The sequence below is a fragment of the Osmerus eperlanus genome, chromosome 20 (genome assembly GCF_963692335.1).
Source record: "Osmerus eperlanus chromosome 20, fOsmEpe2.1, whole genome shotgun sequence".
Lineage (NCBI taxonomy): Eukaryota > Metazoa > Chordata > Actinopteri > Osmeriformes > Osmeridae > Osmerus > Osmerus eperlanus.
Window position 1 is genome coordinate 1,047,224 of NC_085037.1, and position 71,111 is coordinate 1,118,334.

A 71,111-nucleotide genomic window follows, 5' to 3' on the forward strand; every position below is an offset into this window, starting at 1 on the left:
GAATACCTATGAAGGCCAGATTTGTTATGGACAATGACAGCTATTGTAAAAGCTGACATTACTGGTCTGTTATTTGCTTTTATACTTTCGAACATAAACTGACCATTTAGTAAATCAGTCTGGTATGACATCACAACAACTGTGCCAAGAAGTGAGTGCTTTTGTGTTAGCTGCCACTGTCTGTGTTATTACCATCGACTCTTCTTCAAATCAAGAGCCATGATCACATGAAACACAAAACCATTATAATATGGTTGTTTTATTCAATCTAGTCCAAACAGGAGAAAGTATCTTACATAGAAACCAAACAGTACTAACCAAACATTGTGTTTGTAACTCTACTCTCCTCAATCTTTGACCACTGAGGAGAGAGAAAGAGATGAGAGGGAGAGCAATACAGAGTAAAAGAGAGAAAGAGGGAGACTTGCAATCACCCTTCATAACCACTAGATGACGCTCTTTCTCTATGGTGGTGGGCAACACATGGTATTTCGCCACCATCTAGTGGAGACACATTTATCTGTATGAGATCTAGATCAGTGTTTCCCAACCCTGGTCATCAGGACCTCCTGCCCTGCATGTTTTAGATGTTTCCCTGCTCCAACACACCTGATTCAAATTAATCAGGCTTCTGCTGAGATTCATCATTCAGCGTTCATCTTGAATCCGGTGTACCATTCTATTCTGTTTTTAGATTCATAACACAGCATAGATTTGTTATAAAAAAGTAAACTAACAGTAAATTACTGTCTCTACTGCAATATCATCAGATAGAAAGAAGAATATTAACAACCAATCAGCCACTTTACTTCTTTAGAGAAAACGTGCACATTTACAAACAGTCCTGGTCTCTTCAGTTCTCAGGCACCACTGGAAAGAAAAATTAATATTTGGGTTGACTATTGAACATTCAGTAAATATTGTAGTCTACCTAGACTATATGTAACTATAACTGTAATTATATTTTATACTATACAATTTAATATAGGTATTGACCATACATATATGCAGTAAGCACTGTATATACACACATGTGTATAACTATACAGTATATCTATAGTTAGACTATAGTGTATAGTGAGAACTACTGAACATTGGGGCTTGTATAGCTCTGTGATTCAGCATTTCATTTGACTGCAGATGAAGAGGTACCAGGTTCAATTCCCCCTGTACCCTTAGAATAAAAGGGCCTATTAGACAGATAGATAAATCCATCCTACTTACCCATGCAGCTCCTATTGTTTAATTCTCCTTCTGCAACAGAGACACGTTAGAAGGATGGTTAACTTAACACCAAGCCAGCCTGAAGTAAACCCAGCAGGTAGGAAGAGAGTCAGACATGAGGAAGAGAGTCAGACATGAGGAAGAGTCAGACATGGGGAAGAGAGTCAGACAAGGAGGAAGAGAGTCAGACATGAGGAAGAGAGTCAGACATGGAGGAAGAGAGTCAGACATGGAGAAAGAGAGTCAGACATGAGGAAGAGAGTCAGACATGAGGAAGAGTCAGACATGAGGAAGAGTCAGACATGAGGAAGAGAGTCAGACATTAGGAAGAGATTCAGACATGAGGAAGAGTCAGACATGAGGAAGGGTCAGACATGAGGAAGAGAGTCAGACATGGAGGAAGAGAGTCAGACATGAGGAAGTGAGTCAGACATGAGGAAGAGTCAGACATGAGGAAGAGAGTCAGAGGAGCATGTGTGTTACCTTCTCCTGTGTGTCAGCAGCAGTGGAGTCTGAGGAAATACAAGTAAGAGTTAGACACATCTTCCACCACGCTGATAGACTGATTGGTTGGTTGTTTTGGTTTTTATTTGGTTAGTAGATTAGTGGGTGGATGGATGCATGTATGTATAAATAGATAAATGTAGACAGATGGATGATGGTTTATTTACCAGAGCTGCTGATTGTCCAGGAGAAAACCTTGATCAAACCATAGAGTCCCAGCGCCACGGCAACCATCGCCATGGAATCCTCAATAGAGGGAGTGCTGACTCCTGGGAGCGACAGAGAGAAAAAGAGAAAAATAAAGAGAAATGAGACCATATGAATCATACTCTTCTATTAAATCATAAACATATCACATTTTACTTTTTTCTTTCATTATCAATGTGATCTGCGTATCACTGTAAGACTATACTGTGCAGTATCTCAATCACAATACATAAGCCATTGTAAATACACTTACACAGTACTTTACATAGTATCATAAACGATGTGTTATGAATCTCATAAGATGGTTAAAGGCTGTGATAGGCCAGCGGTTCCGCTCCTCTCACCAATCACGTTGAGGGAGACGCTGACTCGTCGGGTGCCCCCCTGGTGGACGGCCACACAGCTGACCTGCCCCCCCCGCTCACCCCCCACCCTGGCTGGGTCCAGCTCCAGACGGGAGCTCTGGCTGTAGGTGCCGTCAGAGGCCTGCCTGTGGCCCGTCACGCTGCCCCGGCCCAGGTCCTGGACCCCCCCTGCCCCGCTCAGCTCCCAGCCCAGCTCCAGGGACAGGGGGGCGAAGCCTGACGCCTCACACTGCACCACCACCAGCTGGCCCGGGGCGGAGAGGGGGAGCGGGGAGGGGAAGATGGAGAGGGAGGGGGGCTCTGGGAGAGACAGAGGAGGAGAGATATACACAGAGGAGAGGGAGGAGGAGAGATGCATGAAGGAGGAGAGAGAGAGAGAGGAGAGAGAGGGAGGAGGAGAGAGACAAAGAGGAGGAGAGATTACAGGGAGGAGAGAGAGAGGAGGAGAGATGCATGAAGGAGGAGAGAGACAGAGAGGAGGAGAGATTACAGGGAGGAGAGAGAGAGGAGAGATATACAGAGAGGAGAGGGAGGGCAATAGAGAGAGGGAGGGACAACCAGAAGAAAGGAGTGGGGTTTTAAAGTAGGATCACCACTTTCATGCTCTGGTATTGTCCATAATGTAGGAGGTTGTTACTGTCAATAAGAATTAGTGCATGAATAACTCTTAAATGAATCTTCATGCTGCAGCCTCACTCTCCATCTCCAGATATGTTTATAATATGAATGTCCTATTTTAATAGTACATTTACAGTGCATATAAGTGTATTGTAGCTGAGTCTCACCCACTATCTCCAGGTCCACCGCCACCTGAGCCAGCAGATAGGGCAGATACACCGTGCAGATGTAAGTTCCAGAGTGGCGCACCTGGGCTTCCTGCAGGATCAGTGATGCGTTTCCTGTCTTGTGGAGGGCGTCGATGTCCAGCCCCGCCCCTGCCTCCCAGGTATCAGCCAAACGGTCGCCCTTGCCGTCGTAGGCCAGGACCAATCGTCCGTCGCCCCTGAACTGGTACCGCCACTCCACGGCAAAGCCCGACCCGGAGAGGGGAGAGGAGGGGTCCACCCAGAACCCACAGTCCAGGAGGACCGGTTCTCCCAGTCTGGACTGGACCCTCACGGTTCTGCTGGACACACTGAGGATCACTGGGGAGGGGAGGAGTAGGGGAGTGAGGAACGGAGGCAGGCAGGCCGGGAGAAGAGGAAGGAAGGAGGGAGGTATGGACAGAGGGAGAGAAAAGGAAGGAGAGGGGAGGCAAAGAAAAAGTGGAAAGGAGGAGAATGAGAACATCAGACTGATCTAGCATTGATGTTAACCTCTCCCAGTCTCAGCTGGTCTGTATCTAATGTAGATGTCTGCACCTTGGGGTTCTTTAGTTGCCGTGGGAGCGCGCATGACACTGGACAGGGTCAGCTGTCTGTCAAGGCCCTGCAAGGCAGCAGAGTACCAATCAGCTTGCAGGTAGATGGGGCTGAGGGCAGAGTCTGTGAGCGGAGCGGCCCATTGGACGGTGGAGGGCTGAGGCAGGAAGGGGTTGAGCTCACACTGGGGTTTCTCCACAGCACCCCCTGGTGGGTGGAGGGAGGAATGGCAGAAGGTGGCAGCAGGGTCTGGAACACACAGGAATCACAAGAGGGATTCTTTTATCAGTGAGATGTGACATATCAACCAGCTTAAATGAATCATGAAACTAAATTTACTGAGGTTAGAAGTCATTGCTAGTTTTCCAACTAAAGGGCATCTCAGTGTGTCACGGCCAAATATGCCAAACACATCCAGTCATAGTGACTGTTTAAACCTACCTTTTATGTAGTAGACCCTCTCTGGGTTTATGTCTGACGACGGGTTCAGTCGTGACCCGGTTCCCTGGATTTCTGGGTCGGTTCCGATGACCAACAGAGATTTCTCCTGGGTCATAGCCGCAGGGAACCCTCTGCCTGGCTTCTCTTGCACGAACCAGCACTCCAGAACCGGACAAGTCGACGCACCGACTGGAGGAGGAGACAGCGATGTAGCTTGTTTTGCGCATTTCAATGGAACATTTTAAGACAAACTGTTTAAATATATTAAACATATATAACTGTAAAGGTTTTCTTTACATAAAAGGATATATGGCGTTAGCTGCAAATTACTTTGGCTTACCGTTCATGAAGTAAGTTAGTGCAAGCAAAGAAAGCTTGTAAATTGTCGAAATATTTGCCATGATTGTTGTCGATGGGCAGTTGTACCAATCTGTCTGCAGTTTTAAGTTTCCACGTAGGCCATTTCTTCACGAAGAATTATGTTTTGGTCGTTGGATTTCCCCTGAAATTCCACTTTTTGTTTCACTTTCACTTTGCACGCATTATCATCCACACGGTGGCGATCTAACACCATTTTTGGACAGAATACATGAGTAACTAGCGGCCTATGACCAGTTAATATGGGGTTATTTCAGGACATGATCAGATCCTGGAAAGCCAAATATTTTAAACATTGTGAATATTGCATCTTGAAACAGAATAGAACATTCTGCATGCCCTCATGATTTCTCTATGCATCTAAAATCATTTTAAAACTATCAAGGCCTACATGTTTTATTGCAAGAATCCCTTTTACAGATTCTGATCTCAACTTGCTGTTGTTAAGCTCGCTTGTAATTAAACCTTGACTGACAAGAAATATGCCAGAATGAACCTGGTCTCAAGAATCCAGACTAACAGGGTGGCAAAAAGCATGTCATGGTTGAAAGAGAGCCATGTAAATAAAAGTATGGCTCTGGGTTGAAAGACAGGCAGACATGAACCTCAAACCAACTTCCTGGTTGTCATTCTGTTGTTGCCAGTTGGCACAGAAACACTCAAAGTGGATCGACCAGCCAGTCAAGTGACTGGGCAGCTGATTTCTCAGAAACATCAAATGCAGTTTAGAGTTTCTACCTATTAGGGCGCTGTTACCCAGTTCATAAAAAGGGACTTTCCAGTCATAAACGGTCTGTATTCATTGACTGGTTTCAATGCCTCACCAGGATCCATGGCAAAATGCTCTCAAGGAGTTCCAGAAAAAAATTATATTTTACGAATTCTCAGTATTCCAGAATAAACATAACATCTAAATACAATGATGCCAGAACATTTGAAAAGAGGGTAAACTACTTTAATACATGCTTGGCTCTTTTGTTTATGTTTGCATTACCATGGTGAATGGTGAAGTGCATGTTTCTTCTGAGAAGGCTGAAAGGTTTTAATATCAGACAGGACGTGTTAACAGTAATATACCGATCATCCTCACAATCAACATTGACTCTTGATACAACTTCCTCACAAAGAAAAGTAAGAACAACTCAAGAATATCAAACAAGCAACCAAATTCACCTGCACCATTCCTCTCTCTCCTCCACTCCATTCCATCTCAGTGTCTGTGTTACATTTAGTCATTTAGCAGACACTCTTATCCAGAGCGACTTACAGTAAGTACAGGGACATTCCCCCGAGGCAAGTAGGGTGAAGTGCCTTGCCCAAGGACACAACGTCAGTTGGCATGACCGGGAATCGAACTGGCAACCTTTGGATTACTAGCCCGATTCCCTTCACCATTCCTCTCACTCCGCCACTCCACCATTCCTCTCAGTGTCTGTGTTAGAGCTGAACAAAACATTGTTATTCTGACAATGTTGCAATAGAGATGTTTTAATATTCCCTCAGCTATGTGTATAAGGATGTGGAAAGTCATGAGAAAGTATACAATCCTGCACAGTGTTGACCATCTCAGGGCTAGAGAAGAGATGACACTCAAAATGGAGGAAGGAACAGGGTGTGACTCTTATCCACCATCTTCTCCATCTGTATCATGTGTGGGTGTGTCTGCATGTTGTGCAGACAGGTACTTTCCAGACCTTTGCTGCGTTATGTGGTTTTATTGTTGCATTTTACAGCTTGATGCTGTTCAACTAAACCATATCGATATACAGATTGTTCTCTTCTTTCTTTCGGTTTACTGCATGTTTTATTTGATATCATTGGAGACTACTTAGTTTTGTTTCGTATCAAACCCACATACACCCATCAAAACCATTTGAATACATACATCAGGATGGATCTTTTAAAAACTAGTAAATTATTTCTCAGGTTTTGTGTCATAGACCAACTGCATTTCTTAAAGCAAGGCCTCCTTATAGTTCACTCATAAAGGCATTATTGTCGGCTCCACTGTTTATGGTCCCAAACATACATATACAACATTTATACCGTCAGTGTCATTTTGTGCTACTTTCACAAATGTTCACTAATGTTAAACTGTATGTTTTTATAGTACAATACATTCTAGAACTTTAAATGATTTCTAAATGTAGTTTGGTTGTGACCAACCCTTACAGGACACACACACACTCTGTAAGTCAAGCAGACAAAGATATCCTCTGGTGTTTAGACACAGAGGCCTCATTACACCCTGGCTCCAGCACAACATGACAAAGACTCATTCTGTAAAGTAAAGTCTATAGGTAGGATTTAAGACATAGCTGACAGGAAGAGAACTATAGCCAAAGCATTGACGATCGTTACAGGATGGGTTCACCAAACCACCACAGGTTACGTAGTCTCATACTTTTCATTACAGAATGAAGCTGTTTGGGATGCAGTTGTTTTCAGATACTTGATCTTCCTTCAACACTCAGGCTGCAAAACAACCAAAGGTCATGATAACACCTGACCTTAAGACTGGCATAAACCTCTGAAGAAACTATATATTTTTTTTTAACTATGAGCAATGAGCTTGCATATTTTCTTCTGATGATTATATGTATCCGATATACAATTATATTTTAATTAAATCCCTATCCTTAAGCTCATGGACAAAATCCTCTGACTTTCAAACTGTAGCATAAACAGGCCATATAAGAGGCTTGCACGTAAGCTCTTACTTTTGGTTTCCAAAACAAACCTCTTCTACTTTGTCTGCCTTGGATTTTAATGACGCGCAACAGCAATCTTAATTTTCATTGGCTCAAATCGCCAGAATATGAATATTTACCGGTAAGAGCGCTACGTTGTCTCATCATTGTCGCGTTACTTCTTGACAGAGAAAGTCAGTCTCTATCAGTTCTGATTCAGCAAGAAGCGTCGAGTTAAGTTCTTGTTAAACTACATCCTGCGGCTAACATCAAAATGAAGCTCCTCTTTTTTGTCTTTCTGGTGATAAATGGAGCGCACGCGGGTCAGTAAATTATACAGAATTTAAATTACAAAACGTATATTTAAATAGCATGAATGTTCTTTGATAATGTGTTTGTAAAGTTAAACAGTAAAAGGTTATTCGAATATGCGATTATTTAGTTTGCCTCTTCTGTTTGGTCTAATCAGTAAATATACCTATACAATCAGAATCAGTATCCCTTTCTAACAGAATATTATAATAAAATGTGATATGTAGTAAGTAGAGTGTAGTTGTAAGTATGGCCTCGATCTGTCAAACTATCTCATAGGCTAAGCAAAATATGTTGTCACAGAGAAGTGGGACTTCATTTCAGTGGGCTATGCTAAGCCTACATCTGCTTGGTATGAGCTACAATGTGAGCTAAACAGTGTTGACAAAAACTGGACTTGAGTATCTGAGCTTAGACATTGGTTGTCCTTTATGTTCAGCTAACCAACCGTGTGTGGCTCCATTCTGCTCTATGATTAATCACTTTGTAACGTGGCTGTGTCAGATCTGCCTGGTAACTAGTTACACCTGGGTGGGGAGAAACGCACCTACATATACATACCTTTTATTTTTAGATTGAAGTATTAGGCAAGATTTACATCTTAAACATTCAAATACCAAATCAGATACAACGTCTGAGTAGAACAAAGTTTTGTGCTTTTTTTCTTTTCAATTCAGTGCACTTTATTTGTTCTTGAAAGGCAGTTTGCAGTGGCATGAAGTACAGTTTAGCAAATAATAACACAATACAGGATAACACTTTAAAAGTACGTAAATGCACACAGTAATGTACAGTGGTAATGTGTTTCAAAAACAATGTAAATAGCCAGTAAGCAGCAGTGCTGTTTGCAGTAAGTGAAAAACATGTCTAGTGAAACTACAGATAGGCTACTGTACTATCAAAGGACAATGGACAGGACTTGACAATACACTTTACAGGTATTGATTCAGGAATCAGGATTTACGCTTTTACAGTGAAATTGTAAAAATAAATTGGTTGGAGAGTTTGAGTCACAAATATTGTTTGCGTCTACAAATAAGGGGAATTTACTGATGAACATTACCTGGCCTGCAGTGTGGCACTGGACACTACAGGTCACAACACAATGAGTGGCTCAATAGGCTGATTCATCCTGGTGACTTATTCAATGTAGTTTAATCTTGAACAGACACATATTGATATCATTATTACATATGTTAAACACTTATGTCCAGAAAACATAATTTCCATTCAATAGACTGCACTGCTGAATCAGTAAAGTTAAGGTCAAATTAATTTACGCATAGCCTACCTACAGTAGCCTTGAAAACCAAAAGACCAAATGTAGCTCAAATAAATGTTTCACAGTTGTGATTTGTATTGTCATAAAATGGCCAATGTCTGACCTTGTCTGACCTTATCAGTTATTCTTATCTTATGATATAGCTTATAATAACTAATAATTACTTTTTATTAATAATTAATAATTAATTTGATCCCCAATTTATAAATGCAACTACCGTTAGGGGCACTATTTCTTCATAAAACTGTCAGAGCATCAACCAAGACCAACCAACAGTATTGTACCAGTTACTGGTAATGAAATGCTTGACTACCAGACTTTCTCAATAGTGTAGACATCTTTCTAATAACATTTACTTAAAAAACATAGATACTGGTTAAAACTGCTCACAGAAGAAGCAGACTTTACTTGCCTGGACATAAGGTTGTGTTAGGAAGGAAATTAAATGTACTGGACTGCACAATGATCCCTTTGAACTCAAACTCAAATCTGTACAAATAGTGCAAGGATTTATACAGCAACAGCTAGACTTGGAGCCACTTTATGTACACTAGTATGTAGCACAGCTGGGACATGTTTTGCAGATGGGGTTCTCACTTTCTGGTAACACCAATTACAATAAGGATGTTGTAGATTTAGACGTTTAACTAAGTGGTTATTTTATTTTTATTTTGTTTTTTGTCTTGTCAATGCAGCAGAAATATTGCACCCCCCCCCACACACACCACCTCTTAAATAGACTACTGTACCCACTAACATGTCTGTATATCTTCACATTTTGTTTCCAGTGACACACTCCTACGAGTATTTCTACACTGGATCCTCTCAAGTTCCAAACTTCCCAGAGTTTGTGGCTGTAGGAATGGTGGATAATGTTCAGATGTTCTACTACGACAGCAACCACCCAAAAATGGTGCCCAAACAGGACTGGGTGAACAAGGCAGTTGATCCACAGTTCTGGGAGAGGAACACTGGCAACTTAGTGGGTTCCCAGCAGACATTCAAGGCCAACATTGAGATTGTAAAGCAACGCTTCAACCAAACTGGAGGTAATGTCAAACACATCCTCAGACATTTCCATACAGATACATGAGGCCTCTGAATCTGAAGCTGCTTTCTGCAGCATCCAAACCAAGGATGTCAGAGACGTGCTTAACTCTCTCACCTCCCTCCTCCACCTTGTAGTCCTCAGAGTCTGTATAGATCAGACACATGGAGAACAACAGTGTGTGTGTATGTGTGTGTGTGTATATATGTGTGTGTGTGTGCGTGTATATGGTTGTGCTCCCCAGCAGGGGCCAATTGTATCACACTGTGTAAATTCATCTGTAAAAGTGCATACGGAGAAAACTGGAAAACTCTGTACGCAAACATTTCTCAGATTGATGAACACTGCGTACGGCACCGATGTCACACGTTTGTCTTCATAGACTCCACTTAACTTGTGATTGTGGCACGTGAACAAGCTCCTTGTCCACACCCAGTCAACTCCCATATTCGACCTTACATGGTTGTTGAAACGCCCATATTTTGTCAGGTTTCTCAATAAACTTCTCAATTAGCCTATTGTGAACAATGAATGATTCTTAGTGAGAAATGGTTAAGGCAACAAAAAAAACGGTGAAAAAGATCAAATGTACTCAATGTGAAATGGAGATCTTAATTTGCGAAATAGGAGGAGCATCTTGTTTGGTGGCCTTAGAGTAGCAGTTACTTGAACGCTGATGGAGTAAAAAAAAGGAATTAATCAACCCATTGTGCCCTTATCGAAACGTGTGCAGTCGATGGCACTGATCACATTTGGGAAACCGGTTTTCGCTGCAAATTGCACTTTAATGTTGGCCTGTTCAACCACAGTATAAAGTCATGTAATGTACGTTGGGAACAGGCAGATCATGTCATCTCACACCTCAGGTGTCACATGACTGAGGGTGGATTGGCTTCTCCCCAACCTGTCTGCAGCTCCCGCTGAAATGGCCCAAATTCACACGTTTTCTTTCTGGCTAAACAGGCTGAAGTGAGATCATTGGCATCATTTGTAGATAATCTCCACAATTGACTCCCACTGTAGATCAAGTCAAACTGCCATTTGTTATGCATGCACTTCCTGTCTGCCTCTCGGTCACTCTGTGTCGCCGCATCACATCTCTAAACCTGGCGTACGCACGGGTTCTAACGTGTGCAGAAGGTACGCAGATTCTCACGTGCTTTTTCATAAATCTGAAACTCTGTGTAGAAACACCCGTACACGTTTCTATGCCTATTTTCATGCGTACGCAACTTGGTACATCCGGCCCCTGAGCTGTAGACTCCCTGCCCGTCTCTGAGGGAACAGCAGAGGGCAGCAGAGCAGCAGCACGTCTGACTGAGATCACACACACTCACACACTCACACACACTCATATACACACAAACACACACAGTCTGACAGTAAAGGAGTCTGGGATATGATGCTGTCAGAACCATCATGATCTACTGACACTCAACATCACACAGTGGAGCTCACTATGAACACACTCATACACACACTCAGGACACACTACACACTACACACACTCAGGATACACTACACACTACACACACTACACACTCACACACACACAGTACACACTACACTCATACACACACTCAGGACACAGTACACACTACACACATACACACAGTACACACTACACACACTCAGGACACACTACACACACTCAGGACACAGTACACACTACACACACTCAGGACACACTACACACATACACACACTCAGGACACAGTACACACTACACACACTCAGGACACACTACACACACTCAGGACACACTACACACTACACACACTCAGGACACACTACACACACTCAGGACACACTACACACTCACACACACTCAGGACACAGTACACACTACACACTCAGGACACAGTACACACTCGGACACACTACACACTACACACTACACACACTCAGGACACAGTACACACTCGGACACACTACACACTACACACTACACACACTCAGGACACACTACACACATACACACACTCAGGACACACTACACACTCACACACACAGTACACACTACACACTCACACACACACAGTACACACTACACACATACACACACACAGGACACAGTACACACTACACACATACACACACTTACACACATCAGGACCAGAGTACACGTACACACAGGACTACAGTCAGACACACAGATGCACATGTATGGACGTATCACTCTGTAGCACACACACACTGTCCAGAGGTGTAGGATGTGAAGCTCCAGTACTACATGCACTACACACACGTGTTGACATTCACTCTTCAGTCCACACACACACACATCCACACACACACACATCCACACACACACATCCACACACACACACACACTGTCCAGAGGTGTTTGATGTGAAGCTCCAGTACTGTATCAGTCTACAGAGATGTAGTAACAGACTGTAGTCATATAGAACACAGAACACACCCTGGGCTCCAACATTCCACTGTTCATCTGGACTGACAGGCAGGACTGAGGCTGGGGTAGAGGCAGGGAGGCAGGAGTGAGTCTCGGGCAGGGGCAGGAAGACAGGACTGAAGCTGGGGTAGGGGGAGTCTGGGCATTGAGGTAGGATTGAGGCTGAGGCAGGATTGAGGCTGGGGCAAGGGAAGTAGGGGCAGGGAGGTAGGACTGAGGCTGGAGCAGGGGGAGAAGGGGCAGGGAGTCAGGAGTGAGGCTGGGGCAGGGGGAATAAGGGCAGGGAGGCAGGACTGAGGCTGGGGCAGGGGCAGAGAGGCAGGACTGCGGCTGGGGCAAGGGGAGAAGGGGCAGGGAGTCAGGAGTGAGGCTGGGGCAGGGGGAATAAGGGCAGGGAGGCAGGACTGAGGCTGGGGCAGGGGCAGAGAGGCAGGACTGCGGCTGGGGCAAGGGGAGAAGGGGCAGGGAGTCAGGAGTGAGGCTGGGGCAGGGGGAATAAGGGCAGGGAGGCAGGACTGAGGCTGTGGCAGGACTGAGGCTGGGGTAGGGTCAAGGAGGCAGGAGTGAGGCTAGGGCAGGGGCAGGGAGGCAGGACTGAGGCTGGGGCAGGGGGAGTCTGGGCATGGAGGTAGGATTGAGGCTGAGGCAGGATTTATAGGGACATAGGGCAGGGAGTCAGGAGTGAGGCGGGGGCCGGGGGAATAAGGACAGGGAGACAGGACTGAGGCTGGGGCAGGGGGAGTAGGGGCAGGGAGTCAGGAGTGAGGCTGGGGCAGGGGCAGGGAGGCAGGACCGAGGCTGGGGCAGGGGTAGGGAGGCAGGACTGAGGCTGGGGCAGGGGGAGTAGGGGCAGGGAGGCAGGACTGAGGCTGGGGCAGGGGGAGTAGGGGCAGGACTGAGGTTGGGGCAAGGGGAGTAGGGGCAGGGAGGCAGGACTGAGGCTGGGGCAGGGGGAGTAGGGGCAGGACTGAGGTTGGGGCAAGGGGAGTAGGGGCAGGGAGGCAGGACTGAGGCTGCCTCCCTGCCCCACACTCACATCAACACAAACACACACAGTCTGACAGTAAAGGAGTCTGGGATATGATGCTGTCAGAACCATCATGATCTACTGACACTCAACATCACACAGTGGAGCTCACTATGAACACACTCATACACACACTCAGGACACACTACACACTACACACACTCAGGACACAGTACACACTCACACACACATCAGGACCAGAGTACACGTACACACAGGACTACAGTCAGACACACAGATGCACATGTATGGACGTATCACTCTGTAGCACACACACACTGTCCAGAGGTGTTGGATGTGAAGCTCCAGTACTGTATCAGTCTTGTATCAGATGTAGTAACAGACTGTAGTCATAGAGAACACAGAACACACCCTGGGCTCCAACATTCCACTGTTCATCTGCACCATCAGTAAAGTTAGAACACATCCAGGTCTGAATTCAGATGTCTGCTTCTCACACAGAGCCAGACTGTCGTCCCACAGCTACAGTAGTTAGACTCTATAGAGTTGTCTAGGTGGGGGTCTGATATCGGTACAGTCTATAGGGTTGAGGCTGGGGCAGGGGGAGTAGGGGCAGGGAGGCAGGAGTGAGGCAGGGGGAGCAGAACTGAGGGTGGGGCAGGGGCGGGGAGGCAGGACTGAGGCTGGGGCAGGGAGGCAGGACTGAGGCTGGGCCAGGCGGAGTAGGGCCATGGAGGCAGGACTGAAGCTGGGGCAGGGTCAGAAGGGGCAGGGGGAGCAGGTGTGGAGTGGGGTCCCAGCAGGCAGCAGAGCGGGGCTCCAGGTAGGGGAGCAGGGCTGAGACAGGGGACTGGAGACGGGGACCAGAGTCAGAGCAGAGGGAACTGGAGCAGAGAGAGAAGCAGCATCAGGCCAGGGACAAGCAGGCACAGCAGGAGGACTAGATCAACACAGGAGCCGACGTCCTGAAGCACAGCCTGACTGAGCAGAGGCTAGGAGCTGCAGTCTGGGAGAGGCTAGGAGCTGCAGTCTGGGAGAGGCTAGGAGCTGCAGTCTGGGAGAGGCTAGGAGCTGCAGTCTGGGAGAGGCTAGGAGCTGCAGCCTGGGAGAGGCTAGGAGCTGCAGTCTGGGAGAGGCTAGGAGCTGCAGTCTGGGAGAGGCTAGGAGCTGCAGTCTGGGAGAGGCTAGGAGCTGCAGCCTGGGAGAGGCTAGGAGCTGCAGTCTGGGAGAGGCTAGGAGCTGCAGTCTGGGAGAGGCTAGGAGCTGCAGTCTGGGAGAGGCTAGGAGCTGCAGTCTGGGAGAGGCTAGGAGCTGCAGTCTGGGAGAGGCTAGGAGCTGCAGTCTGGGAGAGGCTAGGAGCTGCAGTCTGGGAGAGGCTAGGAGCTGCAGTCTGGGAGAGGCTAGGAGCTGCAGTCTGGGAGAGGCTAGGAGCTGCAGTCTGGGAGAGGCTAGGAGCTGCAGTCTGGGAGAGGCTAGGAGCTGCAGTCTGGGAGAGGCTAGGAGCTGCAGTCTGGGAGAGGCAGGGCTGAGGGTTTCTAGAGGTCTGGATGGAGAACACAGAGCAGCTGGTGGGATGTGCTCTGCCTCAGCACACTGTCTCCTCTCTCTCTGTCACACACACACACACAGGGAGGGGGAGAGAGAGAGAGCTGGGGGAGGGGCAGCAGGTTAGGGAGACCCAGGAGGAGAGGAAGAGGGCGTGGCAGGAGCTGATGTAACAGTGTATGACTCACCCAGAGCCCAGGCCCACTAGCTGGGGGTAACACTGTGGTCCGTCTGACTGACTTCAACAGGAAGGAGCGTCTCTTTGGTGTCTTCCTCCAGTCGCTGTGGTCCATAGTTTAGGGTTTCAGGACACTTCTTCTAAACGTGTGACGTCGACGATGACATCAGCTGTCACTGGGATCAAACTCCTGCAGGGTCTTTGTAAGAGGCGTCGTGGTGCGCCCCTGCATGTCAGCTGATGGGCAGGAACAGCTGTTCCTCAGCCAGCTGGCGTCGGCTCTGCAGGACCATGAGAGCCGCCCTGCAGTCGTCTGGTGACAGCGACAGAGGAACATGTCACCGTCCTCACCTGAGATGTGACTGAGGTGATGGAAGTAAGAAACCATCCCAGCAGAGGGAGGGAGAGAGCAGAGAGACGCTCCTCTGTGTTACAGTCTACAGGGAGAGACCCATACTGAACCCCTGGTATCTCCCTGGAGGTCTGGTCACACACACCCCTACCTCCCACACACCGTCTCTCTCTCTCACACACACACACACACACACACACACGTTACAGCAACACCACTGCACTGAACACAGTGGCTACCTCCAACCCGGTGCTGTAGATGTCACCACGGCAACATCAGCCAGTGTAGATACACCCTCTCTCTCTCTCCATGTCTCCATGGTAACGCTGCCAGTCCGTCAGTCAGTCTGAGTGGTGAAGGAGTGACATCAGTAGAAGAGAGGGACGACACACACACACACACACACTGTGCAGGCTGTAGGTCGTGTTGACTCCCTGTAGCGGTGACAGAGAGTGTGTGTGCTGGGGTGTCAGCTTCAGGACTGGCTGCTTGAACCTCTGCTGGATGATGATGACATCATGATGTGTGACCTCATCCTGAGTGAGCACCTCTGTGGTCCTGTGTGGTAGAGTGTCCTCCCTGACATGAGGTGGGACCAGCTGAGGTAGAGCACACACTCGAAAACAGGACTCCATGTCTCTCTGGATACAGTCACACTGGGTCTGCCCCCCCATGATAGACCAGTGTGTCCAGGGGGGTTACTGTCCATCATGCTGCCTCTCTCTACAGGAACAGGACATAGGGTCCTGTCCTATGGAACATTCTGGTCTCTCAACAAGACTGTCTTACTCAGTGTGGATCTGTATGTGTACGTCAGCTGGGTGTGTATCTGTATGTACAGAACCACAGGTGTAGTACAGATATATGTAGTATGTAATGTAGCTGCATTTACTGTGATGTAATGTATGTGGCATGTGTGTGTGTGTGTGTTCTCCTACTATGGAATACTGTGGGTGGTACATACCCGTCCTCTCTGTTTTAACCTGTTACTGCTACAGTATTAGCTTTTATTGTACAACATGTATTGATAGTTAAACTGTACAGGATGTTGTGTGTTTGTGCCGTGTCTTCTCACACTCAGCAGACAGGACGGTACTGATGGTGGTGCTCTCTCTCTCTCTCTCTCTCTCTCTCTCTCTCTCTCTCTCTCTCTCTCTCTCTCTCTCTCTCTCTCTCTCTCTCTCTCTCTCTCTCTCTCTCTCTCTCTCTCTCTCTCTCTCTCTCTCTCTCTCTCTCTCTCTCTCTCTCTCTCTCTCTCTCTCTCTCTCTCTCTCTCAGGTGTACACACAGTCCAGCACATGTATGGTTGTGAGTGGGATGAGGAGACTGGAGCTACAGATGGGTATCATCAGGATGGTTATGATGGAGAGGACTTTATATCTCTGGATCTGAAGAACCTGAGATGGATCGCTCCAGTGCAGCAGGCCTTCATCACCAAACAGAAGTGGGACCAGGACAGAGCTCAGCTTGAGTACTGGAAGAACTACTACACCCAGATCTGTATTGACTGGCTGAAGAAATATGTGGACTATGGGAAGAGCACTCTGAAGAGGACAGGTAGAGTCACATGACCCCACAATGACACAGAACTATTAAGGGTGTAACAATATATCATGGCACAATATTTAGCAATGCAAAAATATTACAATATGTATCTATTTGATCCTTTTGGTTGAGCTACCAGCACGCGATCTGCGTCACGCGTGCATTCACTGCATTCACAGGAATCGCTTGAACTGAGTTAACTAAGTTGTATGTACAACAAAGAATGTTATTGAAATGTTTCATTTAATATGTTGTTCAAAATATTGTGATACGTATTGTATTGTGAACCCAGTATCGTGATACGTATCGAATTGTGAGCTGAGTGAATCGTTACACCCCTAATAACTATGTACACACATACTATTGATATGATGAAGACAGCAGTAAACCATAATGCTTTCTGGAATGTGTACTTCAGTGAATATGATTTTGATTAAATTGATTAAATTGTTAGAATGACAGTGATGGTTTAAAAAAAAGTATTTTCTCCCTCTCTCCTGATCTCTCTCTTCCTCCAGTCCCCCCCTCCGTGTCTCTGCTCCAGAAGAGCCCCTCCTCTCCAGTCACCTGCCACGCTACAGGCTTCTACCCCAGAAGTGTCATGGTGTTCTGGAGGAGAGATGGAGACCAGGTGTACGAGGATGTGGAGCATGGAGAGGTTCTCCACAACGAGGATGGAACCTTCCAGAACAGTGTTCACCTGACAGTGAAGCCTGAGGACCTGGACAGCGGGAGGTATGAGTGTGTGGTTCAGCTCTCAGGGGTTCAGGAGGACTTTGTCACCAGACTGGAGCGCTCTGTGGTGAAGACCAACCATGGAAACACTGGAAGGACCAACCCAGGTGAGACCAGCAGGGCTGAGAAGACAAATACAAATATACATTTGTTACTGTACTTCCTCACATGAGGATATAATGATGGAGGGATGACTAGGACAATTTATTTAGTGTTGTATCTCTATGTTCAGTTAAATCTAATATACACTACCGGTTTCTTATTCATACTTATAAACACTTTCTTACATACAGTACATAGTTGACCCTGTACCGGTTCTACCTGTGTGGGGTTCTGCTACTGGTGACAACATACACAGTTCTAGAATGTTATAATATTAAAGATCTCTCATTCTCAGAGTGACCTGATCTCTTCCTAATGACTCCATAGAATGTGACATCACCAGCATGTGAGGCTCCAAGCTGCAGTCTGAATGTTCTGTGTTGGTTGTTACAGGTGCAGAAGGTTCTGGTTCCTCTGGTCTCATCATTGGAGCTGTGGTTGCTGTTCTTCTGCTGGTCGCCATCGTCTGTGGAGTCGTCATCTGGAAGAAGAAGAAGAATGCCAAGAAAGGTGAGAGGAGAGGAAGAATACTTTTATTAAACCTCATCACTGTGTGTGTGTGTGTGTGTGTGTGTGTGTGTGTGTGTGTGTGTGTGTGTGTGTGTGTGTGTGTGTGTGTGTGTGTGTGTGTGTGTGTGTGTGTGTGTGTGTGTGTGTGTGTGTGTGTAAGGATGTCTCTAGTGCTCATAATGGGGATGATCAGTGATCATAATTCTTCTAGTGATATTAATAATGCTGTGTCATTTCTGTGTTTCAGGATTTGCTCCAGCTAACAGTGAGTATTAAACTGAAGTATCCAGACAGTGTACTATGTTCACAGTATATCTATTTTCACACAGATACCTATATATACATCACATAGACAGTCCTTCTTAAACTTGAAAAAGAAAGTTTCTGGTAGTTCAACATTGTGTGTGTGTGTGTATCCATGATGTGTGACTACCTCCATGTCAGTTGTGTGTTCCTGGTCAGCTCAGTTGAACTGCTCTGGTTGTTTCTCCATGCAGCTTCTGATGATGGATCTAACTCCTCCAATAACACGGCACCAAAAGCATGAGGCCTTTCTGTTTAACCAATCACAGGTGAGTGTCTCAGGAAGTTTGTGTTTATCACAGTAACATGTTAAACTGGTATTTTAGAGACCTGATTCATCAAATCCCTGACTGTCATGAAGAGTCTTGGTTAATTCAGTGTGAATGTGGAATGGTAGTTTTATACCATAAAAGTTAGTGTTTACTGTACTGTGGTTTTAATGTGTCCTAACAGGAGAGAGGCAGAGACAAGTGGAGGATGGAGAGAAACACTCACCAATCATGAAGTGCAGAAAGGAACAACGGCAATTTTACACAGTGTCTCTGATTACTGATCTGGTCTTAATAATGAGCAATTAATAATATTTTGATCCTTAAAAAATGGGGGTTTTTATGTTCCATACAAACTACTTTGTACCATGACATACAGTAATTTTTGTTTTCATGCCTCACCAAAACATATTTTGTTTCTCTGTATTTCTGCTCAGCTGAATACTCTATTACTGTAAATATTATAATTAATGGGGCATGTTCTGCCAGATTACATTAACTGTCAGAACTGTCCAGTATTGGGTTCCTAGTGAGTAATGACGTAATGTTTAGAACACTGAGTTTGTTCACAGAGATAAAAACATTCCATGAATATAGTCAGAGACTATAGAGAGGTTTCTAACTGGGTTGAGATCAGATACTGTATGTATGATCATGCTGACAGCCTGGAGACAGAGAGGGCTCAGTGCTTCTGATGTTCAGATCAACAGCAGACTTCTCCTCTCTTTAGCACCAGTCTGCAGGAAGGCTCTGTTAGTGTATAACTGTTTACTCTATTACACTAAAGGAACAACCTTAACCCAGCTTTATAACATCAAGACGAGGGGAGACGCTCCCCATTAGTCTCCTAAACATGTTAGAAGTCAGCTACACTCTTCTATAACTAACTGGAGAGACCATCTTAGAGTAACCAGCATAGAGAGATCTCAGTGATTCCTCAGAGACCAGCTGCCACTGTTTGTACTGTGATGTTGTTGCTGCTGGAGGCCTCGACAGTGGTTTCCTCCTGTTTCATTATCCATCTCTGATGGGAGCTCCACAGATAACAGTATATAACATCACCCCTCCCCCCCCCCCCTATGTCCTTGTATAGCCGTTAAGCCTTCAGGATGGTTTACAAACTACTTTCACTCTTAGACAGCTTCATAACATTAACGTGGGGAGAGGGTTTGTTTTGATCCAAGTGTCGGATATGTTTCTTCTGGTAGACAAATCCCTTATAGTGTTTTTTTGCGTGAAATGTTATTGTTCATCTCTTGATCTCTTATGTTTAGGGCAAGATGAGAGATATTTATCTCTTGTGTGATACATTTTCTATTTCAGAAGCTTCAGTGAAAATGCTTCTTTTGTCACAATTGTGATCTTTGGGCTTGGTTTATGTATATGTGGTTTAAACGGAAATAAAAGGGGTTCACATGTGTTCTTTGTGTGTCCTGCTTGGAGAGCTTCAGTCAGTAAGCTAGTCAGTGATCAGAACTACATTCACTGTAGTTGTGTGAGACTGGTTATGGGTATGATCACTATCATCTAAGTATAATAAATATGTAGATAATATGCAACTACATGGTATGTATGGATTGAGGGTTTGCAGGTGAAACAACAAATCACTGTAGATTTAACTTTTATTTGCTGTTTATGGCCTGTAGGCTGTCGTAGAATAATATTCTATGTTTTCAACCAATTCTCAAAGTTTGAAACAGCACTGGAACTCAGCAAAGTTTGAAGCAAAGTGTTTATTAGAATTCAGAATGACAGAGACTCCAACAAACGTGAGCAAGATCCCGGGGTCAGACTGGAATTTCTCTTATATATTTTCCCAATTATTTTATGATGTTCTGCAATTGGTACAATACTTGTTGGTCACCGAATGCATTATGCATTCTTACCCTGCTGGTTTCCTTGTCCTAGGAGATTCAGATCAGGTGCTTTTTGCATAGAAAACTCCCATTTTCAGGCCTGCTCTGGCTTGAAGGCCAGCTGCTAGGTTCTGGGCATAGGGCCATAAATGAGCCACATGATATCTGGGCCTTGTAGTTTTCTATGGAAGAAGCATATACACAGAGTCTTCTCTCGCACTCAGCCACTAATCCAGATCTTTACATTTTGGGCTTAATATCTTCTACGTTTTAGTGGCAATAATAATCAGTCAACAGCTTTGCATCTGGTTTTCAGGAATATAGAATATGCTAAAAAAGTGATTAAGAGTTTAAATCATATAAATCCATAATCATTACCCATCTTCATAATTACAACAGTATGATGGTTTTTTCCACAACAAGGCCCCATTGAGTGAACAACTTATAATGAATGTTTTTTGGGGGCTATATCTGTTCTGCAACAATGGAAGTCAATTTTGCCTTGAATGTTACATTCCAACAGGCAGGTGTCCCAGCATTTGTTAATTACAAACTTTGTATTGGAACATGATAAGTTACTACATTCTCTTAAGCATTAATTTGGACAGGATTGTACTGCAGGAAGTAGTATATTGCTAATATCCATCTGCATAATGGCAAGAAAAAGGTGAAAAAGAAAGACAGACAGACCATAATAACCCTTAATGGTTGTTGTATGCAAGGAAGTCTGATGATCTGGGGCTCTTTTGCTAGATCCAGACACTGGAGGGAGTGGCACACTAAACCAAAACAGCTCCCACAGCATATTGCAGCACCATGTAATACTCTTCTGTATTCTGGTATACTCCTAGTTGATCAGGGGTTCACCCTACACCAAGATAATGACGTAAACATACCTCCAGGCTCTGTCAGAACTACCCTAGAAGAAACATGACAGTAGGGTTCAAGTCATGGACTGGCCAGTGCAGTCTCCAGACTTAAATTCCATTGAGTTGGTTTTGGAGGAACAAGGAAAAAGGGTCAAAGCAAAGCAACCTACAAGTGCAACACATGTTCCCCTCTAGGGGGCGATGTGACTCCATGACTCACTGTGGGAGCTTCACTACACCTGCTGTTGTTGACCATGCAGGCAGGCAGGGGCTTTTGACCACAGAGAAGGGAGGAACTCAACCATGCAGGGCAGCAGGCCTACAGAACATCAAGGTCTGGGTTCCAGACAGTGAAACTGCTACTATAAATGACACCCTGTTTTGTGTGGGAGTGGGGCTCCATAACCGACATACAGTAAATGAACTTCAGTCTACCCACTTTGTTACTTATGTGAAGCCTACTGAACACATCCACACTTGTGGTTATGGGAGGTGGTGACAAGTGTTAGGGGACATTTACATGCATTCATGTAGCAGACACTTTTATCCAACGAAAAGCACAAACAATATAGTAAGTATAGCACATAGTCAAGATCTAGAAGTGCACAGTTCTGACTGTATTACAGTGGTTAGTGCCAATAAACAGTATTTCAACAGGACACAATGCAACAACAACATCATCATATCTGAAATACATCATGAAAGGTCAAGTCCACACTCCTAGGATCTAACCCAGTGAGGGGCAGGGGAGGGTGTTATTCATCAGACCCCGGGTGAACCAGTTCACTGAGGTCTGTGGCACTGGCAGGCAGGCTCTCCCTGAACACACAGGCACAACGTTCCACAGATTCTACACAGTTCTGGGAGTTCTACACAGTTCTACAGTCCAGGGCTGTTGTGTCACCAGAAATGACCTCAGATGTACCTCAGACATGGCTGTGTGACCTCTGAGATCTTAGGGGACATGCACCATGCTGAGAGGCTGGCTGGATAATGAAGCAGGACCTGGGTGACAAAGGTATAATGTACCTAGTGACAGGGGTGACATAGATCTCTCTATCTCTCTCTCTCTCTTTTCATCTCCTCATCAGCTTGCAGTTGTCAACATCAGTTTGCCAGCCACTCATCGCCAGATTGTTGTTAAACGCTACACAACTCCTGTCAACTGCCTGTCTTCCCCCCTGCCATCCGCCCTGGTGAACGTTGTGCTGCCTGCAACATCATCCAGCATGACTGCTTTGGCGGTGGGTCAGTGATGGTCAGGGGAGACATAACCTTGGAGGGTCTCACAGACCTCCACTGCTAGCCAGCGGTACCCTGACTGCTGTTAGGTACCAGGATGATCCTCAGACCTCACACTGGTGCAGTGGGCCCTGGGTTCCTCCTGGTGCAGGACAATAACCCTCCTCATGTGTCCAGAGCGTGAAGGCAGTTCCTGGATGACGAACGTATTGATGCAATTGACTGACCCTCATGTTCCCTAGACCTGAATCTAACTGAGCACTTCTGGGACGTTATGTATGGGTGCATCTGATGCCACTAAGCAGCACCACAGACTGTCCAGGAGGTCACTGATGCCCTGATCCAGGTCTGGGAGGAGATCCCCCCCAGGACACCATCCAGGAGAGATATTGAAGAAGACATGGAGAGATGAGAATCCGAACGTTGGTATGACAACAGAAAAGCTCTCAGTTTAGGATACAGAATGGAAAGATGTCAAGGTTGATCAATACCAAAACACTTTTTTGACATTTAGATGATGATTTAAAACATTTAGCTAATTTTAATCGGTTTTATATTTTTAGTAATAAGACAAGAGTTTGTGTTCTGCTGGAATTCAAGCTTTTTCTTAGAGCTTCATGAAGAGTTAACAAATGATGTTCCTCCCCCACTCCATTCTGGTGTCTCTCAACCTCTCACACACTGTGGCAACCCATGGACCAATGGTACCTTCAGCACCAGGGACAGCGCCCCCACCCAGCACCCAAGCTCTCCAAGTTCAACACCCCTCAAGTTCCCCACTCGTCATAATTGGGGGACAGCACAGCTGCACCTCATTCCCTCATCAGTCACTGCCTACAAAAGCAGAGCCACAGCAGCTCAGAGGGAGAGAACACTACCTGAGGGCAGAGGAGTGAGAGCTGGTGTGCAGCACCACACAATGTAAACATGCACTCACCTGTTCTTTCTATGTCCACAGTGCAGGAATAGGCAGAGACATCCCAGAGAAGCTTCCAGAGGCAGAAGAACCTCCAACGACCACAATCCTACTAAAGACCGCTGACCTTTGAGTTTTCCTTTTGGTTTTTCACTGTTCATTAAATGCCCAGCCGTGCAAACCTGACTTCCTGTGTCCGACTCCTCTGATCTGGCTGTGCTACACATACAGGTCTCAGTGTGATTACCTCACATGGTGGAGCACGAGGGCACCTGAGACCGCTACCCAGCCCAGAAGGATCGGAGTGAGCTCAGGCCAGAAGAGGAAGATGGACAGCTCCCTAGCACGCCTGCTTCAAGCCCACACCCAGCCAGACCAGGACCTGGGGCCCATGCAGGACCTCCTCTCTCAACTGGTGACACAAATCACCCCATCAACCCTGAGGGCCTCCCCGGTGACTGTCCTCGCCACGCTGACGCTGGAAGACGATATCACCTACCTGGAGAAGCAGAAGCAGCAGAACTACATTGATCACTTCATCCAGACGCTGGAGAACTTCCAGGTAACAGAGGAAATGATGGTCGAGCAGAGTCCAGGAAGACACAGCGGGCTCTGGTTTGTCCAGACCAGCAACGGCATCACCACCTTCACCACCCAGGCAACACCTGCTCAGCCCCGAGGCCGTCTGGAGGCCGTGTCTGGAGGTGTTACACCTGCAGGGAGCGGGGTCTCCCTGGCTCAGTGCTAATTGGCCAGGATTGTTCCGTCTCTCACCGGTTCTGGCCAGGGGAGTCCACTGTCCAAGGACAGCAGCCAAGGGGAGACCAAGACGCCTGTGCTCCCCCCTCCCCCAGGGCCTCCTCTTCCTCCTTTCCCTCCTCGGAGGTAGAAGAAGCCCCGTCATGTCTGCAGAGTGCACGACCCACAGAGGAGACGCTCACAGCATCGGAGAGACCTCAGGTTGACCCAGCCACTACCAGAGACGGTACCCTGCTGACTGAATCTTCTCTGTCTCAGTGTAGTTGTCACAACACACTGTCCAAGACACACACACGCATCAAGTCAGTGGTCGTTTTCAAGTATGTTTCACTATAAGCTGCATAAATGTGTTGTTCCCAGAGGTATTTACCTCTCTGTCTCTCTTTGTTTCAGCCTCTCTGTGTCTGTCTTTCTCTCTCATCCTCCATTGCCTTTAGTTAACCATCTTTTGAAGAAGGGCAGAATGTAGACGTTGTCATGTTCACACTAAGGATATAGCTCTTCCTCCACTTCCTGCCCCTCGCTCCCTCATCCTCCTCCTCTTCTTCCTCCACCTCATTCCTCTCCTCCTCCCCTTGGCTCCTCTCTTCTTCCTCCTCCTCTTCCCTCCATTGGTTTCTCTTCCCTCCTTTTTCTGCATGCGTTCCTCCTCATTCTCCCCCTTGTTCCTGTTCTCCTCCTCTTCATCTGTCTTGGTCGAGAAGATACATTGTCAGACGTGGTTCTAGGTTCTCTTGTAACAGAACCAAGTGGACTGATGCTGCTCACACACCCACACACACACAAAGACGCTCACATACTCAAAGTATCCCACTCACACACATCAGCCCTATAAATAACCCCAATAATAAACAGAGCGGAGCAGGAGAGGAGCGAGGCATGAGCAGGGGGTCCAACCTCGACCGCTCCACTGGACCAGAACACAACCACTCCCCTAGCCCAGTGGGCAGAGCCTGCCGGGCAGAGCCCAGCGCTTCCACACCTGGGAGTATGACCCCAGAGGGCCGCTCCACAGCCAAGTCATCCAGGTAGATCAGCTCACCAAGAGTGGGCTGACTACTGGAGAAGGCCCCACTGTGCTTGACCGTATTGTGATGGACCGCTGCTGCTGACCCACGAACCGCCGTCAGCCCCACACCTGCCAGTCCTGGTCGATGGACGAGACACTCACGCTGTCGTCACCTCCAGCAGGGTCGTCACCCTGACCTGGCTGGATCTGACCCAGAGACCACGGGGCCTGGCCATCGATGCAGCATGTGTCCATGAGGATACCAATCTGGGGAGGGCATAATAAACCTGTTTAGTGTGGTGAACCGTGCATATAGATGTGTATGTGTGTGTGTGTGCGTGTGTGTGTCCACACACTATGTCTTCATTTGCCTTTGGGTACTAAGACTCACAGGCACCGATACTGTGGGTGCTCCGGAGCTCGATCACCACGTGTGCCAGATTGCCAGGATGCTACGTTCATTTAAAATGAAACATGATTCTTAATTTCCCACAAAGCTGATTGCGGTTACGTGTCAGTTCAACTTTTCATCTCCAAACCTATCTGTATTAGTGAGAAGTGACTGTCCTGAGTTGAAAGATTATTATCGAGTTAATAGGCGTGTGTTCGTGGTGGCCGCTGTCCATTTCCTAAGGTTCTGAAATGCGAAAACATTTTTACAACTTTTTTTTTTGTAAAGGGCGTGTGCCCGTGAGCACCCACGGAGGAAAACATAAATCGGCGCCTTTACTTACTGTCCTGCTCACTCATATCCCCCTAGCAAACGAGGCTGTTGTGATGATCTATGCAGTCCCTTTGCAAATTCCACTGTGATTGCGTCGTATATTTATACATGCTGTACATTAAATGAAGGTGTGAGATATGGGGAGATTCAGTAACAGCAACTGTATCTTTAATAGTTTTATCGTCGCGTTCATCTCCCTACCCTAAAGGAGTGCTACATCAACCCAGAGGAACAGGGAGGGCCAGCTTGGCCAATGTACAGCTTGGTGTGATGTGCAGTATATCAGTGTCTTTACTCTTTACTGTATGTGGAAAGGTGATGTTTTTACAATGCATAGCAATCAAATGAATTATTCTTATGTAAACCAATCAGAGGTTAATATTTTTGGGACTTGATTGAGTAGCGGATCACCAGGTCAAGGAATCTGTGAGAGATTAGGCACAATGTAGCCTACCGCTAAATTGGGGGAATATGGAACATTTTGGAACAAAACTGGAAAACTGAAGTTCCATTTGGAACCCCTTTCAGCTCTGTGGGGGCTATTTAGAACCCTAAATGGTTCTTCAAGGCCTTAGACAAAATTCTATGTTGAGGTTTCTATTGCTACAAATGTACTGTAGACATTCTGAAGTTCCCTTCAGGGATGGTGGTTGTATGATATATAAGAGTGTTTATAATAAGACCTACAACCTGGGGTTGCTACTTGTGCTAGACGTGTTCTATGTAACTTCAACAACGGAGAAACAGTGACACAGTACACACAACAGTGGACCACGCCAAACCCAGAAAATATGGATTTTATTACTTTTTTATTAAAATAATTCTGCTTTGGAAATTGAATAAACTTACTAAAAATACACCACCTTTAATTTAGCATAAGGAGGTAAATCTCTTTGAAATAAAAAGGTTCATAAGAATGAGAGAATCTCTGCGGTTTAGCTGGCAACATTCAGAGACTTGTTTGTAACATTCATGTTGTGTATGAAGAACCAAAGAAGAATACATAAAAGAGACTGTACTTTCACTAATAACCAGAAACACAACAGTGTGTTCTTACAGTCTACTGTGCATCCCCAGTCCTCATTCACTCTTACATCAACTCTCAGCTTCTCATCAACTCTCTCTTCCAGAAAATGTTCAATGTCAGACACCGCTGCATGATATGACATCATCAGCCGGCGCCATCAGAAGTCTGCAGGGCGGACCATCATGGTCGTCATGGTAGCCATCAGACCCGGGCCCTTCCAGTAGTACCACTTGATGCCGTTGTAGCGAACCATGTTGGAGACTCCGGGGTAGAAGATCCCGTTGAGGTTGGACGGCCCGCAGGCTTCAAACCACCAACCTGACGAGTCAGGGGTCAGGGGTCAAAACGTTGCTCAAAGACAATCAGACGGACATTAGATAACTCCAGCATAATATATAGCCTTGATCACTCTAATCATATATAACATGATGTGTTGAATGGAAGGTTAGCAGATAATGAGAGAGAAAAAGAATGGGTGATAATAAAGAGAAGCATGAATTGAGGATGGAAAGATATGGGATAGAGGGATGGAGAGAAAGATGCATAGAGGTATAGGGAGATCGAGAGATAGATTATAAAAATAGGAGAATAGAGAGATAGAGGAATAGAGACTTAGAGAGACAGAAGGATGGTTGGGATAGAGATGGAAGGATAGAGAGATTGAGCGATAGAGGAATAGATCAAAAGGGATGGATGGATAGAAAGTGAGTGAGATAGAGGTCTTACTGAATAGTGGGGAGGAGGGATGAAGAGATTAGTGGGTTTAAAATCAAACAACAGTCCTTACCTCCTGATGCCATCTGGGCACACTTACAGCTGCAGCGGTCGTTGTCCCTGTCCTTGGTGCTGAACGGGGTACCAGGGTGGGTCAGACTGCTGGTCTTGCCTGCTGTGCCACTGAAGCCCTGGGTATGGAGGCTGGTAGAGCAGAGAGAGAGGGAGGGAAGAGAGAGAGAGAGAGAGAGAGAGAGAGAGAGAGAGAGAGAGAGAGAGAGAGAGAGAGAGAGAGAGAGAGAGAGAGAGAGAGAGAGAGAGAGAGAGAGAGAGAGAGAGAGAAAGGGAGGGAGGGAGGGAGGGAGGGAGGGGGATTAAGAGAAGGTAGGAGGAGGGAGGAGTGAGGAGGGAAGGGTGGAGAGAGTGGGTAACATTACAAGTAAGCTAGCTGGTCCATGTAAAAGTACATTAGTTGGGCTAGTCATCCCACTTTAATACGTTTAACTCCACAAAGACGTTTGTGCTAAGCTAACAGAGGAGCTAGGCCGAGAGTAGGTCCTCCAACTGTTCAAAACTTAGTCATCTGTTCAAAAGTTGGCAGTAGCTGTTGAATGTAACTTCATGTATACATGTTCATGTTCTCCCTCCTCCCTCTCTCTGTCTCTCTCTCTCTCTCTCTCTCTTGCTCTATGTCACTTTCTCTTCCTCTCTCTGTCTATCTCTGTCTATCTTTCTTTCTGTCTCTTCCTCTCCCGACAGGCAATGAAAAACTCTGGATAATGGTCCCTAATTGTGAGAGATTCCTGCCAACTGTGAAGTATATTACTTTGGAATTATGCCTTTTGGAAAGTGAAGGGCTCTTAAAGCTCTTCACAATTACAGTTGCCCCTTTTGTGGTTCCATGTACATAAAATTATGGCATAGTGACTGTGTTAAACTCAAAATACTGCAGTATTGCTCAAGATTTTTAATAAATGTGATTTTTTTTACACGTAATTCGTACAATCAGACACTTGACACAAAGATGTGGTTTTGATAGTTTGAAGATGATAATTTTTTATGTTAGCTTGAACTACTTTGAAGATTACAGCGCGACTTTCCCACATTGAGATGTGAATGCATTATGTTTGCTGAGGAGAATTCTCTCTCTCTTTATCACGTAAAGACATTACCTGCCACAGTCCCTCCAACACGTAAGCCCATAGACTCAACCATTTCCCCACTCTCCAGTAACAGATTGCAAAGCCCAGTTACATTCTGGTACCTGTAGTTCTTGTCCTCTCCATTTATGTAGAAGTGGTCATAGTGTGAGTAGGCTTGGTTCCTCTGTCCATCCTGCAGCAGGACATGCAGACTGTACTCCTGGGAGCTGGTCACATGGTGGATGACATCATTCCCCAGCCAGTACTCTCCAGAGGGGTCCCCAAAACCCTGGGGACAGGGACAGGAGGGACAAACTGAGCCTGCATAAAGACATACGGGAGACATCTAGTGTCACACACAATCTGTGTTTATGTGTGTGTGAGACAGGGAGCGAGAGGGAGAGAGACAGAGAGAGAAAGGGAAAGAGAAAGAGAGAGATAACCTAGATAGAATGAAGAAAAAGACAGATCATACACAAAGACAGATAGAGAGCTCAGACAAACATGACGGATGCCAAGATGTAACACGTTAAAAGCCAGTCAACAGGAGCCTGGAAGGGCTTGTATAGTTCATCTTGCTCCTGCCACGGAAGTGGGCGTGGCTACGGGAGAACATGTCAACAGTGGGCGGGGCCTGTACTTTTAACATTCTCTCCACAGATGGGGCCAGCATGTCAGCCATGGTGAGGTCTTGAACTGTAGCTCCCTCCCTGGCCCACACAGTCTCTGCTTGTTGTTGCTGTTAAGTACATGTGACGATATGGGACGATCTGTGAGCATTTATCACCCCCCCCCCCTACACACACACACACACATGCACGCATGAACACAAGTACATACACATACACACACATGCTTGCATGCATGCACACATACATACACATGTACACACGCCCACACACACACGTACAGACACGCACACATACAGCAGAGAGCGACCTTGGCTAAACGTTAGCTGAACGTCGACACGCAGCATCAACCAACCGTTATCTAGCATCACCAGAGCCCCTGCCCTCCCACTGCACTGCCACGCCCAAATATATATCATTCACTTCAGAAAATATTGTTCTTGAATAAGAAAAAATTACGATTTTTTTTTTTTATAACATGGGGAAAAGCAGTTTGGAGATCTCTGTTCACACTGTGTTTCATTCTCTAGCAGGCTGTGTTCATTTATCTGCTACAAAAGACGAGAGACAAATTGCATCTGGTCGTTCAATCACAAGGCAGAGTGGTCTCCTGTGCACACAGGCTGTTATTTCAGTCAGGCACAGAGAAGTGGATATCAACACACAAACATTCCTGCTTATTTCTGCTACGTCGGAGGAATACTACCCACTCTCTTTCAGGAGGGACATCAGTGGTAAAACCATCTTGTTTTTGTTATTAATCACTTAAATCCAAATGAAATGTGGAGGTATGTTGTTTTTGTTGTGGTGGAGAAAATCACTTAGTCAAAAAAACTTAGATCCCTTCCTTAGATATAGTCCCTGGTAAATACTCGAAGAGGTTGCTATATACTTAACGTATTTGAATAACATAAGTATAACTAACAGACACTTAATCTGTCTTTGAAAATCAGTTGCTCTTGCTATGTGAGTGATGGGAGTATTTGATGAGTAAGTGCCTTGTGTCAGAGAATGCATGAGTGTGTGTGTGTGTGTGTGTGTGTGTGTGTACTGTATGTGTGTGTGTGTGTGTGAGGAGGGGAGGGGCAGGACAGACAGGGAGGACAGAGCAGGTGTATAAACAGGGAGTGTGGAGGGAGGAACACACACGGGCGGCCAATCAAAACAACCACAGGTCACTGGGGATCGTGGGCCTGTCAGTATCCCACACACACACACACACACACACACACACACACACACACACACACACAGACACACTGATACTGATACTCTGCTGTGTTCAGTCTCTGATACTCTGCTGTGCTCTAATGATGCTCTTGTGATTCAATCTTAAGTGTTTGAAGCCTGTGGAAACATTCTTGATGCCCCTGGTTGTTGGGTGGAAAATGCATGTCGTAATTGTTGTCTCTGTATTTCCATGGCAACTCATCTCTGATGTACACTATTGTGAATCCTTCTGAATGACACTCCTGAGATCATTTTCAAATGTACTGTTTTACATGTCTTGTGCAGTGTTGTTTTGTGATTAGAAACAGAGTTTTATAATACTTAATATTAGATATTTTAAAATATACCATGTATCATTGTGTTTTGTAGTCCTTGTAAACGTACAGTTTTGTAGTCCTTCCAGCCACGATGGAAGTCCACTGATCCGTCTTTGCGATGCTGTAGAACCGTCCAGCCTCCTCCTCTCGTCTTCATGTCACAAAACACCTGCAGAGGTGAGAACACACTTCTGTTAAGACCTGTAAACACCTGTAGAGGTGAACACACTCCTGGTTAGACCTGTAAACACCTGCAGAGGTGAGAACACACTCCTGGTTAGACCTGTAAACACCTGCAGAGGTGAGAACACACTCCTGGTTAGACCTGTAAACACCTGCAGAGGTGAGAACACACTCCTCAAGACCTCTAAATGCTGTATAACACAAATAACGTTTTGTGGGTCCTCACTAAAGCAATCTAGAAAATACCTGTCTCACTACCCAAGTAGGATAAGCTGGCATACAGGCACGCCATGTAGTGCTGGCTAAACATTGTCGGGTCTTGAGGGATGGTCTAGTGGTGATTCTGTCTTCTTTTTGCGTCAGAGCTCAGCTGACGCTCATTTCTATCAGAGCCTTTTCTCTCCTCTTCACCACCTGCTCACTGTTGTGAGGTATCGGCAACCAAGTCAGAATTGAGGTAGGCTAAGAAAACGAAACAAAATAAAGTTTCTAAATAAAAGGAGAGAAGTTTCCTGAACTTGGAAACAGTTTTGTAAGTCTTGGAGAAAAGAAAGAAAAGGGAAAGAGGGGAGTGTACACCAGAGGGTGTCCTACACTGATATGACCCAGGAGGAACAGCCTGTTATGATCCCAGAGAGAGGAGAGAGACAGAAAGAAAGAGGGGGAAGGAGAGATAGAAAGAGTGGGATAGAGAGAGAGAGAAATCCTGGCTTCAGTCACCCAATCGATCACTGTATGTTTTCTGTTCAACCTGATTACACATTCATCCTATGTAGATGTGTTTGGAAGGACGAACACTAATGAATCACAGCTATTCATCTCTCAGGCAGACAGAGAAATGTTGCCCAGTGGGGAAAATAGAGCTACATCTCAGTCTCTCTCAGGACTCACATGCAACAGTGTATGAATCAATCTCCTGGGTGGTGAAATTACCTGCATCTCTGACTGTGAAATAACTGTTAGTGGAAAAACTCTGTTCCGAGTGTGTTCTTGATGGCTTGAAAGTATTTGTTTTGAGGTATTGCTTTTCCTACACATTTCAAAGTAATCGCAAACTATTGTATTCATCAGTGTCTTCTGGACAATGAAATGATTGAGATATTGAGAGTTGTAGTACTGCATGTGTAAAGTGGAAAAACTACTCGGAGTTGAACAGAAGTTGTTAATACAAGGATTAAAATAGGATTGGGAAAAAGTCAATTTAAATTTCTTTATATGAAGCTTCACTTCAACGAAAAAGTAAAGGTTTAAATATTAGAGCAGGTCTTTCAAACTGAGAGGAACATACTTGGTTGACAAGAATCTAGAACGTAAAAAGACTGACCCTCTCCCAGAAATAAAAACGTTTTATTTTTAGGGTTGCTAAGAATGAACCTCCCCACATCCATGCAGGGCCCAAGTCCTCCTTTGGTGACAAAACTCTGACACACAGGTACTGCTGAGTGGACGCCCTCCGCTGGGAATTTCCAACACGGCAAAAATCTGAAAGCTTTCTAGCTCTTTTCTACAAAATAGATCCTTCAGACAAGGTCAAACCAGGGTTATTGTTGTTTTTCACAGAAAGCTAAAGAGAAAAAATAAGTAATATTCTGTGATCATTCTTTGGCTCCATTTGTATTTTCACCCAGTGCTCTGGCCACCAAACTAACACGCTCTGTTCAGGAACCAAGGACTCAAATAGATGTTTCTGAGAGTCAATTCCCTAAGAAGGTTATGAGACTGATTTTGAACAGACTAATACAGAGTATTCCATATTTTAAAAGAAACACAATTTAAATGCTGACAGAAAGTCCTGTGTTGCCATTCAATGTTTTCCCCCTGGTAACTGTCTGCAGCTACTGTAGGTTCACTGGGGACACCAGGGGTTATTACTCCTTTTTCAAATATGGTCTTATTGTTTGGACAATAATACTCACTGGTGGAACAGACTGTCAGATTTTTATTCTATCAAAAATAAGCTCTGCTACTGGAAAACAAGGAAAAATCACAGAACCCCTATAGTAGAACTCATGAAACTCATGAGTCCAATGGACCAGAGCTTCTATTAGAAATCTAGAAGATTCCTCCAAAGAATGTTTAAATCAATCAGGCCAAATTTACAGCCCACACAAATATGTGATTTAGTCTCTGGCTCCTTTTGCAAACCACACATACACTTAATGACACACACACAGAGACTCTCTCTCTCTCTCTCTCTCTCTCTCTTTTTCTCTCCCTGAATAGAAAAATAGGGCAATTTAACCTGCCCCACTTTAATATAACCACCCAGTTTGGCCGCGCCAAGGGCCCGAGTGTGTACCAGCTTGCATCTATGTAACCTGCTAGGCTCCAAAGCTGGCAGCAAACACACAGTAGTACTGCCAAACACTGGCTGCTGTGACCACAGGAAACAGAAGAGGAAGGGGGGAGGGAGGGAGACACAGAGAGAGAGAGAGAGAGAGAGAGAGAGAGAGAGAGAGAGAGAGAGAGAGAGAGAGAGAGAGGGAGATAGGTAGAGAGAGAGAGAGAGAGAGAGAGAGAGAGAGAGAGAGAGAGAGAGAGAGAGAGAGAGAGAGAGAGAGAGAGAGAGAGAGAGAGAGAGAGAGAGAGAGAGAGAGAGAGAGAGATAGATAGATAGATAGATAGATAGATAGATAGGCAAGCGATACAGGGAAAACAGAGAGAGAAGGCTTTTGTGAGAAAGACATTGTGTTTCACTCTAATAAGGAAGTGGTTCCAGACAGAAATGTGAGGGTTGGTGGGGTGGGGGTGGGGGGGGAAGGGTCATCCACTGGTGGGTAGCTGGTGATGCAAGTTCTGTGTGAGCGAGCCAAGGCTGCTCCAGGTCAGTAAAAGGGCCTCCTAAGCTAATGGGACTTAGCATTCAGATGCACAATCCCTCACTGTGGGGCCCTGAGGCTCCTGATGCTGATTATGAGAGATTCCTGAACCTCGACATGGCATTTCCACCTCACCTCGATGCCAGACAGCTCTGCTCTGCTCTGCCTCACAAACAATACACCAGCTAAAGATTGTGTGTGTGTTTTCGTATGTGTGCATTATCAAAACACCTAGAATAGACTGTTTTGGAAGCTCATGTTGTAATAAAAGGTTATCAAAAAGTCAAATTTTACCTGAATTGTTTTCAGGTAAAAGAAAGACAAATGTGGACAAACTGATATCAAAGAAGGAACGACATTTGGTTGCACAGTATGTTAACAACATGATTCCCTTTGTCAGGAGTTCAATAAAGTTGCTGTGACTCAGCAGTCTCCTGAAGATTTAAATAGGAATCACAAATAGTTTATTTGAATAAGGTATGACCTCTATCACCTCCACCATGACATTGTCGGATGTGTGTCATCCATCCATCTATTCCATCTATTTATCGATCAATATATTGATCGATATATCGATTTAGCAATATATTGATAGATATATCGATATATACAGTATATACAAATACAGTGTATTTATGTCAAAGACTAAAAGTTTGGGTCCACGATTGACCTCTGACCTTGACGGTGCGTGTGGAGTTGGGGAGCCGTATGCTGTAGACGCCGCTCTCTGTGACCCCTGACCTGAAGAGCTCAGCACAGTCCCTCAGACTGGACCCCTCCTCTATAGGAGGGCTGGAGATTTCTAGAACAACAAGATTCACATTCTGATCAAGACATCAGCAAGAATCAACCTTAGTAACTTCAGAAATGACAAATGACTTTTATTAAACAGTAATGTTAATATACTGTAAACAATATAATGTTCACATCAATTTAAAGTAATTTGAGCAACTGAACTCTTTTAATCATGTTTAGATCTAACAAGATTTAACATATGCATAAGCAGCATGTATGAAGTTAGAACAGCTTGATTCCTCGACCTCCACACATCCCCAGCCCAGAGTCTCACCGTTGCAGTGTGTGACCAGAGCCAGGAGCTGCTGCACGGTGTCTGTGAGGGAGGCCTGCTGTCTCTGCAGCAGGCTGCTGTTGTGGCTGGACGCCCCCAGCCCTGCCTGCAGCTGCCCCACCAGCCAGCTCTGCCTCTCCACCAGCTCCATCAGGTCCTGCTGCTCCCTCTGGTGCCTGGCCTCCAGGGAGGAGACCCTCTGCCCCAGGAGACTGGGGGACACATGGGGGGTGGAGGTGCGGGGGAGGGGGGTGAGAATTGGAGAGGAGTGGGGATTGAGGAGTGAAGAGGAGAGGGAATTGGAGAGGTGTGAGGTCAGAAGAGGCAAAAAGAGGAAGAAGCAGTAAAGGAGAGGAGAAGGTGGTGGAGAGAGGGGAGTGGAGTGGAGAGTAAAGAGAATTGGAGAGGAGTGGGGATTTAGGGGAGGAGAGAGAATTAGAGGAGTGGGGATTGAGGGAAGGAGAGAGAATTAGAGGAGTGGGGATTGAGGGGAAGAGAGAGAATTAGAGGAGTGGGGATTGAGGAGAAGAGAGAGAATTAGAGGAGTGGGGATTGAGGAGAAGAGGGAGGATTGGAGAGGAGTGGGAATGAGGAGGGAAAGATAATTAGGAGAACAGAAGAGAGGAGAGGACACAGTAAAGGAAACAAGAGAAGTGATGGAGTGAAAAGAGGAGAGGAGATGAAGGCTAAATTAAACCTTGTTGTTTATCCATTTCCTTTTTGCAGCACAGGGCACACAACAGAATGAGCAGCCAGCCTGGATGGAGAAGAAGGCTGAGTGATGGAGGGAGGGGAGAGTCTCATTGGTTCAACACCACAGAAACACCTGTACAGCAGTAGTGTCTGCAGATGGACTTGCAGAGCAGGCCTCTCAATCACCACCCAGAGGCAGGGATATGACAAGCCACCATCTTGTGTGTGTGTGTGTGAGAGAGAGAGTGAGAGAGAGAATTACATTGTGAATGGAGACGAAGAGAGATTGGGTTTATACAGTGTGTGTGTGTGTGTGTGTGTGTGTGTGTGTGTTTGTGCACGTGTATGTGTGTGTGTTTGTGTCTTTGCACGTGTGTGGCTGTTTGTGTGTGTGTGCATGTTATTGCTAGCTGCAAATGAACATCATAAATCCCCGTCCTGATCTTTATAGCTGTGACTAACGACACTGCGGCCATTATTTATTGAAACAATCCTGCCGCCCTGATTGGACAAGCTACTTCCCAGCATTCCGCTCCCTCGCCCCGCTCTCCAACACGTTCCCTCCATCTCTCACCGCTACACACACACACACACACACACACACACATATCTGCTCGCACCCTCCGAGGACACTTGTCTCTGTGAATATCGATCTCAATGGCACTTTTATTTCACATTGTCTTTGTGTAAGAACACTTGGCGAGCCAATCCACCGTGAAGCACGGCATGTGCTGACTTGTGATTGGACGAGGGTGAGGGGGGAGATGATGTCATGATCCAGGAAGGTTTCAATTGTTTAAAGAGGATCGAGTTTTTTACGTTTTTTTCAGATTCTGAGTGAAGCATGTCTGTGACTTTTTCTCAAGACGCTTGAAGCTGGGAAAGCATTTTGCTCATTAGAACGTTACAGACTTTTAACATGACATCTCTCTCTCTCTCTCTCTCTCTCTCTCTCTCTCTCTCTCTCTCTCTCTCTCTCTCTCTCTCTCTCTCTCTCCTCTCTCTCTCTCTCTCTCTCTCACACTCTTACTCCTTCTCTCTCTCTCTCTCTCTCTCTCTCTCTCTCTCTCTCTCTCTCTCTCTCTCTCTCTCTCTCTCTCTCTCACCCTCTTACTCCTTCTCTCTCTCTTTATCTCTGTCTTCTGTCTCTCTCTCTCTCAGCCTTGGGAAGGGATAGGTCCACATGTTCTGGTAGTACACTACCAGTAGTAGTACACTACCAGAACAGTTCTCACAGATTAGCATGTCATTTGTTGAAAAAACGAACTCTTTCTTCTTGTTGAGTGGGCGGTGGATCAAAGCTCACTCACAGACCCCGAGGCTACAACAGTAGCCCCTCTGAAAAGCAACCAGAGATTCATTACTCTTCTTCATTCCTCCTCTTCTTTCTCTTTTCCTTCCTCTTCCCTCTCCTCCCCCTCTCTTCTTCTTTCTCTTGCAAGTATTCTCCTTTCTCTTTGTCCAGATCTTCCCTGAATGCATCTGTACTGTCACCACCCAGTGCCAAGATTTACTTGTTTCATCTACTGACGCATCATGAACCTGGTGTAAGCATGTACGGTGGGGGCGAAGGGTCAAACAGACCCAGATGGGCAACTGTTGGCCGGGCCAGATAAGTCAATTATCCAGAACTTGTTCAGGAGGCTAGGATGATAAACAAGCAGATAGACAGACATAGTATATGCACTCTCTACACACACAAACACACGCCCATACACGCAAGTATACACACACATGCACATGTGAGAATACAGACACACACACAGTTGAGAATGTAGACACACACGAATATATAACGCACACACACAAGTAAGAACACACAAAAACACAACTGAGAATACACACACACAAGCACAGGCAACAATGTACACACACACAGGCGAGGACACACAGGTGAGAATATACACGTAAAGTACATACACACACAGGAATTTGCACACCAATAAAGAGTGTGCAAGAGTACAACACAAAAATACATACATCCAAACACACTATATGTGAACACTATAGTTCACATACTCTCTACACACTGTGCAGATTCAGACACACACACACACACACACACATGTAGAGACACACACACACAAACGTTTACCTGTTTTTGTGGTTGAGTCGTGAGATCTCCTGGTTCTGCAGCAGGATGTGGTTCTCCAGGCGGCTGGTGAACAGAGAGTTCTCCAACAGCTGGATCTCCAGCCTGCTGGTTTGGTTCAACACCTACAAGAGGGAGGGATGGATGGAGAGAGGTATGGAGGTATGGAGGTATGGAAGAAGGAAGAGAGGGATAGAGAGATGAATATATTATGGGAGGGAGGTATAAATGGAGGGGGTAAGAGATGGATAGAGAGAGAAAAAAACAGGGAAGGGTGGAGGTTGAGAAGATGGATGTATGTATGGATGGATGTATGGATGGATGGATGAAAGAGGACGAAGAGAGGGAATGAGAAAAAACAGGAGGGATAGATAGATGAAAAGTTGAACAGGTGGATAGGGAGCTGGATTTTATCGACAGTGAAAAGAGAAGGCTGACATGTCAATCCACCTGTGTTTTGAAATAAACAGCTAAAAGACAAATATTTGCCCTGGTTGCCTCATCATGCATCACTACAGGGACAGCTAACAAAAGGAGAGTGAGAGAGAAGGATGCTAAAGCTACATAGAATGAGAATTGTGAGGGATTAAAACAATCTGTAATAACAGCCATGGCATATCTACAGCCACATCTGTGTTGTGGTACTGTGGGGACTTGTGTTTGAACTGGCTAGTTGTCAGTCACCTAGCTTGACCTAGAACGTCAATCAGAGTTTACTCAGCCCAAATATCACCTGTTACAAAGAGACGGTCACAAACTGTTGACCTGAACTTGTGTCTGGCCTTTTCCCAAAGTACATAACCCATCAGATTCAATTGAACTTGTGACTTTAAAGTCTTGCTAACATATGATAGCTTCCTCGTAGGCAGTTTGAGTATTGAAGTTGCTATAATTTTAGCAATTGTTAGCCACTAAAATTAACACTTTGTTGTTAATTTTAACTCTTCTTTCCACACTAGAATCAGTTGATGTATAATTAGCAAGCTGTAAGCTTTTTAGAGTTGTTTCTTACACTTAAGCTACAGTTGCTAACGTTACCTAACCATTAGCTACTTAGAGGTCAGTAACAATATGTTAATACTGTTACAAGACCAAACTGTTTTCCACTTGGCTGCTTGTTATTGGCTGACCTGGGTCTCCACATCCGTCAGTTTGCGGGTCTGCTCAGCTGATTGGCTCAAGAGGTTGGTTCCCATTTCCAACATGGCCGCCGTCTGGGTGTGGGCGGCGTTCCTCTTCATCTCCTCCATCCTGGAACGCACGTTTTCCTGGATGTAGTTCTCTAGCTGCTCACAAGGGACACAGGAAACCCATTTCATTCCATTTATATTTATGAATTTAGACTTCTATCCAAACCTTTACATTCCATTACCATTATCTTAACATTTGCATTCAATAACTTATCTAAACCTATACATTCCATTTACACTAGCCTATTGACTTATGGGTGTGGGACTCGAACCCATGAGGAAACACAGTAATGTAGGCGTGGAACCAGCAGTGGGGTGTGGAACTCGAACCCACAACACACTGTACACTGCACAACACTGCAGGATGGAACATGACCTCGTTGAGATGAGCAGGATTCGTAACCCACCCAGGAGCCCCACATACACATCCTTGTCATCCCTGCTTGGTCCTTGTTGCAGAGGAGCTACTAAGCTCCTGCTGAGTTAGTCACATTTTGCCTGTGGAGGTTCAGTTGGCTTGTCAAAATATCATCTGAACTGTAATTCATCCCTGCTCTATCTAACTGTATTCATCATCCCTCTCCTGATAACACAGTAAGGAAGCACAGCATTCCACACGTGTGTCCTGCTGGTGCAAGGGCACGTGGCAGTTGGAGTTCATTAATTACCTTTCATATTGCGCTTGATTGCTTTATACTGGAGTGGCTTGGAACATGACACAATGGACACACACACAATACAATAACACGCATATACACACACTCCTAATCCAGAAAACACACACATACATACCTCAATCAATCCGAAACTTGTTGTACTTTATAGGAGTAGTAAAAATAGAGGCCCATCCGTCTCAGGGCCATAAACAGATTTCTTTATTGATGTGGCTACTTTGTGAGAACAGAACATGCTAGACTCATCCACACGTCACTCTCTGGTGTTTTTGTTCAAACGTTTCCATTGCTGAGTTATGGAATTCACTCTAGCAGGAGCTGCTTGGAACCTAGCAATAAATCAGGGCTGGGTATTGTAAGGTACACATTCATATTTATGTCTCTGAATGAGAAAATGTACAATTTAGCCTAAAAGGAGAATATTTTTCAGAATAATTCTGCTAATAGTTGGCTAGCCACAGCAATGAGGGGTGAGTGTATTCAAACAAGGCTATGATTATTGGTTTTCATAATAAAACTGTATTATTCTGAGAAGCGTAATTATAAGCACAATAGACACTGGCCACAATAGCGCCTTCTGTTTTCAAACAAATACCGTATTAAGACAAGAAAAAGTAAAGATGAATCAGCATAAAATTGTTGACTTTGTTCTTTTTCTCTCTGTCTCTCACTTTTTTGTGTCTCACTCTCTGTAAACCTAAATATATCCTTGCTACTGTGATGTATAGAGACATCTGAACAGGAAAGAAATACATTATGAGCAGAGCTGGGAGAAGAGATTAGTAGTGGATTACCCTCTGCCTTCAACCCTCAAAAGGGAGGAATATATCTGTCTTTCTATCCCTCTCTTCCTCTATTCATCTTTCTGTCACTCTCAATCTTTCTCTCATTCTCCGTCTCTTTGTCTCCCTCACTATTTCGCTCCCTTTCTCTATCTTTCTCTCCCTCTCTATCTTTATCTCGCTCTCCTTCCTTCCTCCCTCCCTCTTCCTCTTCCACAGATATCAGAACACAGCCCAGCGTGTCTCCATCACAGTACATGATGTAGTTCAGTCCCTGAGGTCAATACAAACTCCCTCCCCTGCTGTCAGAAACACAGCCAGCTAGTAGATCCTATGTGTGTGTGTGTCTGTCTCTGTGTGTGTGTTTGTGCGTGTGTATGTAAATCTCTAGCATTAGGCCCACAAAGAATTCTGTCTGAGCAGGAATATAAATGGATAGCAGAGGTGTAAATCAGTTTAGAGGATATCCACCACTTGATGTCTTCATTTGCTGAGTCAATAGGATCATTGTTCTCTATCTGTAAGAGTTACACAGACAAGGGAGTTTGCAACTGTGTGTGTGTGTGTGTGTGTGTGTGTGTGTGTGTGTGTGTGTGTGTGTGTGTAAGAGAGAGAGAGAGAGAGAGAGAGAGAGAGAGAGAGAGAGAGAGAGAGAGAGAGAGAGAGAGAGAGAGAGTTGAGCAAAGACAGAAAGAGAGAGTTAAAAGCTTTTAGTGCATTTAGCTAGTTTAAAAGAAATATTGTCTTACGGTAATGAAATTAACTTAATTATTATGTGAACAAAGCAGGCCACTTAAATCTCCTTAATCTACAGACTCTAATGCAGGATACAATTAACTCTACCAACATTTAGCACATCAGAGACTGCACACACACACACACACACACACACACCCACACACACACACACACACACACAGCTGCTGGGGGGAGCAAAGCACACCACATGGGGGGTGTGAGGGAGGATGGAACAATCCCACAATGCTGTGTTCTTGGAACACTACTAAAATAATCTGGAACTCTTAAAACTGAATATTGCAGCCCTGATTTAAGAACTCACTGTAGTAACATGCTGGATTGTGTGTGAGTGTGCGTGGGTGTGTGGGTGTCTGGGGTGTGTGTGTGTTGGTGTGTGCGTGTGGGGGGGGGCAGTCTTGGGTGTGTGTGTCTGCATTTGTACAGCAAGACTATTGCCAAGATTATCTTCCGATTCCCTATTTTAGAAACACACATACACACAATCGAACACACACACACCCTCATTACAGTAACAGATATAACACTAGGTAGATGACCCATGAACTAGAATTGTTCAGAAGTGTTACAAAAATATACAGACAGTTCATTAGCAAGACAAGGTTTAATTCCAATTACCAGTTTTTGTTTAAATGAACTGAAACAGTATTTTGAGGCTTGTGTGCGTGTCTGTTTGTGTGTGTGTGTGTGGCGGAGGAAGACTACTGGTTTAATGGTCTGATGCATATTTGGCTGATATGCTGAACGTCTTGTCTTTCCTCTCATGCTACAGGGACTCTTGGCTACCCAGCGGTCTTAAATAGAGACTCTCTCTTTCTATCACACACATACACACACACACATACGCATATTGTCAGAAGGCCAAAAGAACACTGAGTATCCAGTTTATTATAAATGATCACTAAGAAATGTTACTGATGAGGCCTTGTCAACTCTACTAAGAAGTCTGTGTCATCATTATCAAGTCATCATCTGTATGATGATGGCTTTCACTACAACATACAGACTGCTGGAGGAGGAGAGGGTGAGACAGAGAGGAGGGAGAGAGACTAGGGAGGAGAAAAGATAGCGAGAGGAGAGAGCTAGGGAGAGGAGGATCAGAGAGATAGGAAAAGGAGGGAGGGAGATAGAGGATGGAGAGATTGAGAGAGTGAAGGTAGGAGTTGGGGTAAGGAGAGAAAGACAGAAGATGGATAGGATGGAGAGAGATAGAAAGAGAGAGAGAATAAGGAGAGAGTGAGAAGAGAGGAGAGGAGAAGAGAGGAGAGGAGAGGAGAAGACCCTTGAGAAGACTATACCAGTTATTGTTAGCCAACACACACACAAACACACCAAACACATAAACCAAACACACACACCAACATATACACAAAGACACTAAACACACAAACACAAATACACACCCCCAGCCAGCCCCTGAGGTACCTTACCTTCTGCAGCCATAGTGTGTTATTGTAACGGATAGGAGTTTTAACTCGGATCCTTGAGGCACACAACCAACACGGTGAAATAATTTACAAAAAATATCCCTTTATTAATACAGTTCTAAAAAAACAGAAGACTTAAGTCATGAGCAAATCGCAGTTCTACACCTGGTGCCAAAAGCTAATGTTATCAAATCCACAGCAATTCACATCAAATTCACAGCAAAACCCACAGCAATTTCACTGCAAACCCACAACACTGCAAACATTATAGTACACCATAAACGTATGCCGCAAAACGGCGATAGGCTCATAACCCCCAGTCCCTCACGGCAGTAGCAGAAGATCCAGATTAATACAAAAGTAAGTAAAAAATAGTCCACTCATGAGGATTTGTCCAGCTATACCACCAGTCCAGACACCACTCACGACCCAACTGATGACTCAGGGCTCCAGTGTAATGCAGCCGCAAGCGCACCGCAGTTCCACCAAAACTGTCCTTTCACAGCGGTGGCGTTCGTTTCCCAGAGAACTGCGGGAGAAAAACAAGATAAATCAGGACCCGCACCGTCAGTGAAGTTAAACCACCAGGCTGTTACACGGCAATGTGGTACAGGCAAGAGTATTTCCCTTCCCTTTGCTGCCGAAATAGAGAGCGTTGTACGTCTTTTGGCGGTGCTCACGATACCAGTGTTCTCCAGCGTTTCTTGACGTTGTTTCGTTGAGTGCGTTGTATGGTCCTTCTGCTCGATCGTAACGGTTGCTGTTGTTCCACTCTGTGGAGGTTCGCAGTTGAGTCCTTTCTACGCGCCTGCCACCAACCAGCCCCCGTTGAATGCCGTCCTCCGCATTTAATTCCTCCCGTCACCAATCACGTCGGTCTCATTAGAGACCATTTGGCACACCTGTTGGGGAACGCTACAAACCATACACCATTCTAAAATAATCACTTACAATTGTTCAACACCGCCCCCTACCAACAGCCAATATTTACATGTCACAATCACAAAACACCCAAACATTGTCGCCCCGTTACATTCTTCCCCCCTCTTTAATGGTGGTCGTCCCCGACCACTACCATGGCCAATGTTCGGTGTTCTATGTCGCAATGGCCAACAGTGTCCAATCTGACTCACGGTTCGTATCGTGCCGGAGGCATACCACGAGTAGAGCGGTTTGGGTACCGCCTAGCAGTGGTTGGTTCAGTCCTTTGGTGTGTTGGAATTGGGTCGTGAGCTGGTGTCACATAAGGTGGAAATATTTGATCACATGCAGTTACAGTCGGTAGTGACTCTGGGCCAGGGGCTTCCTGAGACGGGTTGACTGAGGCAAGAGAAGGAATTGTCTGTGTTTCAAAGCTGGGTGGTTTTTCGGCTGGCCCTGGCATTGCTGCCCAAGGTTCGAGCTGCAGCGGTTGAGCTGGTGGGAACAGAGCGAGGGGGCCACTTGGCCAAGGAGTCGCGAGTTGTTCATTTGGTGGATTGTTGTCGTTTGTCAAGGGTACATCACCTGGGCATGAGCGGAGGTTGTTGCGATGAATTGTCCGAAGGGGTCCTTCCTTCCCTTCGGGGCGTATCGTGAAGACTGGGCTATCTTGGTAGGGTTGGGTGACTACGATAAAGGGTATAGGTAGCCACTGGGGTGCTAGCTTCCCCTGGGCCCGACGTCGAAAGTTCTTTATGAGCACTCGCTCCCCAGGCAACAGTGGCATAATCCGTGCATTGCGATTGTAGCGGTCTTGGTTCCATTGGGTTCGTCGTTCTACATTTCCCTTGACAGTGGCATAAGCCTGCAGGAGTGTTTGGTGATGGCTTCGGACCCATCCCTCCAGGTCCTCTCTACGCTGGGGGGGTGCAACATCATGGAGCATGTCTACGGGTAGTCTGGCATGGCGCCCAAAGACAACGTAATGAGGGGGTATGCCTGTACTCGCATGTGTGGTGTTATTATATGCTTGTAGCAGGGCAGGAAGTAAACTCGGCCAATGAGTTTGGGAGCTGCTCTCGATAGTGCCCAGCAGAGACAGAAGGGTACGGTTGAAACGTTCACAGGCTCCATTTCCCTGCGGGTGGTAGGGTGTAGTGTGTACCTTTTTACAGCCATACATCATACACAATTGCTGCATCAGCGCTGACTCAAAGGCTCCCCCCTGGTCCGTAAGTATGCGTTCCGGGCAGCCAAACGGGACTATGAGAGCCGTCCATAGAGCCTTTACAGTTGTTGAAGCAGTTTGATCCTTGGTTGGTACGGCCAGAGCGTAGCGGGAGAAGAGGTCAGTGATGACAAGGATGTACTGGTAGGTGTCTGAAGGTCGTCCGAGGGACAGGAAATCCAATGCCACGGTCTCAAAGGGGTAGCTAGAGGGGATAGAACATAATGGGGCTTTTGGTGGCGCACCCAACTTTCCCACTATGCAAGAAGTACATTCCGCTGCCCATGTCCGTGCACTTGTGCTCATTCCTACCCAGTAGAATCTTCTCCTCAAGAGAGACACCATCTTGTCGCCACTTGCATGGCCCCCGGCCTTGTGGTAGTCCTCCCAGAGCCGACGGGCATGTTGTTCTGGGACGAGGACTTGCTCCACTGGTTCGCCGGTGTCTGGTTCCGCGACACACCTCACCAATACGTCATTTCGCAGCTCTATTCGATTCCACTCTCTGAGGAGGCAGCGAAGCTGAGGGGACAGTGAAGAGCGGTTTGATGGAGGCCTATTATTCACTTTCCAAGAATGCAGAAGTCGGAGGTCTGCGTCTTCTTTCTGTTGTTCACCCCAACCCTTGGGCTCGACGGGCTGTCCTCGGGAAGTGGTGCACCCTGCCACCTGCACCAACAGGTTAGTAGCTTCCCCTGGAAGCCGGGATAAAACGTCAGCGTTGCGGTTTGCTGTCCCCGGTCTATAGCGGATGTCGTAGGAGAAGTTTGCAAGTTGGGCCACCCACCTCTGTTCGGTTGCGCCAAGGTTCGCCGTATCAAGATGGACCAACGGGTTGTTATCGGTGAAGACGGTGAATTGTGCCCCCCACAAGTAGTCTTTAAATTTCTCTGTAATGGCCCATTTCAATGCTAGCAGTTCCAGCTTAAAGGAACTGTAGTTTGTGTCGTTGCGCTCACCAGCGTGGAGGCTACGACTGGCATAGGCAATGACCCTTTCCCTTCCATCTTGAACTTGAGCGAGAACTGCACCCAGCCCGCTCAGACTAGCATCCGTGTATAGTCGGAAGGGCAGTTGAAAATCGGCGTAGGCAAGGATGGGAGCAGTGAGTAGGGCTTGCTTCAGATGGTCAAATGCGGCCTGACAATCCGTTGTCCATTGGATGCGGGCAGATGGTCGGTTGGCCTGACCTTGTAGAAGTTGGTGTAGTGGGGCTGCTACTTTGGCGAAGGCTGGAATAAACCGGCGGTAGTAGCCGGCAAAGCCAAGGAATGAGCGTACCTGCTTGACAGTTGATGGTATGGCCCAGTCCTGGATTACCGCAGTTTTGTCAGGGTCAGTAGCAACGCCCTGCTTGCTGATGACGTGTCCGAGGTATGTGACGCTACGTCGAAAGAGGCGACACTTGCGAGGCTGCAACTTGAGGCCATGTTCTTGGAGGCGGGCGAAGACCTGCTCAAGATGCTTCAAATGGGCATGGAAAGTTGTGGAGTACACTATGACATCATCAAGGTAGATGAGAAGGTAATCATACACTTGGGCTCCTAAGCAGCGTTGCATTAACCTCTGAAATGTGGCAGGAGCATTACAGAGGCCGAAAGGCATACGCTCGAATTGGTAGAGTCCGAAGGGCGTGGTGAAAGCAGTTTTCTCCTGGTCGTCTGGAGCGACTTCCACCTGCCAATAACCACTGGCGAGGTCAAGTGTGGAATACCATTCCGACTTCCCCAAGCTGGTGAGGGATTCTTCAATCCTGGGCAGCGGAAAGGAGTCCTTGTGGGTTACCGCGTTGAGTTTACGGTAATCCACACAGAACCTTAAGGAGCCGTCTTTTTTTTTAACAAGGACCACCGGAGCAGCCCACGGGCTGGCGCTTTCTTTAACCACTCCACTGTCCAGCATCCCTTGCAACAAGACTCTCAGTTCTGTATAGAGTTTTGGAGGGATTGGGCGGTAGCGCTCTCGACTTGGCAGTGCTGTGCCAGTGGGAATCCGATGGGTGACAATGGCAGTTCTGCCAAAATCCTCGTCGTTAGCTGCAAAGACATGGGACCACTTGCGCAGTAGGGCTTGCAATTGGGCCTGTTGGTCGCTGTTCAGTCCCTCGCCGCCCAGGGACATGGCTGGGTGGTCATTGACTGGGCTTTCCTCTGCATGCCGTATGTCGACTTCGATGACTTGGGGTCCAGTGTTGCGCAACACCAATCTTGACTGTCCTTGGATGTCCTGTTCGTCAATCTGTACCACCAAAGCCAGGGGGCACCTCTGGGGGAGTTCAAGGGAAAACGGGTTAGGGTTACACAGGCGCAGGGGAACCCTTCCCCCTCGGGTCCAACTCACGGCTCTAGCTACTCTCCATTTTTGGCCACAGTTATCTAAGTTTTCAATCAATACGGGGCAGTCAGGCTGGCCAACAGCCTGTGGTACCTGAGCCCAGATGATCATCTCGGTCAATGGTGGAATCACCACTTGGGGCTGCCGTGGAAGCCTAGCCACACCTTGTAGCTCCATGCAGGTCACAGAGGCTTTAGTCCTTTGGCAGGCGACAAAGGCAGCATCCCAGGCTTTTTCTGCAGCAGGAGGGAACACAGATTTAAATGCAGCCACCCCAGGATGCCCACTCTTAAAAATACCTGTCCAGCAGTCCGCTATGACGTTCATGCCCAAGAGTCCATATTCCGTGTTGATGCAGTCATCTCGGACAACCAGTACCCCTTTCCCTTTCACGTCTATACCCCCTATCTGAAAATCTAGAACCGCATAGCCCACATAAGGAATGTTCAGCCCATTGGCTGCTTTCAAGGCCAGCCATGATATACTACTAGGGTCAAGCATACTGTCTTCACCAAAGTGGCGCTGGAATAGTGCTTCACTAAAGAGGGTTACTTGTGAGCCAGTATCGAGTATGCATGGTACTCGTTGTTGTTGAACGAACACCTCAATCTCAGGGCATCTGCCAACTATCGAGGGCTTTTGTGGGGGTGCAGAGGGGGGCCCCTCCCGGTTCACTCGCCCTGTTGTGACCGGGAGAACCGAAAATCCGTCTGGTTTGGATGTCGCCGGGGGCAGAAGCGCTGGATGTGGCCAGTTTCCCCGCAGTCTCTGCAGATAGCTCTACCTTGAGCATCCCACTGGTAAGGTGGCTGCCCGGGGGAAGCTGACCCCCGTCGTTGACGTTGAGGGGCATTTGACTGGGGAGGCCAGGAAGGTTGAGTGGCCGTGCCGCTGGTTTGTGATCGCCCAGTCGAGTTGGCATGAGCTGGAATTAAAGGGGAGGGTGCTGATGGGCTGATGTTCAAGCGCCCCTGCAGTTCATCCACAATAGACCTTCCTAGCAGAGTCACCTGCTCTTTTAACTCTTCACGCAACTCGGCCCGTAAAGTCTCTTGTATCCGTTGCCAATCTGTATTACCTGGGGGCTCAGGAGTAGGTGTCCTTGTCGTTTTAGCAAAGGTTGGGCAGACTTGGGCGCCTTCGGCATGGCCTTGCTCCCGTTCCAGTGCCTTAGCTTCATCAAAGGCCTCTGCGAAGGAGAGTGTGGGGGTCCTGCGGAGTTGTCTCTGTATCTCTTGGCCAATTGGGCCAGGCCTCAGACCCATGGAAAATTGTGTGCGAAGGAGTTCATCATCAGTCCCATCTGCAAGGGGTTCTCTTGCTCTCCATTGATGGTGCAGTTCACGTAAGCGGAGGGTGAAGGCCCGTACATCCTCCCCTGGTTCCTGTCTGACATTGAAAAATTTGAGGCGCAGTTTAGCCACTGGCTGCTGGTTTCCATACAACAGTGCTAGTTCTTTCAGAATTGCGACATCAGTGTTGCGTTTAGCCGGTTCCAATAGTGCCACTTCTCTTTTAGCATTTCCTTCTAATGCACTCAGAATAAAGTCAACCCGTTGCTCTGTATTCAGCCCCTGGGCCCTAATCAAGGCTTCCATTTGAAATTTCCATTCACTAAACCTGTCTGACTCCCCATCTCCACCAAACTTCGGGACCCACGGTACACCCATAAACCATGGCATAAAAGCATTCGCTCTTTGAGGCTGGGTTGCCAGTTGTTCCTCATTTTCACTCATGATGCTGTGTGTGTCAAGGATCCTGCCGACTACGCCAATTTGTAACGGATAGGAGTTTTAACTCGGATCCTTGAGGCACACAACCAACACGGTGAAATAATTTACAAAAAATATCCCTTTATTAATACAGTTCTAAAAAAACAGAAGACTTAAGTCATGAGCAAATCGCAGTTCTACACCTGGTGCCAAAAGCTAATGTTATCAAATCCACAGCAATTCACATCAAATTCACAGCAAAACCCACAGCAATTTCACTGCAAACCCACAACACTGCAAACATTATAGTACACCATAAACGTATGCCGCAAAACGGCGATAGGCTCATAACCCCCAGTCCCTCACGGCAGTAGCAGAAGATCCAGATTAATACAAAAGTAAGTAAAAAATAGTCCACTCATGAGGATTTGTCCAGCTATACCACCAGTCCAGACACCACTCACGACCCAACTGATGACTCAGGGCTCCAGTGTAATGCAGCCGCAAGCGCACCGCAGTTCCACCAAAACTGTCCTTTCACAGCGGTGGCGTTCGTTTCCCAGAGAACTGCGGGAGAAAAACAAGATAAATCAGGACCCGCACCGTCAGTGAAGTTAAACCACCAGGCTGTTACACGGCAATGTGGTACAGGCAAGAGTATTTCCCTTCCCTTTGCTGCCGAAATAGAGAGCGTTGTACGTCTTTTGGCGGTGCTCACGATACCAGTGTTCTCCAGCGTTTCTTGACGTTGTTTCGTTGAGTGCGTTGTATGGTCCTTCTGCTCGATCGTAACGGTTGCTGTTGTTCCACTCTGTGGAGGTTCGCAGTTGAGTCCTTTCTACGCGCCTGCCACCAACCAGCCCCCGTTGAATGCCGTCCTCCGCATTTAATTCCTCCCGTCACCAATCACGTCGGTCTCATTAGAGACCATTTGGCACACCTGTTGGGGAACGCTACAAACCATACACCATTCTAAAATAATCACTTACAATTGTTCAACACCGCCCCCTACCAACAGCCAATATTTACATGTCACAATCACAAAACACCCAAACATTGTCGCCCCGTTACATTATTCTCTGTGGTGCTCTCCAGGACCTCCAGCTTTCTCTGGTGCCAGGAGGGCCGTGGCTGGCCACCACCCCCCTCAGGTTGGCCTGGGCCTGGGGCTGGGGCTGGGGGAGAGTCCTTCTGGAGGGAGTTGGTGACCCGGAAGTCCTTGAGGGGCGAACAGTGGTCGACCTCGGGCAGCAGGAAGGTGTAGCTGCAGGGGCCATGCTGCACACGATGTGGGCGCCGCTCTGAACCAATCACCACAGCCAACAGGTAGACCAGGTAGGTGAGGGACAGGGCGAGGGGGAGGCCCATGTCGGGCAGGGGGGAGGAGGGGGAGAGGTGAGGGTTGAGGGGTGGGGAAGGTGTGTCCGGTGAGTGTGCACCTACTGTCTTAGTCTCTGTTGACTCAGTTGTTCTCTCTCTCTATCTCTCTCTATCTCTCTCTTTCTCGTTCTCTTTCTCGATTTGTTAAAAACACACCAGGCTTCTGTCTGGCTGCTGTGTATCCTCCAGTGTAGTCCTGTATCTCTTCTGTGGCAGATGCATCCAGCGGTCTTCCCCAAAACTCAGCAGTGCTCCATCATCCCCGCTGTGTGCTGTCAGGACAGACAGACAGGCAGGCAGACAGGGAGCGAGGAAGACAGACAGACAGACGGTTGCCGGGGCTGAACGGCTGCAGGGAGACGGGATGTCTTCCTGTTTGCCCCCAGCAGAGCTTCGCTGCAGGAAACAGGCTGAGAAGTACTTTATCTAGCCTCTGGTCTCCTCTTTTCTTCTGGTTGTTTCTTTCCGTCTCCCTCTCTTTTTACTCCAGCTGTGGTGTCCGTTCTGCCTGGATGGAGAGCTGAGAGGAGGAGTGGAGGAGGAGGAGAACAGGAGGAGGACAGGAGGAGGAGAAGAGTGGCTGGTTTGGGGATGTTGGCTGAAATGGCAGGGCTCTTAAAGTTACTGGAGAGTGTATGACTCTCTACACACCCCCTCCTTACTTCAGCACATAATCACTCAACAACCCCTTTCCCTTCCTCGCTCCCTCTGTTCTCCCTCCCCCCTCCCTCCCTCTGTTCTCCCTCCCTCCCTGCCTCCCTCCCTCTGTTCTACATCCCTCCACCGTCCCAACTCTCCCTCCCTCCTTCGTAACAGAGGGGTTAGAAGAGGAAGCCACAAATATGCACACTGCAACCACCACAATAGAAACAACTGGGAACATTCTCTGCTCGTTATTTTTCCCTCTGACTTTCTCTTTCTCTCTGTTTTTCTTGCTTTCTTTCCCTCTATCTCTCACCCTCTCTCTCTGTCTGCTGTCACAACCCCCTCCTGTGGATTGGTTTGGTCCCCACCTGTAGGAGAGAGCTGGTCTGGTCAGAGACATGTTTGTGCGGACTGAACCATTATGAACCCAGCAGGGAGGACAACTCCCCAAACTCCACAAATCCTCCTTCTGAACAATAAAACGTATCCACACAATAGATGGACAATTCAAATTTTATATTACACTTTGTTTGTAACCTTTTTGTTGTAATATAATACTAACTTTTACTTCAACTTTGACTTTAATATTTAAAACCAGATGTACATATTTGTTTTATGAACTTCAATGTGGGGAAGTAAAAATATGTTAAATTAATAAATAAAATCTAATTTAAAAAACTTTAACCATATCCAGATTAAGATTTGTTTTTATGTTTATTTGCTAATAAACTTGACTCTTGAATCTCAAAGAGACCTTGGCCTTGTTGTTCCCACGTGAAGCAGAACTATACATCAGGAGTTGTTATTGCTGGAGGAGAGGAGTGCATGTAGACCTAATCCTCTGGGTCTACTTAGGATCAAGTTGCCAACACCACCATGGATTCATGGCCTCCAGTCCTGCTACTCCTTCATTACCGTTCTCTCTTTTTTGTCTTTCTATCCATCTACAGTAGAGGCATCTGTCTCTCGCTCTTCCCCATTTCTTTCTTTCTTTCTTTTTCTTCTTTCTGTCTTACTCACTTTCGATAGGTATTTCTCTTTCTCAGTCTCTCTCCTTTTCTTTTCCCCCCTACCTCTCTTTTCATGTCTTTTTAGTCTCTCCTTCTATATCTCCTGGTTTACCCAAATCTTCCCGTTGCGTGATGAGACAACCGAATAGGCCAACCGTGGCACCGTTCAGATCACGTCTTGCCGGCACTTCTCTCTGAACCCCTTGTGTGTTCACCTCACTCTGCGTGCATGACGCTGATCTGCAGCACAGAAACTCGTTCAATAAAAACCGTCGAGTCGACCCCGAGGTTGGGTGGCACTTGTGCACGGAATTATTCAGACGTCAGACACGGTTATACTGATTATACACGTAGACGCGCCGGTTATGTAGTCAACGGGAGATGTGCGTTGTGAACAGCGCGTTCACAACGCGCTGAAATAGACCTGGACCCAATCTTAGTTTTTTTTAATTACAGACAGACAATTGATTTGCGTGCATGATGCTCTGGGATGATAACGTTGTTCTAGGAGGTAGTGAATAAGTTATGATGAAACATGATTTTTCTCCCCTGACTTCCCAGAAACACTGTTGAATCACTTTTCAGCCCATTTACCAACGTTGTAACAACACTGTGGCAACTTTCACATTGGGTCTCGATATTAAACGGCCTAAAGATACTCTCCAGACTGAGTGATTTTCTGAATAACTTCCAAGACCATAGTCTACACACTTTGCCCAGAAAAGCCATGTTCCATATCGCATCTCTTGATAACACTGAGTTGGTTGAAAAGCAATATTCATATTTCCCCAAACTCTTATTGCAAAATTGCCATTACAGAATTCTATGTTTGTAAACTAAGAAAAAGGTTGCGATTCAGATTGCTTCTAGATGGATTGAACATGCCAACATTGTACAGTGGTTGGAGGAGGAAGGGTTGTCCTCTTTGTAGACGAATTATTGGTTTTTGGAACTCACTGACAACGTAACATTCTGTTTCAGAATCTCGCCCTCCTGCATGGCTTGTATTACAGTAAATGTAGGCTACACATATATTTTTCACATTTCATAGTATTAGATTTATTTTGAGGCAATTTTAATCTTGAGGAGAAAAAAAACTGTTGAAGCACACAGTAGAATAAAAAAAAAATCTTAAGTTACTCTGACATAAGATGCATCAAATAACTCTAGATGTTCCCTAGGCATGGCATCACCATATGGGCAAGACCAACAGCTAAACTCATAGATTAACTATCCATAGAAAATAATGAAATATGTATACTGTATAACTTGCTGTAGTTTTGTGTGTGTATGAAGTTGTGTAGTTTGTATTTCACTTCTTGATTCAGCTCATAGTCACACATATCAGGTTTGAATCTAAAAGCACCACCTTTCCTAACCCTCCCACACACACACAACCTCATACACACACACAACGTCATACACACACACACAACTCAGTCATCCAAGTGTGGTTACTCAAGAGCTGATAAACGAACAGCAGCAAATGTACACATTGTTGGAGGTGCTGACAGGAATTGGATTTCAGTCCAGACTTCCTCAAGTAAAACTCCTTTCCTACAGTCATGAACATTCTATCTCTTCTCTCTCTTCTCCAAACTTTGCCCTTCCCTTCCCTGCTCTCTCTCTCTCTCTCTCTCTCTCTCTCTCTCTCTCTCTCTCTCTCTCTCTCTCTCTCTCTCTCTCTCTCTCTCTCTCTCTCTCTCTCTCTCTCTCTCTCTCTCTCTCTCTCCCACTCTCACAGTGTATATCTCTTTAATGCATGCACGTACGCACACACTCTTACGCACACACTCTTACGCACACACTCTTTCTCTACATGCCTCCCCCTCACAGTGTGAGTATGGTTGGTTGTTGGAGACAGTCGTGTCTCATAAACTCTGTCAGCGGACTGGGAGATGAGTGAAGACAGGAAAAACAAACCCATGATGATACTGCACCACCAGGAACTGTTCAGAACTGATCAAAAGAGTGCGAAGAGGAAGTCTCACAGACCTCAGACACACACAGAGGAGAAGACCCACTGAAACGTTGTTACATTTCATCTACTTTTCAGAGGGGGACGCCAGGAGCCAGAAGAGAAAACCACATGACCCTGTTGAATTCTTCCCACATCGAAAGTGAATTGCATAATACATGAGTTGTGCTTTATTGACATCTTAAACACATATTAAATGTTTATAGTTCTACTCAGGTCATAGCTCATGGCATCATGTCATTAATCGCTTGGGAAATGTTTTTCAAATTGAATGCAAATCAAAACTGAAAAGATCTCGCTGGGGCATAACTGACCTCAGAGCTGTAGTCTAGATACATCTGCTTTGTTAAATTAGGATTAGTTCCATCATTTTCACTGGGCTGTAGTTACAAGCTTCCCAAGAGGTGTGTGGTTTGTTTACGTTAGTCAGAGTTAGGTATTTCCCTTTACTCCCAGTAGGCCCAGAATGAGACCAGCTGGTGAATTTGAAAGTGACTCCCAGCCACCCTTCTCCCTGGCCTGGGTATGGGGATCTATCTACCGTAGAGTGTCTTGTGCTGTTGCCATGTGAACATGAAAACGTTAAGTGCTTGTGAATGCACCCAGGCACCACACCTTTGTGGCCTGGAGGGAGTTAAAACCTACTTTGATTGTCCATCACTCTTCACAGTAATCTCCTGTCAGGATTCAGGAGAGAGCAGAGAGAGATAGCAGGGAGCAAGAGAGTGAGAAGGAGAGAGATAAAGAGGGAGAATGAGAGAGTGAGAGCAGAAAAAGAGAGAGAGCAGAGAGAGATAGCAGGGAGCAAGAGAGTGAGAAGGAGAGAGATAAAGAGAGAGAATGAGAGAGTGAGAGAGCAGACAAAGAGAGAGAGCAGAGAGAGATAGGGACACGGACTGAGAGTGATAAAGAAGGAGAGAATGAGAGAATATTGAGAAAGAGGGGCAAGGAGACTTGGAGTGAGAAAGGAGAGAGAGAGCAGCGAGCGACAACCCAGACCTCCCTGAACGCCCACTCCACACTCTGAACAGGGGCATGCCTTCCAGAGAGCGTTCAGAGGCAGCATCTGTTTAAGATCTGTTCATCAGCTGCTTTGTTATCCTCCTTCTTGTCAGCCGGGGCCAAATGAGACAGATGAGCGATGTGCCAAGCACAGGACTGCCTGTGTCTGTCTGTGTTAGAGCACCTGCCTGTCTCTCTGCACCTGCCTGTGTCTGTCTGTGTTAGAGCACCTGTCTGTCTCTCTGTACCTGACTGTTCCTGAAGACAAGCAACCAACTGTCGAGAGCCGCTTAGTGGAAAAAACTGGGATTAGTTCAATTAATTTGACCTGATGAACTTGGATGAGAAGCAGTGGGCTACAACCATGAGAGTGAGACTGAGAGAGTGAGAGAGTGTGTTGATATAGGTGAAGACTGAGAGAGAGAGAGAGAGAGAGAGAGAGAGAGAGAGAGAGAGAGAGAGAGAGAGAGAGAGAGAGAGAGAGAGAGAGAGAGAGAGAGAGAGAGAGAGAGAGAGAGAGAGAGAGAGAGAGTGTTGATATAGGTGAAGACTGAGAGAGAGAGAGAGAGAGAGAGAGAGAGAGAGAGAGAGAGAGTGAGAGTGTGTTGATATAGGTGAAGACTGAGAGAGTGAGAGAGTGTGTTGATGCAGGTGAGGGACCTGGCCTGATGCAGGAAGGCCTCAGCTCATCTGATACACACTCTACCCAGTGAGCCACCATGGCGACCCACACATGGACTACATCATAAATCATTTAATACATGTAAACGTGTGTGTGTGTGGATCAGCCAAGCATTGTAAAAAGACGATTTAACAGCCCTCATAAACCCGGGACATTAAGCAAAACAGATCCAGATCCTCAATCTCTCCCTTAATTCAGTCATTTCCATCTCTTCAATCTTTCTTCCATCTCTCTCTCTCTCCTTCAATCACCCTCTCTTTCTCCCTCTCTTGCTGTCTCTCTCACCTTCAATCTCTCTTTCTCACTTTCTCTCTCCCCCCTCTCTCTGGCAGTCTTCTCTCCATCCTGACCACCAACCACTCCTATCAGAGTGGGACTCATGTCAGTGCTGGTGTGTGATCTCTCCCTGCACCAGTCACAGGTTGTTCCCCCAGCAAGCTGCCTCGCATTATACACCATTCAAACATTCTTAGATGTTTAAAAACAATCAGTGCAATAAGCACTTTAGGAGACTAATAGTGGCAATTTCACACCACTGGTAGCTAGTTTGGAAAAAGAATACAACCCTTTCCCGTATATCCTGGTGATGATGGGGTGATGATGAAGGTGTACCAGCCCTGTACCCAGAAGGTCTGTGTCATGTAATCACTGTGCAGGTCACTCTCCTTCTAGTCCTGTTACCTGCAGTCATACCGTCTCCAGTGACTGTGCACATGTGTGTAATGTAAATCATATGTGGGGGCTGTGTGAGTGTGTGTCTGTGTGTGTGTGTCTGTGTGTGTGAGGTGGGGCACCTCTGGTGTTGCATTGTAAGGTTGGGGAATACAAAGTATTTTATGGTTGGACCACATATTGGAACCAGCTGTTTCCAGCTCACATATTCGATTTTTTTTTTTGTGTGTGAGTGTGTGAGTGTGTAAGGGCAGGAAATTATCCCCACTCCCCCCACCCCAACAAAACCACCCTCACCACCTACAAAACATCAATGACACATCAGCAAGCCTGTTCACCAGATCTAGGTGGCTTGTGTGTTTTTCCGCTCTATAGTGTGCATTTAGGGTATTTTATAAAACCATGTATGTGTGTATGTCTCTGCTTACAGTGTGTCCACACAAACCCTGTAGGTATCTGTAGTTCCACATGCTTGTGATTCTACATGTATGTCATTCTTAATGTTGTTTCCTGTCAAGTATAAGGTGACCTTTGACCTCACAAACACTCAGTTGTCAATTTCCTCTTCCTGGATGAAGCACCTGGGTGTAGTTATCCTTTTTTCACCAGCCAGAGGGTATCCTGTGTGTACGTGTGTGTGTACTGAGGCCCCTGAAATCTGGTTTTGACACCATCATGTGATTGGTCCTCATTAGTGTCTTACCTTTCACAAGTCTTCACAGGTTTCAGGTGTTGAGAAGCAGTGTGTGTGTGTGTGTGTGTGTGTGTGTGTGTGTGTGTGTGTGTGTCTGTGTGTGTGCGTGTGAAAATGGTACAGGAAAACTGCTTTCATACCTCCATGTTTTATCAATCAGGATATTCTGGAGAGAGGCCTTCCATATACCAGCCTGAGGTGATGGATAGTAGGTTTTACACTGGCTGTTTGAAGCAGGCACATTCACAGGACACCCATAGGTGCATTAAGGTCCTTCCTGTAATTATATATTTTGCTTCTAATTTGTAACCACTATGACTCTCAGCTAGGCCTGAGTATAACACTAAGATCAACTTCACACACTTTTACAAACATACCTACATACACACACTGGACACACACACACACCTACATACACAAACACATACACACATGTGCACATTCATACAAAAATCTATTCACTCTTGTACATACCTACTTTTTCATACACACACAGACACAAACACATGCACAAAAACACACACACACACGTATGGAGTATCTGGAGCTAGCTCCAGTGAAAGCTTTGGAACATTACGTTCCTGTGAATGATGGTTTTAATGTTCCATCCTCTCCCATTAGACCATCCGTCACACAAGCATCGCTCACACATCAAGGAGAGAGGGATGGGGGGTGAGAGAAGGAGGGAGGGAGAAAGAGAGATATGGGAGAGGGGAGGTATGGGGGAGGATGAGAGAGAAGGAAAGACAGAAATATGATGGTGGAGGAGAAAGGAGGTAAGAGATTAGGGGGAGCAGGAGGGGTTGAAGGAGAGATAGAAAGAGAGGAGAGAATGAGAGGCAGAATAGGAATGAATGAGATGGAGGGAGAGAGGAAGGGATGGCGTGAGCAGGAATGAATGAGACAAGCAGTGCTGTGTGGTGGAGAGAGGAGAGAGGGAGGAGGGAGAGATCAAATGGGGGAGTGAGAGCAGAGCTGGAGAGAGAGATGAGAGTCATTTAGACAGACTGATGGTGATGAGAGAAGGCTTGAGATCTCTAAAATTGTGATAACGGTACAGAAATGTGTGTGTGTGTGTGTGTCTGTGTGAACAGTATGGGCGTGTGTGTGTGTGTAAGTGTGTGTGTGCATGCTTGTGAGTGTGTGTGCATACTTGTGAGGGTGTATGCATGCATGTGTCTAACATTGAAGCTGGGCCTGATAGGTATAATAATAAGTATTGAAACTACTGCAGCAGAGGTAAGGTATCCTTGTTTCTACATGTGTGTCCTAGGATGCTACAACACACACAACAATGTAAACATCAGTACAGACACACACACTATTTTAAACATCAATACAGAACATGTCCTGTAACTCATGGTCCTAATTTAATCAGTGTATTGCGATGCTGTAAATATTGCTTGGCGGTTTTCATCAAAAGTTGTGCAAATGCTACCTACATGCAGTGTAGGAGAACAAATAGAATATTGATTCACAGAAACCTTCAAGTGTTTACTGAAGCCTCTATCAACTGTTCACCTCTCTCTCTCCCTCTATTTCATTATTTCCTTCTCTCTTTCTCTCTGTTTCTTGCTTTCTCGGGCTTGCTCTCTCGCTCTCTCTTTTTCATAACCCATTCCCTTTTTTGAAAGATCCAGGATAATGGAATTCCTGTGTTGAATACCTATGAAGGCCAGATTTGTTATGGACAATGACAGCTATTGTAAAAGCTGACATTACTGGTCTGTTATTTGCTTTTATACTTTCGAACATAAACTGACTATTTAGTAAATCAGTCTGGTATGACATCACAACAACTGTGCCAAGAAGTGAGTGCTTTTGTGTTAGCTGCCACTGTCTGTGTTATTACCATCGACTCTTCTTCAAATCAAGAGCCATGATCACATGAAACACAAAACCATTATAATATGGTTGTTTTATTCAATCTAGTCCAAACAGGAGAAAGTATCTTACATAGAAACCAAACAGTACTAACCAAACATTGTGTTTGTAACTCTACTCTCCTCAATCTTTGACCACTGAGGAGAGAGAAAGAGATGAGAGGGAGAGCAATACAGAGTAAAAGAGAGAAAGAGGGAGACTTGCAATCACCCTTCATAACCACTAGATGACGCTCTTTTTCTATGGTGGTGGGCAACACATGGTATTTCGCCACCATCTAGTGGAGACACATTTATCTGTATGAGATCTAGATCAGTGTTTCCCAACCCTGGTCATCAGGACCTCCTGCCCTGCATGTTTTAGATGTTTCCTTGCTCCAACACACCTGATTCAAATTAATCAGGCTTCTGCTGAGATTCATCATTCAGCGTTCATCTTGAATCCGGTGTACCATTCTATTCTGTTTTTAGATTCATAACACAGCATAGATTTGTTATAAAAAAGTAAACTAACAGTAAATTACTGTCTCTACTGCAATATCATCAGAGAGAAAGAAGAATATTAACAACCAATCAGCCACTTTACTTCTTTAGAGAAAAGTATAAACGTGCACATTTACAAACAGTCCTGGTCTCTTCAGTTCTCAGGCACCACTGGAAAGAAAAATTAATATTTGGGTTGACTATTGAACATTCAGTAAATATTGTAGTCTACCTAGACTATATGTAACTATAACTGTAATTATATTTTATACTATACAATTTAATATATGTATTGACCATACATATATGCAGTAAGCACTGTATATACACACATGTGTATAACTATACAGTATATCTATAGTTAGACTATAGTGTATAGTGAGAACTACTGAACATTGGGGCTTGTATAGCTCTGTGATTCAGCATTTAATTTGACTGCAGATGAAGAGGTACCAGGTTCAATTCCCCCTGTACCCTTAGAATAAAAGGGCCTATTAGACAGATAGATAAATCCATCCTACTTACCCATGCAGCTCCTATTGTTTAATTCTCCTTCTGCAACAGAGACACGTTAGAAGGATGGTTAACTTAACACCAAGCCAGCCTGAAGTAAACCCAGCAGGTAGGAAGAGAGTCAGACATGAGGAAGAGAGTCAGACATGAGGAAGAGTCAGACATGTGGAAGTCAGACAAGGAGGAAAAGAGTCAGACATGAGGAAGAGAGTCAGACATGGAGGAAGAGAGTCAGACATGGAGGAAGAGAGTCAGACATGAGGAAGAGAGTCAGACATGAGGAAGAGTCAGACATGAGGAAGAGTCAGACATGAGGAAGAGAGTCAGACATTAGGAAGAGATTCAGACATGAGGAAGAGTCAGACATGAGGAAGGGTCAGACATGAGGAAGAGAGTCAGACATGGAGGAAGAGAGTCAGACATGAGGAAGTGAGTCAGACATGAGGAAGAGTCAGACATGAGGAAGGGTCAGAGGAGCATGTGTGTTACCTTCTCCTGTGTGTCAGCAGCAGTGGAGTCTGAGGAAATACAAGTAAGAGTTAGACACATCTTCCACCACGCTGATAGACTGATTGGTTGGTTTGGTTTTTATTTGGTTAGTAGATTAGTGGGTGGATGGATGCATGTATGTATAGATTCATATATAAATGTATACAGTAGATAGATGAATGATGGTTTATTTACCAGAGCTGCTGATTGTCCAGGAGAACACCTTCATCAAACCATAGAGTCCCAGCGCCACGGCAACCATCGCCATGGAATCCTCAATAGAGGGAGTGCTGATTCCTGGGAGCGACAGAGAGAAAAAGAGAAAAAGAAAGAGAAATGAGACCATATGAATCATACTCTTCTATTAAATCATCAACATATCACATTTTACTTTTTTCTTTCATTATCAATGTGATCTGCGTATCACTGTAAGACTATCTGTGCAGTATCTCAGTCACATTACATAGGCCATTGTAAATACATTTACACAGTACTTTACATAGTATCATAAACGATGTGTTAAGAATCTCATAAGATGGTTAAAGGCTGTGATAGGCCAGCGGTTCCGCTCCTCTCACCAATCACGTTGAGGGAGACGCTGACTCGTCGGGTGCCCCCCTGGTGGACGGCCACACAGCTGACCTGCCCCCCCCGCTCACCCCCCACCCTGGCTGGGTCCAGCTCCAGACGGGAGCTCTGGCTGTAGGTGCCGTCAGAGGCCTGCCTGTGGCCCGTCACGCTGCCCCGGCCCAGGTCCTGGACCCCCCCTGCCCCGCTCAGCTCCCAGCCCAGCTCCAGGGACAGGGGGGCGAAGCCTGACGCCTCACACTGCACCACCACCAGCTGGCCCGGGGCGGAGAGGGGGAGCGGGGAGGGGAAGATGGAGAGGGAGGGGGGCTCTGGGAGAGACAGAGGAGGAGAGATATACACAGAGGAGAGGGAGGAGGAGAGATGCATGAAGGAGGAGAGAGAGAGAGAGGAGAGAGAGGGAGGAGGAGAGAGACAAAGAGGAGGAGAGATTACAGGGAGGAGAGAGAGAGGAGAGATGCATGAAGGAGGAGAGAGACAGAGAGGAGGAGAGATTACAGGGAGGAGAGAGAGAGGAGGAGAGATATACAGAGAGGAGAGGGAGGGCAATAGAGAGAGGGAGGGACAACCAGAAGAAAGGAGTGGGGTTTTAAAGTAGGATCACCACTTTCATGCTCTGGTATTGTCCATAATGTAGGAGGTTGTTACTGTCAATAAGAATTAGTGCATGAATAACTCTTAAATGAATCTTCATGCTGCAGCCTCACTCTCCATCTCCAGATACGTATGTTTATAATATGAATGTCCTATTTTAATAGTATATTTACAGTGCATATAAGTGTATTGTAGCTGAGTCTCACCCACTATCTCCAGGTCCACCGCCACCTGAGCCAGCAGATAGGGCAGATACACCGTGCAGATGTAAGTTCCAGAGTGGCGCACCTGGGCTTCCTGCAGGATCAGTGATGCGTTTCCTGTCTTGTGGAGGGCGTCGATGTCCAGCCCCGCCCCTGCCTCCCAGGTATCAGCCAATCGGTCGCCCTTGCCGTCGTAGGCCAGGACCAATCGTCCGTCGCCCCTGAACTGGTACCGCCACTCCACGGCAAAGCCCGAGCCGGAGAGGGGAGAGGAGGGGTCCACCCAGAACCCACAGTCCAGGAGAACCGGTTCTCCCAGTCTGGACCGGACCCTCACAGTTCTGCTGGACACACTGAGGATCACTGGGGGAGTGAAGAATAGGGGAAGGAGGGGAGAAGAGAAGGGAAGGAGGAAGGTATGGATAGATGGAGAGAAAAGGAAGGAGGGAAGAGGCAAAGAAAATGGGGTTAAGTGGGAGAACAAGAATATCAGGCTGATATTATTAGTCTGTATCTAATGTAGATGTCTGTACCTTGGGGTTCTTTAGTTGCCGTGGGAGCACGCATGACACTGGACAGGGTCAGCTGTCTGTCAAGGCCCTGCAAGGCAGCAGAGTACCAATCAGCTTGCAGGTAGATGGGGCTGAGGGCAGAGTCTGTTAGCGGGGCGGCCCATTGGACGGTGGACGGCTGAGGCAGGAAGGGGTTGAGCTCACACTGGGGTTTCTCCACAGCACCCCCTGGTGGGTGGAGGGAGGAGTGGCAGAAGGTGGCAGCAGGGTCTGGAACACACAGGAATCACAAGAGGGATTCTTTTATCAGTGAGATGTGACCATTTACACATTTACAAACTTTACTGAATCATAAAAAAAATACTGAGATTTGAAGTCACTGCTGTCTTTCCAAGTAAAGGGCATCTCAGTATGTCACGGACAAATCATGATCTGAACTTCCACCTCTATCTTCTCACACTCATCACTTCCCCACATCCAGTGACCGTTAAAACCGACCTGTGATGTAGTAGACCCTCTCTGGGTTTATGTCTGACGATGGTTTCAGTGACCCGGTTCCCTGGCTTTCTGGGTTGGTTACGATGATCAACAGAGATTTCTCCTGGGTCATAGCAGCAGGGAACCCTCTGCCTGGCTTCTCTTGCACGAACCAGCACTCCAGAACCGGGCACGTCGACCCACCGACTGGAAGAAGAAACAGAGATAATTGTTTCCGCATTTTCCAAATGTTTAAACATCAGCAAGCTAGCTATGTAAATTAACTTGACTAACTGTTTAAATATATTTTATGTTGGTGATGAAAAATACCGGTAGGCCTAAAGGTTTTCTTAACTTAAAATTATATATGGCGTTATAGTTGCAAAAGCCTGTTAGCTTACCGTGCATGAAGTAAGTTAGTGCGAGCAAAGAAAGCTTGTAAATTGTCGACATATTTGCCATGATTGTTGTCGATGGGCAGTTGTACCAATCTGTCTGCAGTTTTAAGTTTCCACGTAGGCCATTTCTTCACGAAGAATTATGTTTTGGTCATTGGATTTCCCCTGAAATTCCACTTTTTGTTTCACTTTCACTTTGCACGCATTATCATCCACACGGTGGCGATCTAACACAATTTTTGGACAGAGTACATGAGTGACTAGCGGCCTATGACCAGTTAATATGGGGTTATTTCAGGACATGATCAGACCCTGGAAAGCCAAATATTTTAAACATTGTGAATATTGCATCTTGAAACAGAATAGAACTTTCTGCATGCCCTCATGATTTCTCTATGCATCTAAAATCATTTTGAAAATATCAAAGCCTACATGTTTTATTGCAAGAATCCCTTTTACAGATCCTGATCTCAACTTGCTGGTGTTAAGCTCACTTGTAATTAAACCTTAATTGACAAGCAATATGTCAGACATAACCTGATCTCAAGAATCCAGACAAACAGGGTGGCAAAAAGCATGTCATGGTTGAAAGAGAGCCATGTAAATAAAAGTATGGCTCTGGGTTGAAAGACAGGCAGACATGAACCTCAAACCAACTTCCTGGTTGTCATTCTGTTGTTGCCAGTTGGCACAGAAACACTCAAAGTGGATCGACCAGCCAGTCAAGTGACCGGGCAGCTGATTTCTCAGAAACATCAGATGCAGTTTAGAGTTTCTACCTATTAGGGCGCTGTTACCCAGTTCATAAGAAGGGACTTTCCAGTCATAAACGGTCTGTATTCATTGACTGGTTTCAATGCCTCACCGGGATCCATGGCAAAATGCTCTCAAGGAGTTCCAGAAAAAAAAAATATTTTCCGAATTCTCAGTATTCCAGAATAAACATAACATCTAAATACAATGATGCCAAAACATTTGAAAATAGGGTAAACTACTTTAATACATGGTTGGCTCTTTTGTTTATGTTTGCATTACCATGGTGAATGGTGAAGTGCATGTTTCTTCTGAGAAGGCTGAAAGGTTTTAATGTCAGACAGGACGTGTTAACAGTAATATAGCGATCATCCTCACAATCAACATTGACTCTTGATACAACTTCCTCACAAAGAAAAGTAAGAAGAACTCAAGAATATCAAACAAGCAACCAAAATCACCTGCACCATTCCTCTCACTCCTCCACTCCACCATTCCTCTCAGTGTCTGTGTTAGAACTGAACAAAACATTGTTATTCTGACAATGTTGCAATAGAGATGTTTTGATATTCCCTCAGCTATGTGTATAAGGATGTGGAAAGTCATAAGAAAGTATACAGTCCTGCACAGTGTTGTTCATGTCAGGACTAGAGAAGAGTTGACACTCAAAATGGAGGAAGGAACAGGGTGTGACACTTATCCACCATCTTCTCCATCTGTATCATGTGTGGGTGTGTCTGCATGTTGTGCAGACAGGTACTTTCCAAACCTTTGCTGCGTATGTGGTTTTATTGTTGCATTTTACAGCTTGACGCTGTTCAACTAAACCATATCAAAATCATACAGATTGTTCTCTTCTTTCTTTCGGTTTACTGCATGTTTTTGTTTTCTCATTTGAGACTACTTAGTTTTGTTTCTTACCAAACCCACCTACACCCATCAAAACCATTTGAATACATACATACATCATGATGGATCTTTTAAAGACTGTAGTAAATTATTCCTCAGGTTTTGTGTCATAGACCAACTGCATTTCTTAAAGCATGGCCTCCTAGTTCACTCATAAAGTCATTAATGTCGGTTACACTGTTTCTAGAATGGTCCCAAACATACATATACAACATTCATACCGTCAGTGTCATTTTGTGCTACTTTCACAAATTTTCACTAATGTTAAACTGTATGTTTTTATAGTACAATACATTCTAGTACTTTAAATGATTTCTAAATGTAGTTTGGTTGTGACCAACCCTTACAGGGCACACACACACACACTCTGTAAGTCAAGCAGACAAAGATATCCTCTGGTGTTCAGACACAGAGGCCTCATAACACCCTGGCTCCAGCACAACATGACAAAGACTCATTCTGTAAAGTAAAGTCTATAGGTAGGATTTAAGACATAGCTGACAGGAAGAGAACTATAGCCAAAACATTGACGATCGTTACAGGATGGGTTCACGTAGTCTCATACTTTTCATTACAGAATGAAGCTGTTTGGGATGCAGTTGTTTTCAGATACTTGATCTTCCTTCAACACTCAGGCTGCAAAACAACCAAAGGTCATGATAACACCTGACCTTAAGACTGGTATAAACCTCTGAAGAAACTATAATTATTATAATTAACTATGAGCAATGAGCTTGCATATTTTCTTCTGATGATTATATGTATCCAATATACAATTATATTTTAATTAAATCCCTATCCTTAAGCTCATGGACAAAATCCTCTGACTTTCAAACTGTAGCATAAACAGGCCATATAAGAGGCTTGAACGTAATTTCAACGGAGCTCTTACTTTTGGTTTCCAAAACAAACCTCTTCTACTTTGTCTGCCTTGGATTTTAATGACGCGCAACAGCAATCTTAATTTTCATTGGCTCAAATCGCCAGAATATGAATATTTACCGGTAAGAGCGCTACGTTCTCTCATCATTGTCGCCTTACTTATTGACAGGGAAAGTCAGTCTCTGTCAGTTCTGATTCAGCAAGAAGCGTCGAGTGAAGTTCTTGTTTAGCTACATTCTGCGGCTAACATCAAAATGAAACTCCTCTTTCTTCTCTTCCTGGTGATAAATGGAGCGCACGCGGGTCAGTAAATTATACATAATTTAAATTACAAAACGTATATTTAAATAGCATGAATGTTCTTTGATAATGTGTTTGTAAAGTTAAACAGTAAAAGGTTAATCGAATATGCGATTATTTAGTTTGCCTCTTCTGTTTGCTCTCATCAGTAAATATACCTATACAATCAGAATCAGTATCCCTTTATAACAGCATATTATAATAAAATGTGATGTAGTAAGTAGAGTGTAGTTGTAAGTATGGCCTCGATCTGTCAAACTATCTAAGCAAAATATGTTGTCACAGAGAAGTGGGACTTCATTTCAGTGGGCTATGCTAAGCCTACATCTGCTTGGTATGAGCTACAGTGTGAGCTGGACAGTGTTGACAAAAACTGGACTTGAGTATCTGAGCTTAGACATTGGTTGTCCTCTATGTTCAGCTAACCAACCGTGTGTGGCTCCATTCTGCTCTATGATTAATCACTTTGTAACGTGGCTGTGTCAGATCTGCCTGGTAACTAGTTACACCTGGGTGGGGAGAAACGCCCCTACATATACACACCTTTTATTTTTAGATTTAAGTATTAGGCAAGATTTACATTTTAAACATTCAAATACCAAATCAGATACAACGTCTGAGTAGAACAAAGTTTTGTGCTTTTTGCTATTCAATTCAGTGCACTTTATTTGTTCTCGAAAGGCAGTTTGCAGAGGCATGAAGTACAGTTTAGCAAATAATAACACAATACAGGATAATACTTTTAAAAGTACGTAAATGCACACAGTAATGTACAGTGGTAATGTGTTTCAAAAACAATGTAAATAGCCAGTAAGCAGCAGTGCTGTTTGCAGTAAGTGAAAAACATGTCTAGTGAAACTACAGATAGGCTACTGTACTATCAAAGGACAATGGACAGGACTTGACAATACACTTTACAGGTATTGATTCAGGATTCCGGATTCACGCTTTTACAGTGAAATTGTAAAAATAAATTGGTTGGAGAGTTTGAGTCACAAATATTGTTTGCGTCTAAGGGGGCTTTACTGATGAACATTACCTGGCCTGTTGTGTGGCACTGGACACTACAGGTCACAACACAATGAGTGGCTCAATAGGCTGATTCATCCTGGTTACTTATTCAATGTAGTTTAATCTTGAACAGACACATATTGATATAATTATTACGTATGTTAAACACTTTTACGTATGTAAAACATAATTTCCATTCAATAGACTGCACTGCTGAATCAGTAAAGTTAAGGTCAAATTAATTTACGTATACCTACAGTAGCCTTGAAAACCAAAAGACCAAATGTAGCTAAAGTAAATGTTTCACAGTTAATATTTGTATTGTCATAAAATGGCCAATGTCTGACCTTGTCTGACCTTATCAGTTATTCTTATCTTATGATATAGCTTATAATAACTAATCATTCATTTTTATTAATAACTAATAATTAATTATTGATCCCCAATTTATAAATGCAACATCCGTTAGGGGCACATTTTCTTCATAAAACTGTCAGAGCATCAACCAAGACCAACCAACAGTATTGTACCAGTTACTGGTAATGAAATGCTTGACTCCCAGACTTTCTCAACAGTGTAGACATCTTTCTAATAACATTTACTCAAAGAACATAGATACTGGTTAAAACTGCTCACAGAAGAAGCAGACTTTACTTGCCTGGACATGAAGTGGTGTTAGGAAGGAAATTAATTGTACTGGACTGCACAATGATCCCTTTGGAGATTATGAACTCAAATCTGTACAAATAGTAGGATTTATACAGCAACAGCTAGACTTGGAGCCACTTTATGTACACTAGTATGTAGCACAGCTGGGACATGTTTTGCATCATTAGACATGACCAGGGTTTCACGCTTTCTGGTAACACCAATTACAATAAGGATGTTGTAGATTTATATGTTTAACTGGATGGTTATTGTTTATATTTTGTATTGATCTTGTAAATGCTGCAGGAATAATGCTCCCCACACACACACACCATACACAGGAATAATGCACCCTTATCCGCCATATTTTCCATTTGTATCGTGTGTGGGTGTGTCTGCATGTTGTGCAGACAGGTACTTTCCAAACCTTTGCTGCATTATGTGGTTTTATTGTTGCATTTTACAGCTTGATGCTGTTCAACTAAACCATATCGAGCATGCAGATAGATCATTCTTTCTGTTTACAGCATGTTTTATTTGATATCATTTGAGACTACTTAGTATTGTTTCTTGCATAACCCACATAACACCACAGCAGTTTGAACATACACATCATGATATATGTTTTGAGCAGTGGCGGCTGCTGGTCTTTCAAAGAGGGGGAGCTCATTTTCGGCCTACATACTAAAATTGTTTTATTTATTTGGCTATTCATTGGCTAGTTCACCCCTACGACACTAGCCTAGCCTACTGAATGAATGAACAAACGATCTAACAAAACAATATTAATCAAGGAGGAAATGTGGAAATTAGGTTAAACTGAAACAAGGAACGTGGTGTATAATTGTATGAAATGTATGATGAAAATTGGTTAGCAATTTCGCCAAGCAAATACCAAGAAATAGGTTGCTGCAACTTCGGTGACTTTTTGTAGTACAAAATTACTGTCAATCAAAAGGAGATGCAGTCTTTCGACAGACCCTCCAATCATCACACGGAAGCTCAGCGTCCAGGCCAGCCCACTCCTCCATTCACCCCCAGAGACGCTGAGCGTCCGAGGCGGGACATAATCTCAGCATTCATCCAATGACCGTATAGTTTCGAAGCACTGAAAAAAACTGTTAAAAGCAGCCCGATTTGAAGTCCATGGAAGCTGAGCTTCAACAGGGAAATGCACTGTGACGCACGGGAATGTATGAGAAGGAAATCAGTCAGTCGACCTGCTAATATATGTAGCTGATTCTGAAAGAACTCGTCTTCGATATGAACGTGTTCTAACGCATTTAAAATGTTAACACAATAGTAAATATTTGACCATAAATTTTTTGACATTTTAGGGAACGCTGAGCTTCCCTTGCAGTCTTAACCCTTGTGTTATCTTCGGGTCATTCTGACCCATCAGTCATTGTGACCCACCGTCGTATTGCGACAGATTTACCGCATACAAAGACAAAGTGAAGCATTTTCTTTTAACAGCTAGGCTGTCTCAGACCCCCCACATTGCGAAGGTTAAAAGAAAATTATTTTAATTTGTTTTTGTATTGGGTAAAATTGGGTAAACACAACGATGGTTCGTTATGAACCTTTGGGTCATGTGACCCGAAGGCAGCACGAGGGTTAAAGAAATCGCCACTGGTTTTGAGGACTGTAGTATATATATCTCAGGTTTTGTGTCATAGACCAACTCAATATTTTAAACCATGGCCTCCCTATTCATACTAGTTCAACTCTTAAAGTCACTAATGTCCTTTCCACTGTTTCTAGAATAGTGACAAAACATACAAACACAACATTCATACTGTCAGTGTTACTATGTCCTATTTCACTCACATTGTTAATAATGTTAAACTAACGTTTTTTGAACATTATGTAATACATTCCAATACTTTAAATGACTTAGATCTAAATGTAGTTTTGTTGTGAAACGCTTATGGTGGCACACACTCACTGTAAGTCAAGCAGACAAAGCTATTCTCTGGTCTTCAGACCTAGAGGCCTCAGAAAACCCTGGCTCCAGCACAACATGACAAAGACTCATTCTGTAAAGTCAAGTCTTTAGGTATGAGTTAGAACACAGCAGACAGGAAGACAGCTAAAGTAAAAACTTTGAGGATCATTACAGGGATGGGTTCATCACACCATCTCAGATACATCTGCCATACATTAGACAGAGCACCACAGGTTTGAAGCTGTTTGGGATGCAGTTGTTTTCAGATATTTGATCTTACTTCAACACTCAGGCTACAAAACAACTAATGGTCTTAAAAACACCTGAACAATTTAAGACTGAACATAACTAGAGACAGGGATAATGCATCAGAGATGGATTATGTTGTTTGCTAAATAATGCCCAGTGGTGAAGTGTGTACCTGACACCATGAAACATTAAACAAGAAAGAATACTAGTTGATTCTTTGAACCTAAACAGACATCTTGATTGTGTCCAGGACAATATCATTTTCTGATGAACACAAAGGATGAAGATGTACAATATACACAGTATTTCACAGCTTTTCTGAGCCCTGGTCCTCAGGGCCCTTGTCCTGCATGTTATAGATGTTTTCCTGATCCAACACACATGATTTAAATGTATGGGTCGTTTTCAAGCTCAACAGAAGCCTGGCATCGACCCATTCATTTGAATAAGGTGTGTTGGAGCAGGGAAACATTCAGGGAAGGGGGTCCCTGAGGACCAGGGTTGAGAAAGGCTGGTCTGTGTAAAACATGCACATTTCTGTTTAATCCTCGTCCTCGTTTGTTGGAAACCTGTCTTTACAGGTTAGCTGGTAATTCACTGTATTTTGCTGAAATTAATTTTTTAGAAATTTCTTGTGTGCATTGAGTGCAAGATTGGCCTTTTTTACAAAAAAGTATTTGTGATCCTTAAGTACTGTTGCTATTTGTTATTCTGTAAATACTCTGTGCTTACTGCATACATAATTAGTTAGGCTTCATTAAAACAAAAAGTTTCCATTTGTCATTACAGCCACTGCAATGTAAGACCTCATTCAGTTTGAATGGATCAATCAAATGTGAAATATTAGGTTTTTGTCTTGCAGCCACACATTCGCTGAAATACTTCTACACAGCAACTTCAGGAATACCTAACTTCCCAGAGTTTGTAACAGTGGGGCTGGTGGATGGCCTGCCTATCTCATACTACGACAGTAAGATCCGCAGAGAGACGCCTCGTCAGGATTGGATGGCTGAAACTGAGGGTCCTGAGTACTGGGATCAACAGACTCAGGTCTCCATCGGTTCTGAGCAGACCTTCAAAGCCAACATAGATATTGGCAAGCAGCGCTTCAACCAGAGTGGAGGTGAGTGAAGTCTACT

General features: G+C 45.3%; 5 protein-coding genes across 7 annotated transcripts in view; 2 read left to right on the forward strand and 3 right to left on the reverse strand.

Annotated features, from left to right (window-relative positions):
- Positions 1-223: 223 nt before the first annotated feature.
- Positions 224-4,601, reverse strand: LOC134006877 (tapasin-like). Its single transcript, XM_062445979.1, has 9 exons — positions 4,443-4,601; positions 4,103-4,291; positions 3,662-3,910; positions 3,086-3,445; positions 2,280-2,600; positions 1,896-1,997; positions 1,708-1,736; positions 1,225-1,254; positions 224-870 (listed from the first exon to the last, which is right to left on the reverse strand). The coding sequence occupies exons 1-8, from the start codon at positions 4,501-4,503 to the stop codon at positions 1,243-1,245; spliced, it is 1,323 nt and encodes a 440-aa protein (XP_062301963.1). The 5' UTR covers positions 4,504-4,601; the 3' UTR covers positions 224-870; positions 1,225-1,242.
- Positions 4,602-7,331: 2,730 nt separating this feature from the next.
- On the forward strand, positions 7,332-20,175 carry LOC134040653 (major histocompatibility complex class I-related gene protein-like). The gene is made up of 8 exons (XM_062486668.1): positions 7,332-7,493; positions 9,553-9,813; positions 16,570-16,848; positions 17,355-17,678; positions 18,067-18,183; positions 18,431-18,448; positions 18,681-18,755; positions 18,940-20,175. The coding sequence occupies exons 1-7, from the start codon at positions 7,445-7,447 to the stop codon at positions 18,728-18,730; spliced, it is 1,098 nt and encodes a 365-aa protein (XP_062342652.1). The 5' UTR covers positions 7,332-7,444; the 3' UTR covers positions 18,731-18,755; positions 18,940-20,175.
- Positions 20,176-26,911: 6,736 nt separating this feature from the next.
- Positions 26,912-39,465, reverse strand: LOC134006914 (angiopoietin-2-like). Its single transcript, XM_062446031.1, has 8 exons — positions 39,176-39,465; positions 38,049-38,170; positions 35,261-35,472; positions 34,869-34,993; positions 31,257-31,358; positions 29,136-29,302; positions 27,945-28,075; positions 26,912-27,475 (listed from the first exon to the last, which is right to left on the reverse strand). Exons 1-8 carry the CDS (start codon positions 39,362-39,364, stop codon positions 27,315-27,317), a joined length of 1,209 nt encoding a protein of 402 aa, XP_062302015.1. The 5' UTR covers positions 39,365-39,465; the 3' UTR covers positions 26,912-27,314.
- Positions 39,466-59,015: 19,550 nt separating this feature from the next.
- Positions 59,016-63,433, reverse strand: LOC134040646 (tapasin-like). Its single transcript, XM_062486658.1, has 9 exons — positions 63,276-63,433; positions 62,896-63,081; positions 62,419-62,667; positions 61,889-62,248; positions 61,079-61,399; positions 60,696-60,797; positions 60,501-60,529; positions 60,024-60,053; positions 59,016-59,669 (listed from the first exon to the last, which is right to left on the reverse strand). Exons 1-8 carry the CDS (start codon positions 63,334-63,336, stop codon positions 60,042-60,044), a joined length of 1,320 nt encoding a protein of 439 aa, XP_062342642.1. The 5' UTR covers positions 63,337-63,433; the 3' UTR covers positions 59,016-59,669; positions 60,024-60,041.
- A 2,529-nt stretch (positions 63,434-65,962) lies between these two features.
- The window catches only part of LOC134040652 (class I histocompatibility antigen, F10 alpha chain-like), a 16,823-nt gene continuing 11,674 nt past the window's right edge, over positions 65,963-71,111 (forward strand). For all 3 annotated transcript variants that reach the window (XM_062486666.1, XM_062486665.1, XM_062486667.1), the window contains exons 1-2: positions 65,963-66,119; positions 70,835-71,095. In XM_062486666.1, the coding sequence (XP_062342650.1) occupies positions 66,071-66,119; positions 70,835-71,095 (310 nt within the window). In that variant the 5' untranslated portion in view covers positions 65,963-66,070. The remainder of the gene's footprint in view (positions 66,120-70,834; positions 71,096-71,111) is intronic.

Bases quoted from the DNA above. Each gene is read 5' to 3' on its own strand.
- LOC134040646 (XM_062486658.1), bottom strand. From the start codon at position 63,336: ATGGCAAATATGTCGACAATTTACAAGCTTTCTTTGCTCGCACTAACT. The intron at 62,668-62,895 runs GTCGGTTTTAAC...TGTGTGTTCCAG, and splicing joins GAGGGTCTACTACATCACAG to ACCCTGCTGCCACCTTCTGC. The intron at 61,400-61,888 runs GTGAGACTCAGC...TGTCTCTCCCAG, and splicing joins GGTGGACCTGGAGATAGTGG to AGCCCCCCTCCCTCTCCATC.
- LOC134040653 (XM_062486668.1), top strand. From the start codon at position 7,445: ATGAAGCTCCTCTTTTTTGTCTTTCTGGTGATAAATGGAGCGCACGCG. The intron at 9,814-16,569 runs GTAATGTCAAAC...TCTCTCTCTCAG, and splicing joins ACGCTTCAACCAAACTGGAG to GTGTACACACAGTCCAGCAC. The intron at 17,679-18,066 runs GTGAGACCAGCA...TGGTTGTTACAG, and splicing joins CACTGGAAGGACCAACCCAG to GTGCAGAAGGTTCTGGTTCC.
- LOC134006914 (XM_062446031.1), bottom strand. From the start codon at position 39,364: ATGAAATGGGTTTCCTGTGTCCCTTGTGAGCAGCTAGAGAACTACATC. The intron at 35,473-38,048 runs GTAAACGTTTGT...TGTGTCCCCCAG, and splicing joins CGACTCAACCACAAAAACAG to TCTCCTGGGGCAGAGGGTCT. The intron at 31,359-34,868 runs GTCAGAGGTCAA...TCACCTCTGCAG, and splicing joins ACTCCACACGCACCGTCAAG to GTGTTTTGTGACATGAAGAC.
- LOC134006877 (XM_062445979.1), bottom strand. From the start codon at position 4,503: ATGGCAAATATTTCGACAATTTACAAGCTTTCTTTGCTTGCACTAACT. The intron at 3,911-4,102 runs GTAGGTTTAAAC...TGTGTGTTCCAG, and splicing joins GAGGGTCTACTACATAAAAG to ACCCTGCTGCCACCTTCTGC. The intron at 1,737-1,895 runs GTAAATAAACCA...GTATTTCCTCAG, and splicing joins CTGGACAATCAGCAGCTCTG to ACTCCACTGCTGCTGACACA.